The following is a 69942-nucleotide window of genomic DNA, read 5'->3' on the forward strand; positions in this document are numbered from 1 at the left end:
CAAAAATTTGGGAGGTGTCCCATTAAATCCCTGGTGATCATAGACAGTGCCACAATTATTTTGGAGACCAGAAGAATTCATTTGGAATTTTTCAAAAATAGGATAGCATTTAAAAATGCTGAATTGGTGCTGTTATAATTGCTAATGTTCATCTTTGCACCAAAGTGATGTTGTGTTCCTTAACAAATATTTGTTATGGGATTTTTGACAGATGATGAACATTTTTCCGGCAACTTTTGATCAACTTCAGACTTCAGTTGAATTTGAATTGACTGGAATTTCAAATGGGATATTGGACAAGGGTGATTAAGCACTGTTTGGGTAAATAATTAGCTTAATCACAGAGGGTTACTGTAGCATGATACTGGGGGTGTTACAAAAGGTCTCCGAGAAATCAACGCCGACGTGTTGTGCAAAGCCACGAACAACCCAACGTGCCTTGTACCTGTCCAAAGAGCCATCCGGAAGGAACTTGTGCCGAAATACCCACTTGCCAGTAATGATGTTAGCTCCAGGGGGACGGGGAACCGTCGTCCAAGTCCGGTTGGCGACGAGGGCATCATACTCAGAGCGCATGGCGGCAAGCCAATGCGGATCACTCAACGCAGAGCGCACTGAGCGCAGTACGGGTGAGACGACCGTGACACTGAGGTTATGATAGCGAGGGTTCGGTTGCCGGATCCCGTCCTTGGCACGTGTCACCATAGAATGATGAGGCGGCGGAGGCGGTGGCCGAGCCCGCCGTCGAGGAGGAGCCACAGCCTCGGGAGAAGGCGAGGCAACGGTGACATCCGGTGACGAGGCGGCAGGAAAAGCCGGAGACGGGACCGCCGAGGATGACAGCGTGACCGCAGCCGAGACGGCGGGTGACGAGGGCGGCGAGGCCGTAGGTGGCGACGACGAAACCGCGGGTGGCAGCACCAGCAACGGCGACGGGGCCACGAACGAAGCCGCGGGTGGCCGTACCAGCAGCGGCGATGGAGCCGCGGGTGACCGCGATGACGACGGCGACAGGGCCACGGGTGGCCACGATGGTGATGGCGACAGCGCCGCAGGTGGAGCCGCGGGTGGCGGGGAGGCCGCGACATGCATGGGCGACGTCGACTGAGGCAAGGCCGGCTCCTCCTGAGCCGGCGAGTGAGACCCCGCCGAGAGGCCTAAGGGGCCCACCAAAGAAGAGGGCGGGCACGGCGAAGGAAGTGCAAGGGCTCCCCGAGACCGTCGAGTGGGAGCGTCCAAGGTCGGAGCTGCTGTCGATGAAACCTGCTCAAATGGAAAAACAGCTTCATCAAAGTAAACGTGCCGTGAGACGAACACTCGACGAGAGACCGGGTCGAAGCAGCGAAAGCCTTTGGTGTTGGGTTGATAGCCAAGAAATACACAAGCGAGAGAGCGTGGTGCGAGCTTGTGGGGCGCGGTAGCGGTGATATTGGGATAACACAAGCAACCAAAGACGTGAAGATCATCATATGATGGAGGAGACCCGAACAGAAGATGGTGAGGGGTATACTTCCAGCGTGGTTTACACGGCCGGAGGTTGAGAAGGAGAGTGGCGGTGGCGAGCGCATCGGGCCAAAAGCGAGGTGGCATGTGTGCATGAAAGAGCAAAGCACGGACACTCTCATTGAGGGTGCGGAGAACACGTTCGGCACGGCCGTTTTGTTGGGATGTGTATGGACAAGTTAAGCGAAAAATGGTGCCATGAGTGGATAGAAGATGGCGAATGGCGAGGTTATCAAATTCTTTTCCGTTATCGGTTTGAAGATGAGCAATGGTGCGATGAAAATGGGTGTTGACATAGGCATAAAATGAGTGGAGGGTGGAGGCGACGTCGGATTTGCGGCGTAACAGAAAAGTCCAAGTGAAGTGTGAAAAATCATCTAAAATCACAAGGTAATATGATAAACCCGAATTGCTAGGCACTGGGGATGTCCAAACATCACAATGAATAACATCAAAGGGAAAAGTAGCAATTGATGATGAAGAAGAAAACGGTAGACGAACGTGTTTTCCTATGCGGCAAGCATGACAAGTGTGAGCCGTTGATTTATTACATGAAAAGGGAAAAGTGCTCAAAATTTTATGAAGAGCGTCGGTGCCGGGATGACCGAGACGAGCGTGCCAAAGCGAGAAATCGGCATGAAGAGCAACCGGGCCACTGCGTGTAGAAGCACCGCATGGGTAGAGATCATCGGGAGAATCACATCGGTGCAGAACCCTCCGGGAGCGAGCATCCTTAACAGAAAAACCGAGAGCGTCAAACTCAACAGTGACATGATTTTCACGAGTAAGAGTACGAACAGAACAAAGATTTTTAATTAAGGATGGTGAAACAAGCACATTATTGAGAGTTAAAGAAGAAGAGGGTAACGGAAGGGAGGATGAACCATGATGGGTGATGGGAAGAGAGCTGCCATCACCAACCATGATGCGGGAGGAGAAGGGATAGGGAGCGGCACGAGATAAGATACCGGGGTTGGAGACCATGTGAGCAGCGGCGCCGATGTCCATGTACCAATCGCCGCCTCCGTTGTAGGCGCTCGGCGAGGGGGTAGCATGAAGGGTCGTAGACCGGAGGGGCGCCACCATATGCACCATAGCCCAGCGCACCGCCGTACGCCGAGGGACCACCAAAGGCCGACGGGCCACCGTAGGCCGCGGCGGTGCCATACGCGACAGGGACCGGTGCGGTGAGCAGCGCCTGAGGGGTGCTCGACCGTGGCCCGAGAATGCCCGGAGCTGGTGGGCGGGGGACGGGCATGGAGTAGGCATGCACTACTCCCGTCCATGGGTTATACCCTGAGAGCCATGGCGGGGGAGGTGCAGCCGCCGCGGGAGCAGGAGGGCGCGGCGTCGTGTTTGAGTTGCGGCCTCAGCCCCCGCGACCCTTCTGCTTGCGGCCGCCGGAGGGCGCGGGCGCGGGTGGCGGGGCAGGAGCGGGAGCATGCGGCCCCGACTGGGTTGGAGAAGAGCCGTGGCCGGCGGCGAGGCCGACGTGGAGAGCAGCGTGGGTCGCCTGCCAAGCGGTGTGACGGAGACGCTTTTCCTCCATGCGAAGGTATGTGACCGCCTTCGCGTACGTTGGCGTGATGAGGGAGAGGTTGGCAGCGGACTGGCCAAGGTCGGGGTGGAGGCCGCGGAGGAGGTTGGTGAGGAGGACCGAGTCATCGATGGTCATGCCGACATCGCGTAGCTCATCGGCGAGAACCTTCAGCCGCGTGCAGTACTCATCGATCGAAAGATCGTTTTGCTGCATAGTGAAGAACTCCCCTTGAAGAAAGACGCGGCGCTGCAGTTGATTGTCGAGGAAGAGATCACACAGGCGCGTCCACATAGCATACGCGGACGGATCGCGGGCGTTCACCATGTTGAAGAGGCTGCCGGAGATGGTGAGGAAGAGCCACTTGACGATGCAGGCGTCCACAGCGAGCCACTCGTCGTCGTCCTTCATGTCGCGGATGTCAACACTCCCGTCAACATGCTCGATGAGACGGTAAGAGAGGAACAACAGCGCGAAGTACGTGCGCCATGCGTTGTAGGACAGCGAGTCGAGGTCGAGGATGACAGGTACGTGGTCCTTGATGTGAATCTCGTTGAGGCGATCGGAGGTGAACATGGCACCGGAAAAGGAACCGGCGTCGGATGCGTCAGCCTTGGCCATGGAGACGGCGGGTGGTTAGGGTTTTGGGTGGTGGTGAGAGGAGGAGGGAGCGGTGGCTGCGATGGGTGTGGGGAAGATGGCGACGGCGGCTACAGAGGGAAGAGAGTAGCGGCGGCGGCCCTTAGGGTTTCGGGAGAGGGGTAGTGGGGGCAGGGGGAAGAAGAGAAGCGGCGACGGCGGCGGCTACGGGAGAGGTGGCGGCGGCGGCGGCTTGAGGTGTGGGAAGGAGGAGGCGGCGGCGGTGGCTACGGGAGGAGTAGCGACGGCGGCGGCAGTAGGGTTTAGGAGTTGGCGCGGCGGCGACTAGGGGTAGGCGCGGCGGCTTAGGGGTGCGGAAGCGACAGAAGATCGCGGTACAACTTATACCATGTGGAGAGGATATTTGGTGCAACTCATTATATTCCATGGAGTAGGTTACATTATATACACAGGATGTCTTGCGTGAGAAGGTAACTAATCCTACCATATCTCTAGGAGTTAGCTATACAAGGCTAGAGAAGATAAGACTAGAGATACAAGATATGTCACGTTCAACACCCTTCAATCAACAAGTGGTTGGTTGATGTCTACTCCTTTTCTGGAAGAGGAGAGGGTGATTTGTTGATGTACTAATGTTACCTGAATCTAGTTGCAGTTGCAGTTAGGAGCAGATTAGGCAATCAAACTTAACCGGGACCAGCAATCAAATCAAAACAAGCTAAAAGATATCCCGGGAGACGCGGCCATGCTACCTTCCTATCGTAATCCAAGTTTAAGTCCGGATTAGTTTGTCAGACAGTCGCATGGAGAATTGGCTGCATGCATCTACGAGATGCAGAGGCGGGGATCATCCTTCTTTTATAAAAAAACAGTCGCATGGAGAATCGGCAAGTAAAATTCCTTTCCTTCATTGCCTTGCAGCAAGCAAGGGAGAGCTGGACAGGTCCGCTGTTGTAATCAGAGAGAGATTTCCTTTTGAGCAATGTTAAAATTGCTCTTTTTGAGACGTGAATTCTGTAGGCACAGAGGAGAATGTTCATTAAGCTCGATGTGGATTCGAGTCTGCTGGGATGTAAAAGATTTCGCACTTAAGCGAAATAGTAGAGATGCATATGTTACTCTTTCATCACAGCACAGCTCAGTAGCGAAAGGAAATGCGCAACTAGAGTACCAGGCACACACCACACCAAACAAGGATTCAGACTCCTCGGCTTATTCAGAACATGCTTCAGATTGATTGTAGCTACAATAACTTGGAACACAAGAGGTTACTTCTAATTTCAAAAAGAAAAGCGCACTCTGACAGAAAAAAATTGTAGCTACAATCTGGAGAGCTTACTTCAGATTGTGGTATGTACCAGGTACATACCACAACCGAATGCTGCTACTTCTCCCATCGACAAGTTGGTAACATGTTTCAGAGAAAATACTCTTCTACTTCAGCTGCTCTGGACGCTGCAAGGTTTCCATAGCCAGAGCAAATGGAACACAAGAAAGCCGCGTCGTCGGTTCATCGCCACCCGTGGTTTCGGAATCTGCCACTTCAATTGCAGCAGGACCGCACTTTGTTCTGACTATGTTAGTCATGCAGCAGGGATGTAAGTTTTACAGCGGCAGTGTAGATGGTTCTTCTGTAATGCCGATTCTTGCCTGCTGAGAGCCATTAGGCTTTTTCTTGAGAGCATTCTTCACCTCCTCCTCCCTCTTGTCAACAAAAGAGATTAGCGATTTGATGCTGGTTAGCCTTGCTGGCCGGTTCACGATTGCCGCTTCAAGCTCAACCTGGTTATTATACTTGCTGTACTGAAACAATATTCGCCAGAAGAAAATCAGGAGAGCAATGACACATGCAAGGCCACACACGACAAAGAGGCCCCAGAAGCTTGATAGGCTCAAGGAGTTTGAGCTCATCCCACTATCATCTGACTCACATCCTTTCATCCCACTTAACCATTCATCATGGATCCTTTGGAGGTCGCCGTTCTCTGATAGTGTCAGGATTGCTGTCGACAAGTCGTCCGCAAGAGGGGAATCTCTTGGAAAGGCCTGCAGCAGAATACAGTACAACAATAAGATATTTAGGAGAGAAAAACAACAGTCATTTCACCTTTTTTTTTGAATTGAATGAGTTATCTGATCAAAATTAATTAACTTACAAATCCCCATCCGCTTTTTGTGAAAACCTGACCAACCGTCTTGAATTTACAGTATTTTGACAGGAAGATCTCAACGTATGGTAGCTCATCGATTATTGCTGCAACACCACCATTTCCTGACCCTAGCTCTAGTGCTCTTGCATAATCAGATGGGCTGTTTAGTGGCACCAGACGGGAATCGGCGATATTGAGCTCCTCCACAAGATAATTTCTGGCAAACGATCCAACTTGATAACCAATTGCACTTGAACTAGAGATCAAGCTATCAAGACCTTTTACCCCTGATGATAGCTCTTGGACTGTGAGAAGTGATGTCAAGCTTGCTGTGTAGCTTGAGTTAATAATGAGCACAACAAAGAGCCACACAAGGAGCACAAATCTGCCAAGTGCGCTAGAAGTGTTCTCTCCTGTGTAAACCAACAAAAAATGTGGATATAAGAGTGAACCAAAAGAGTCTTTAATATCTTGACAAGTTTGATCTCAGAACTTACTGTGTGCGAAAAACATGGTTGAAAAGCTAAACCTGAAAGGTGCAGAGCAGACATCATATATCAGATAACAAAAAAGCTTGCACTCTCTGAAAAACAGAAATGTTATGCAATACATATACTAACCAGCATACTGTCATAATTTGTTGCCTTGGGGTTCCGCGGAACTCAGTATTAGTGCGGTGTTCCAGGATCCAAACAACTGTACCCACAAAGAGGAAGAGCAAACCTAGAACACACCACATCTGAAAGGTGAATGGTTTCAGAAAAGCCCAAGCGTTTGATTCAGTCTCCCTTGCTGGAGCTACAATAATGAGACCTGATTCTGTATATGGCTGGGTAAAATCAACAAGTCTTGTTCTATTTGTCACAATAGAGATGTCCCCTATGGCAGCATCAAAGTACTGAGTGGTACCAAAAAAGAAGAACAAAATGAATAAAATCCAGTATAATAAAGATGGTACAATAGTTTTTCAGACTCAATGATATGGAGATGTTACTCACATTTTCGGACACCTTCTGTACAAGGTCACTGTAGCTCGGATTTTTCAGTCCATCTCCAAATAAAACAAAAGTGCATCCCACGGGGTAAGGCAACAAGCTTATTGCAGATTTGAAAACATCAACTGAAAACCCCTTCACCCCATCAGGCCCATCATCTTGCATCACAAACTCATTGTAGCTTGTACGCAGAGGCACTCCAATCCTTAGAAGCTTCCCATGGTACGGAAACACCCAACCACGGGGTTTCTCAGCAGTCTGACCAGGCCAGATAACATCATGGAGCTGTATATCATTGGTTGTAGAGTTCAGTGGTACTGAGTGCAAGTTTTCTGGAGCAGCAACTGAGAGGCCAGAAAAATTTGACCAATACCCAATGGTTCTGAAACCTGTACCACCGATATTCAGGATGTCATAAGCTGGATGGATCAAATTCCTGTCCAAAGTAAATTGTACTTGGCCTGAAACCCCTGTGAAATTTGCCTGCAACACTTTCTCCAGTAATTTATCTCCATTGTTGAGAACTCTGAGAGAATCTAACTGAAGGCTACTTCCTTTTATAGCTTGCAAATTTTGGTTTACAGAAAAAGATATTGCATTCCCTGCACTCAGGAACTGCTCAACTGCATGAGCAACTAACCATACGGAGTCATAAGCATGTGCAGTGTAAGAACTGAAGCTCGAACGGTTTTCTTTCCTAGTCAGATTGTTCAGTTTGGGCAGCAAGGACTGCTGAATGCCAGAGTCAGCAACATGTTGCCGAAGCGTAATAACCCCCTGAGTGTTTTCTGTCGCATCAGAATCAACATGCCCAGATGAATCTATCACTGAAGAAAGCCAGTCTGTTGCTATCCATACATAGCCGCTACTCATCATCCCTAAAGATTTTGCGGCAGAGAAAACTGTCATCCCAGAGTCAGGGTTCACATGGACAACATAGACGCGGGACTCCATTTCATTCACTTGCATCAGCATATCCTGGATTGCAGTCCTTCCAGCACCAGGTGGCAATTTTGCTTTGTAGGCTATCTTGGACATCTTTTTTGCAAGGGCATCACCTAGTGCTGTGATGCCGCCTCTACCATAGTCATCATCAACATAGATGGCGATGACCTCTCTCCATTGATATTGACTGATGATACTAGCTACAGCAGACATTTGGTAGTAATCACTTTGTGTAGCCCTCACAAAGTAAGGGTATTCAAGGGAAGAAAGGGTAGGATCGGAGGCTGCGAAAGAGATAAGTGGGACTTGGAGTTTGTTAACGGCATGAGAAATGATATGAGCAATTGCGGATGATTGTGGACCTAATACAGCGATGACATCCTTGGCCAGAAGCTGCAATGCTGCACATGTAGCATTGTTATCAAACTCTTCCAAGATTTGAGTGAGAGATAAATAAATTATATGTTCACTTATAAGATAGCAAGTATAAGAAAACTAAGGAAAGTTACAATTAGAAAAGGCGATCTACTTCTAGTCCGCATAAGAAAAAAAATACTCAGTAGGACTCAAATCTGCAGTTGCCATGATATCACGGAACTACCTTACATAGCTTTGCAACTTTCCAAGCGAAATTTTCTCTGTACCTGAATTTGATTATGGTGTTGGCTACCAAGATTGAGTTAAAAAGAAGTGCAAAAGAAATACAGCACGTGCAAGGAAAGAAAACCAAGCAATCAGTTAAAGGAGAATGATGTTTAATTCAGGAAATGATGATTGCATGGCAAGCAGATTAAAATGGCAAATTGCTAATTACCATACGACCAGGCTCAAATATCTTCACCATCTGCTACTCATGTCTAGTTACTAAGCGCAGTTAGAAACCTAACTTGTATATCTAGCAGTTCTGTTTGGGTTCGGTTTTGGCTTTATTTTGCTTGCTTCTCTACATAAGTTATGTTTCAGTTTTGGTCGCAGCGAGGCACTTTGCACCTTCTTGGCGGTTTATTCTAATACAAAAAGCATTTTTGTGTGTACCTGAAGAAAAAAATGTGTATACTGTACTAAACTAATATACCGATAATATTCATCAACTTATATCTCATGTCTAGTTATTAGCAGAGTTAAAAACTAACTTGCATAGCATTATTCGTTGATACTAAACTAACTTGCAGATATAGAATGCAGAAAGATTTCTGGAAAAGAAAAACTGATGAAAAATAAAGATGTATGAACCTTCAATAGTTCCAACAAAGCCACTGCAATTGGTGTCCTGCATAAGAAGACTCAGTTTTGTCCCGGGGAGTACGGTTGGATCAGCATTGACATCCGCAACAGCGAGCTCGATAGCCGGCTTCACTGCCCTCCCGATGACCGAATCAAATGTGAAGAGCGCACCGATGCGCACCTCAGCCGGCCTCGGGACGCCGTTGGTGCCATTCTGGCTGTCTGCTATGGCACCACCGGCAATAATGCAGACACAGAGCAGTATGGCAGCAAGGTGAGCAGAGCCCATCTGCCCGAAGCAAGAAAGCACAAGTGGCTTCTTGACCTCCAGAACCAGAAGCTAACACGGACACTTTGTTCTCGATCTAGACGACCTCTGTTTCCACCCAACAGAAGGAATTTAGAGGCCGAGATCGCACCGAGGAACCAGGAGAACAAGCAGAAGAGGAACGCAAGCGATGGGAATGAGTTCCTGCTCTGCCCGTGGCCGCCTACCAGCTGTTCGACGAAATGCTCAGCAGGACGAAATGGCGGCGCAGCTCACCTGCAACCGCAAAGAGGAACGGACCGCGCCATCAGTCGGTTGTCCAACGAGCTAATCGACTTGCTTGCTTGAAGAAAAGACTAGGATTATCGGGCGCTTACCGGCGGAAGCCAAAGAGCTCAGCCGAGAACACCACGGAACCTCGCTTGGTTTCTTGGCCTTGCTGATGATCCCGGGTGGCCGAGGAGGTTTTGGGGGGATATTTGTAGCCCTCTTCCTGGCAAATGAAATGCCTGCCGAGGCCAGGCAGTGGCTGGCACTGTGACGGCGACCGCGGGTGCGAGACGATCGTGGCCTCGTGGGGCATCATAAAGCGGCTTTCTTTGCTGCCCTCGGCAATTGGATTCCTTTCAGCGATAAAGAGAAATGCGAGACACCCGGAAGCTTTTGTGTCGCGGACGTCAGGCTCAGCAAAATTCAGTTTGGACAATCTGACACCGGGTAATATCTTGCTAGGAATATTGTTAAGGGCATGTACAATGCATAGCCTTAAGATGATGCCTCGCATGCCATCTAGGATCGGATATGACGTAAAGTAGATTCGGATAGGGAAGCGGGATCCTCTCCAGGAGGCGGGTGCTTGAAGAGAAAAAGTGTGGTCCGGTGACAAAAGCTGAAAAGGTTGGAGTAAAAAGTAGAGATGCATGTGTACTAGAATCTTTATTTTCTATTTCTTAATGAGGCCCCATACAGATGCAGTGCGCCTCTTGGTCTATGAGTTGTACGCACTCATTTCATACATGGTCTATGCTGCATCGAACGAAGACCTAATCGATATTCATGGCGGTGTGTATGCGGTTGGAGCGGTTGGCTTGAGAGGTTTTTACCCAACATAGATGACAACCTACCCTTTGAAACGGCCCATCACCTGCTTTAACAAAGGCATTGCATCGGTTTTACATGACTCCAACGTTGTTGATATATCAGTCTTTTTATTTATCTTTTGTCAGACTGTTAGTGTTTGGATGTGTGCATCGTACTTATGCAGAGGTCAGAGTGTTGCTCACCATATTTTGTATCCCCTTCAATGCTTGATGTTATATTTTGAGGTAACAAAAACGCTCTTTATTGAAAAACAACGTACTGCACAAAACATTAATTAAGCCCTTTTCTTCTAACCTACGATCGATATCATCCTCCGATCCGTCAATGCTCATCCAAGGAAGGCCAATGACATAGGAAAGCCAATGAACCATTATTCTCGCCACCGGCGCTGCCCTAAACTTCACTGGCGACGAAGAACTAAAAAGCCTCTACATGACACGAACCAGACACACATATCTGATGTGCCCCCACCCTTCCACACCGTAGTGGCCGACGGAGGGTAGCGGGACCCACAATTTGGCACCAACAGGTCGAGGGGAAGTGCCACCGCCTCCAGGCCGCCTTCTGCTCTCAAAACCCTAGTACTCCTTTTCTTTTCTTCCCGACCTCGAAATACAAAAAAGTTAACTCTATTTATTTCCTTGCTCCATGCCACTTTGCCCGATTTGGGTCATGGCGCCGCGACCATGGTGCAGTTCTCCACCTGGAGTTGGTGCAAATGTTGTAGTGTGGCGTGGCCCTGACTGTGCGGCTGGAGGAAGATGGCTCAGGGTTGCGGGCTCTCGGCCGCACAGGAGTTGTAAGATGTGTCGTCTGCTCTAGTTCGTGCGAGTAGTTGGTGGATCGCGTCGTTTTAGCTACGATGTCGAGGAGTTGTGGCGATGGCAAAGTGATCCAACTTGGCGGTGTTGCCCCAATCCGGTGGGCGGGGGTGGAGGTGTGCGATGTTACAAATGAAAGTCCTACGCGTCTTCGGTCGATGTCAGCAGGGACAGCACCCGTGGGTTTTGATCCCCTTCTTGGAGGCGTCATCGAGGTGTGTTGGCATCTGTCGCCCCCTCGCATTTGAGTTTGGCTGTTATCACCGGGCGAGCCTAGGTTTAGTTTCTGAATCGGTGATGGCGGCATCCTCGATGTCGTTCCTCTGCGGGGAGCATCATGTACGGAGACACGACTTGAAGGTCATGTGTTGCGCTCCTTTTTTGTGCTCGTTGTCGTTCCAGGTTGATCTTCAACGGTGCTATGTAGGTCGTAGTTGATGCATCCAAGACGATGCCTTCCTTTAGACCAGCCAATCCCGCCACCTACTTGACGATGTGTTGTCTTCCGAGGCGATGTTGTTGGTCGAGACACGGCTTTGTCTTTCGGTTTAGGGTAGACCCTTGTGTTGTGGTGGCTTGTCTCCAGGCATGCCCCGGTGTGGAGTCTGTACTATATTCGTTATTCGCAGTAATAAGGGTAGTCTTTCATAACTTGTTTCTGCCTTCTATAAGAATATGGTACAGGTAGGCGGACTTTTGAAAAGAGAAAAAAAACCTAGTTAGCACAATCCGGTGCATGAGATATTATAGCAACATTGGTGATGCGCACGGTCTATTTCGTTTGCTGTCACCACATACCAGAGTTTAGTTAATGCAACCTTTCGATTTGTTAGGCTGGCGTCTACTCCCTTGCCAAGCTTAATGATGTGTCACACGATCTTATGCATTATGGGCGCGCTCATCCGCCAAATTTTAAGGCTGTTTGAAACCTGAGTTTACCTCAATCATGCAAAAAGGATGTGCCAAGCATTGTCACACTAGTACCAGTAGCATTCGGTCATGTCATCGTCTCATCAATCACGTGCCATTCGCCATTCTTTCATGTCTTCCTTTTGCAACATGTGATAAAGGCCCCTTACTTAGAGTAGTAGCAATGTACAGGTAGTGCATGTGGATGAATCCCTCGGCTGGCCGGCTTCGTGCCATCCCAGGACGCGGGGGAACAGGTTGAGCAAGCACGTAAGTTTTTTTCTTTATTTGTGCTCAACAATTTGGCTGGAGTCGAAGAATGTTTGTTTATGTTCCACCTGATATATACATACAGAAGAATCTGATCTGATACAAGCTGCTCTCAGTGAGAGAGACCAGTACGTACGTACATCCCTGTTGCAACCGTGTCTCCGTTTTTTACCCGAAACTGTGAGAATTTCTTCTTACAATAATTTTTACATATTTTCCAAAGTTTAAGCATCTAACTTATAAAGGATGAAGGGGTAGGTAGTCACAACGAAGGCATCGAGCGCACGGTACCACGCGAGGGAAAAAGGCCCACCGCACCGTGCCCGCGCGTGGGGTTGCAGCGCACCACGCGAAGGAAAAAACCACCGCGCTCGACGTGCAGGCCCCGCACCCGTCCGCTTTCTCCTCCAGCGAATCGAGCGGGCAGCGAGCGACAGCAAAAGGAACGCTCCCCACGCGCATGAACCCTAGCCGCCGCTCTCCTCTCCCATGACCCGCAACCACCACCGCTCCTCTCTCCTCTGCCTCGACTCCCAACCATCCAACCCAAACTCCGGCGGCCTCCTATCCCTCCAGCGCCGCCGCTCCAGCCACACCTTCCTTCCTCTCCAAAGGAAGGGAAGGGAAGTGAAGGGGAGGGGAGGCCCCAGATCGAGCGGAGCGACGCCCAGATCCGCAGCGGCACCGGCACCAGCGCGCCGTCGTCCACCTGGTCCTCGAGGAAGGCCATGGATGGGGGCAGAACCCTAGCCCCACACCCATCCATCACGGCGGTGGCCTTCTCTCGGTGGGGTGGGGAGCGAAGTTTTCTGATGTGGTGGCCCTCGACGCCTGCGACGGGCTGCAGCACCTTGGCTTCAAAGGTACACACGCCCTCCATCCTCCTCCCCTCCCCTCCCCTCCCCTCTTCTTCTTCTGGATGACCCCTGCGGTTGGGTGGTTTTTGCAGGTAGGCCATCACAATGGAAACAGAAGGATGAGCACCATGGCGGGCGTGCAGGTGCAGGCCATCGCCATCGCCAAGTCCCCTAGATTGACAAGCGGACGGCCGGATCCAAGACCAAGCACCCCGGTGGGCTTCCTGCTCAGGCTCCTCAACGCCACGACGGCTGCGGGATCCACGACCATGGCTGCACGAGCGCCCAGATGCAGGGCGGTTCCGAACCCAAAGCGCAGTTTGCAGGCAGTACGAGGGCAGTTCATGAATATACTTGTGCGCTTTTACTCTCAGGCAAATCACTAATCATTCAAAAGGCTTATTAGTGTTGATTTTGGAAAGTTATTGGGATACACAAGAACTAGCAATACCACATAAAAAAGAGTGTGGAATTGGACATTTTTAAATCTGGATAGTTGTTGTAGTGCCTGATTATGCCAACAAGAAGAAAAAAATAGCAGAATAATTGTTTGTAGGGATACTTAGATCTTTCTGCTATCATGGTTATCAAAATAGGATTTTTTTAATGTACACTATATAGTACAAAAGGTTGTTTATCATATACTGCAAATCATTAGTTTTACGCCAGTCTATTACATCAGTCTTATCTTGATTGATAGGAATTCAACATATTGAACCTTCAAGATGGCTTGAAATGGGCCTGGACAATGTTTTGTTGACCAGCAAGGTTATGTTTCCTCTGATTGGCTTGCTTGATTAGGTCTTTGTACATATTCCATGAACTCCTGCGTTTGTGCCGTCAGGTTGGCTGTCTATAATTTTTGGGGTTCGCCTGACATACGGTCGTCATCGCCTTGCCGTGGCTCCACCAAGCGATCTTTCCTCGCCAATGCAGTCAGCTGGGCGATACTGATGGATTGATTTGAATTTGGATGATTCTATTGGTTAGAAGGATGCCCCCCCCCCCCCCCCCCCCCACAATGATATGTTTACCTATATTTTCATTTGTGAAGATTGATGATTTGCAATAATCAGTAGAATTCGTCATGTTGCTTTATTTGTTCTGTTTCACTGTGAAAACAGAGTCGGTGTGCAACAATGCAAATCAGATTCATCATCTACAAGAGTCGGTGTCCAACCATGTCCTCCTATAGAGCTCATGTTCCTATGCTTGCGTAGAAGATTATGATATGGAAGTACTCTTGACTTTCCATGGTAGTTTCTTTTTTGCCCAGTTTGCTTTGTTCAATTGCATATACTGTAACTAAGAACGAGGCAGCATATGCAGATTTTGGTACTGGATTATTGGTCACACATATGAGAGTTGTGAACCGGGGACGATCATGTATTTCATAAGCGAGCAAGGTAAATTATTTTTTATCCATTTGAAGAAACAGAGCTCTACCCGTTGCATTATATTTGCATGCCTAGAGGCAATACTTTCTTTTCTTTGTCACGGCCCTTTCCATCCACCGTACTGTAGAATGCCTGCATACAGAGGCAATTAAAGTGGTAGATTTTGGCCAGTTCTGAACGGCAATGCACCATAGTATTTCTAACGTTCTATTCATGTCATTCTGTACCGTTCTGAACTCATATTTTGTTGCTCCTAGAAGATAATAAAGTGTCCATATCGTTAATCATATAAATGGTATTTCAGGCACAAGCAGAGTTCTGCATGAGAAATATCAAATATCCATTTATTATAGGAAATGTTACCTTTTCTAACATAGCATATAATTATAGAATTGACATAAGATTGTTATGCTTTTGCTTAAGGTTTTTCCGTACCTATGGTATACATATTGTTTTCTGCTTAATGATATTCCATATCAATACTAGCACAAAAGTAATACATTGATGTCATATACCTGGATGCATGGTTTTGTCATTATTTTACCGTCAACTTCAATTGATAGCTACGAGAAATATTTCATCACGGAGTCGCTTGGTTCTTCTGCTGACAAAGACTTCTACATGAAAGACCAAGAAGAACATGTTTCTAGAGATATCTTGATATCTTTGCATTTTCTCTACCAACTGTCAGTTTAGATACTTCATTTACCCGCAAAAAAAGTTTAGATACTTCATTAAGTAGAATTCTTAATTAGTAATCTATTTATTCGTTTCGACTGACCGCACAACAGATATAGGAATAACAAACAAAAATATTGTAACGCTACCATGCTATTTAGCACTATATGTTTCAATAGATATCCATTCAGTACATTGTTATTTGATTTTTCCAGTTAGATAAATCTTTTGAGATGTTACATAGATTTTAATAATTACAGTCTTTAGCAAAAAAAAATTGAATGATGTTTGTTTTAATGTGTAGCACAACTGATCATGAGGAAGTTGGCAGCTTTGACTTCTTTATATAATCGCCTCTACCAACTGTTGCCTTTTGTTTTCAAGCACTATATGATATTTGTTAGTTTTCTACATTTTTAATAGCTTATTTTTCCGCTGCAACGCGCAGGGTCCTGGGTACCTGCATGATTAAGGAAGAAATTGGTTATTACTAAATGTGCTATTGCATATCAAAGGTGAGCTCATCCTGTTTTCTTTCTTCAATCTCTGTCGAAGATTTATCTCCATTTTCCTTGCATTTGTCATGCTAATTCTTTGTGTAGATGTGCTAGCTAGCTTACAATTCGTATCATCATTTTTGTCGTTGAGTAGAACTCAACTGGGGATTTGCTCTTTGCATCTGAACTGTGTGTCCTATGATGTGCTTTACTCTATTGAGTTATTGCCCTGAATTAATGAAAGGACATCTGGAGATAAAATTATTGATTGGTAGGCCCTCGGTTTATTTAACTATTCTATATTTTTAGAGACTGCAATCCAAATCATATGTTATTTCTTCTTTGGGATGAAATAGATCATACGTGTGGCATCGACCAAAACCATAGTCTGATCTTACAAGGCCTTATTGATTGTTGATTCTACTTTCATGGTCTGGTCTATCCGAGGTGCAACCAAGATCAGGCAAGAGGACAATGTCTATGTTGTTTCGATAGAATATCCTACTGACTGAAGCTCAAAGCCTGAAGTCCCTAGCCCAGTGTTAAAAAGTTCAGTCAATCCGTAGCTATAGCTGGAATCACATAGAGCAGTGGCTACTCCGGAAACTCTTGTTCTGATCACTTCCAGGTAATTGGTTAGGATTCATATGGTCTCTTCCAAGCTATGACGGATGGTATACTGCATACTGATGAGGATAGATGATTTATTTTGACGTACTATTTTAGATAGTGATACTGAACTGTTATTCTACGGATAGGTTTTTTTTTTTGCATTTTTCCTCTGCTAGGATATATATTAATGGATAAACAGTGTGTACATGTTAACCTTTTGTCCGCGATGGCCGTATTAGCATGCCTAGCTACCAAGTATAAATAGCATGTGCGTCACTCAGAAATAGAGCATCCCGGTGGAATATGGATGGTGTAAGAATTTGGAAATTTCTCTCATTTTTGATTGAATCTCTCAGAAAAATAAATGCTGATGTGTGCTGATACATTGCTAAACATATATGATATGAACTCACTTCTCTTTATTGATTGTTGGTTTACTTTCTTGCCCTGCAATGGCTCTCCTTGGAATGTTGTTCCATGCTTAAATGCGCACAATCCAGAAAGTGCGTGTATCCAGAAATCAAACATCTCTTGTGTGTTATCTTCTCATAAAATTTGTGTTGTCCCAATAAGAATAAGGGAGGTGGGGGGCCGGCCGTCTCTGTGCCTCCTCGACGCCGAGCTGCGGCTGCCCCATGCTCTTCCTCTCTCTCTCTCTCGGAAACGAGGCAGCCACCTAGAAACCATTGTTTTTCCAGCAACTATGTGGTTCATATGTTGATATGATTGTTCATATGTTGATATGATTGTTTGCTGGTAGGAGAACCAGGAGGGAGTGCAATATCCTTATTAGTTATACTCAGGGATGCAAAATCTTCACCTGATGATTCCACCCCTTTTTACATGACACTAGCTGCTGCACAGTCAAAAGTGTCTCGCAGATGCTCTTTATGACACCAACTGACAGATTAATGAGTGCACTCATAGAGAACATAACAAGGTATTTTAGGAAGTGCTTGGACCAGGTTCAAATTTTTGATAGTCCTCGGCACGCTTTTTTACAGTGTTGGTTTCAAGTTTTTTTCGGCACAGCTAGACTTTCTGAAATAATGCCTTGAACTACACATGTTCTATACAAAGCTTGTTTAGTTCTCTAAAAGCTGCACATGTCACATACAGTTTGCGAGAACATGTGCAGATTTGTGAGAACTAAAAAAACTTTTTCCAGAACATATCCATTGATAGTAAGATTGTTTGTCATAATGAAAGGAGACAATGCGTTTGATATAGCTTGTCATGAGATAATGAAACAATAGTGTTTATTTGGTCACCAGCAAGATGATGATGTGAAGAATGACTATTTGCGTCTTTCAGAGTTTCTACCATCAAATAGTTTCCCATAACAGAATATTTGCTAATATTGGTAGCTAACAATTGAGATACTTATGCTTGTTGATGCCTTCCCTTTTTGTAGTAACATCCATGTGTCCAGCATATGTAGAATATTAGAATTTTATTGGCTGTTTATTGTAGTTTGTTCTCAGGGTTTGGAAAATTCTTTAGCTATATTCCTTGTCTCAAGCGAGCATGAGCAATATCTTCTTTATGCCGCATGCCGCCAAGTTTCTCTATTTTAAATGGTTGTGTCTTTCCGCTTCTAAAAAGGGATATATATTTTATTAATCTGACTATAATTTGTGGTAGGTACATATTGAAGGATGTTCTGAGGCTAGCACCTGGTTTAGAAGTTTTGCAATTCACAGCAATACCTCATAATTTTGATTTGATGTCCAGAATGTCAATTGAAGAATGAGCCTACAAACTACATTGTAGTTTGTAATATATCCTTATATATGGTGCTTGTGTTTTTTTTTCAATTATAAGTTTACATTTATGGGTATTACAAAGTCCCCCTTTCTTTTTCCACAAGGGGCAGTAGCTGTGCCATTCGATTCGAAGGACAAAGAGTTGATCACAACGGGGTAGCATTCAGGATATATACACAAGAGTATAGAACCAAATTATATGATGTAATTGACCACTATTTCTATTAACTTTTCTTGTACACAATGTTACAAGTTCATGTATTAGGTACATTTTATTGTTTACTCTCTTTTTTAATGCAAGTTTACAGCTACTCGGAGTTCCTAATTGCAGATTCAATTATCTTGACCCACCAATGATCTAATTTGTGGCATCATTACCTTAAGAAAATATTTGCATTTAATTTCCTTTATATATAGGGGTATAAGTTCTTATCAAATGTACTCAAATATACGGTTATTGAAAAAATGCTAATATTTTCCACATGAACATGATTTTAAACAGGTCTTTGCGCCATTTGGCGCAACTGGTCATCTAGTACAACCAAAAGAGAAGAAGCTAGTCTAATCAAAGCTACAAAAGAACGAAGGCCAAAACTAAGCTATGCTGCCAAAGAGGGGGAAAACTAAACTAAGCTAGCTAACAAGGAAAATCAAACACAATAAGGCTGTTTTGTGATTTCCCTTGTCACATGCTAATCCACGGGGGAGTTTCTCAACGGCATTTGGCACTTCGGGGACTGAGCTGGGCTCCATGGTTGTCGTATAGACGAGAACAAAGTACTTGCATAAAAAGACATTATGGCCTTGTTTGTTTCAGTTTTGATCTGATTCGAATCACCTAGAAATTCAATTTAGTGGCAAAGCTGATTCGCAGTTATATAAGATCATGTTTGTTTCAGCTTTGATTGAATTCGAATCACCTATAGATCGCTTTAGTGGTAAAGCTGAGTCACATAATCAGCTTGGCAACCAAAGTACAATTTAAGGTGCTTCAACAAAATCACAAAAAATGACCCAAATCTAAATTCAGCTTCACTGTCAAAGCTGATTTGAAATAGATGTTTGTTTTAGATTTAAGATTCAATTTCACTCACAAAGCTAGCTTCATTGATAGAGTTGATTCGAAATAATTATTTGTTTCAGATTGCAGATTCAGCTTCACTGACAAAGTTGAATCTGATTACTGAAGCTCAAACCAACAGAGCCATAGTCCTCAATGGCCGGCAGTCGGGTTGGGTTTGACCAGGTAGAGCTCTATGAAACCCATGCCTGAATACAAAATGGGCAAAGGACCAGACCCACAACCCTACCCATGGGTCTTGAGTCAGACCCATGCCCAAACCCATCAGACAACCCGACCCATTAGGGCACCCATCGGGTTTGAAATAAATATTTATTTTTACTGTCACATGACACAGATGACTGCCCTGCTTGAGGAACGAATCCTGCTCAAACCCACAAGTTTCTGTCCTTGCAAGTTACAAATAAACAAGCGGCCAACAGATGCCTTTTATAGACTCCGCGACGTCTCTATTCCCATGGCCAACCGAGGTGGTACTAAACTTTACCAGGTGCCTGAACCGGCGATGTGTGTTGTATGGGCCGAACATTATCGGGCCTTCATTCTTGAAATGTGAAAGAACCAAAGGCTTAGAGATAAATAGTAATATAGTTGTGCGTTGTTGGGCTTCCTACATTTTTGCCTTGTGGCCTTTAAAGACCTGTACATTACGTACATGACTGGGTCATTTGTTTATGAGGTTTGGGGCTCTATTTTTATCTTTACCTCTTTACCTACTACTAGTAGCCTTGCACGTGCACGCACGTCTCTACAAGACACATCTTATGACTCAGATGAGAAAGTACATGCTATAGACATATAGTGTGTCACTCTTAGTTTGGTTTATCTGTGACCATGGGCGCCCCTAGCAGCAAGGAAAACACCGCATTCGATTTCCATTACTGAACGAACAAAATAAGTTCATTCGGTTTTTGAACAACTTTTCTCATAGCTCCTCTGCACCTAGCAAATTTATTTGACCTAAAATGCAATACAGACACATGAAACCTCATTCAATCTATTCAGAAATATCAATTTACAATTTATTTTCAAATAAATTGTGCCTCAGCTCATGTGAAAAGTGAAATATATATAGAAATATAACTTCAAAGATTATAGTGATAATATAAAAAGTACACCAGACAACTTTTTAAAATACATAATTATACACAGGTAAAATAATATCATTCCTTTTGGGAAGGTGCCCTTCATGCCCTCCTTCCACCCCGACTTCACATCGGTCGTCGGGATCTCCTCCATCAGGATCATCTGTATGCAGTCGCCATGAGCAAGTAGCAATCAGTGTTTATCACAGCACACAAAATCAGTTTATTGTTATACTGAAGACATGCACCAAAACTGACACTTAATAATTCAGAATGAATGTGCAGGATATCAATAATACAACTGAATCGTCACACCGAACCAAAAAGAAAATTGCATTTCCTAGGTTTAATCTGGACCAGTTAACACATGCTCGAATAATCAAGAATGTACTGCCTCTGTAACCAGCAAATAACAAATTATCACATCTGTACAAGGGAAAGGACACTCCCTACTGAATTCGCCACCGTCCACCTCATCAAGATGTTAAGTGTGTGCGGGTGTACAGTCTTGTGACGCCCGAATAATTAGGCTACAATAATCCCGCGTTAACGATGCCACGTCACCTCGGTTACTGTTGATAAACTCGAGTTAGTTCAAAAATGATTCAAATTAAAATTTAAAATATAGGCAAACAATAAAATTTTCAAATATCAAAACTAAAATGTTTGGGCTGTGTCAAATAAATCGTAAGTAATTATGGTGGAGAAACCAAACTTTGATAAAATGTTTAAAGGCTCTAAAATGATTAAAACAGTAGTGAAAACAATTAAACAAATGCCCAGTGAATTTATAAAATGCTAAAACTATTTTATTATGGGTTAAGAATTAATCTTACAGTAGTTTGATGATAAATACAAATTTGGGCACTAGTGGTAATTTTTATAAAACTAAAAGTAAAAGAAACTAGAAATAAAATAAAAAAAGAAAATAAATAAAAAGAAAAGGTCTAAACAAAAACAAAACAACAAAGAAAGAAAAGGAAGAAAGACCCCCCCCCCTGCTGGGCCAAGTGGCCCAGCTGGCCTCCACCGGCCCAGCCGGCCGGCCCACTCCCTCCCCTTAACCCCCGAAACCCTAACGGCCACCACCCCCACTCCCCACTCGCTCTCTCCCACCCCCTCGCGCTGGATCTGGATCGGGAGGAGCCCGATCCCCTTCTCCCTCGCTCGGCGCCCGACGCCGTCGCCCGTTGCCGCCTGGAGACCACGCCGCCCCGGACCGCGTCGCCGGACTGCCTCCTCGACGCCGTCGTCTCCGCCCTCCTCCTCAATCCCCCCTGCCTAGACCCTACGCGTCCACCCCCGTGAGCACCTCTCCTCCTCCTCCCTGCTCACCCGCGCTCCGGGAAGCCTCCCCTCCTCTCTGTCCCGCACTTGGTCGCGCCCGATGCGTGCTCGTCGCGACCGCGCTCCCCGCTGCCCCCCCCCCCCCGCGCCGTCTGCCTCGCGCCGACGTCCCCCTGCGCCCAGGTGCGCGCCCGCGCCTCCCTGCTCGCCCGCCGCACCGCTCGTGCGTGCCCCTGCGCATGCGCGCCCGAGCCCCGCCTCGCTCTGCCGAGGCGCTGCTCGCTCGCGTTGCGCCGCCCGCGCGTTGCCCTACTCCTCGATGTGAGCACGCGCCCCTCCTCTCTCTCCCTCGCCCGCGACCACGCGAGCCCCGCCGTGGCCGCGCGCGCCGAACCCCCCTGTTGCTCCTCCCCGTGGTCGCTCGTGCTCACCACCGCCACTCCCGCCGAGCACCGCCGCTCCCCACGGCCCTACTCGCCTGCCCGCGCGCGCCCGCCGTGGCCGCGTCCGGCCACTACACTCCGCCCCGCCTCTGTAGTCCCGTCGCCGCCGTCGGCCGGACCCTGCTCCGGCAATGGCCTCGCCATGGCCACTGACCTCCCCTGCAACGGTGCCCTGCCGGGTCCGCCCGTACTGGGCGTGCGCCCGCTCGGGCGCGTCCGACGCCCCCGCCCGCTATCGGTGCCCGTTGGCCCGACCTGCTAGGGCCTCTGTGCCACTGACGAGAGGGGCCCAACGAATATAACGTTTTAACAGAAAATGTAAAAGAAAATAATAATAATAAGATTAATTAATTAATTAATTAATTAAGGAATTAATTAAGTTAATTAATTATAATTAGGTTAACCTAATCACTAATTAACCTAATTAACTGTTAGTTAACTAAAACAGTGTATGACATGCGGGACCCACATGTCAGGTTGACCAAGTCAACCCTGTTGACTGCTGACGTCAGCATGACATCATGCTGACGTCATAAATTCATTTTTCGAATTAATTAATTAATTAATTAAATTCCAGAAATTAATAAAATCTTTAGAAAATCATATCTTTTAATCCGTAACTCGGATTAAAATATTTTCAACATGGAAGTTGCTCAGAACGACGAGACGAATCCGGATACGCGGTCCGTTCGTCCGCCACACACCCCTAACCTATCGAACCCGCAACTTTCCCCCTCCGGCTCCTCTGCCCGAAAACACGAAACACCGGGAATACTTTCCCGGGGGTTTTCCCCCCCTTCACCGGTATCACCTACTACCGCGTTAGGGCACACCGAACACCGCGTATTGCCTTGATATATTTTGTGGTGGTTTGTTTGCTCTATATTCATTATTTCTTCCCCCTCTTCTCTCCGGTAGACTACGAGACCGACGCTGCTGCTGACCAGTTCGACTACGGAGTTGACGACCCCTCTCTCTTGCCAGAGCAACCAGGCAAGCCCCCCCTTTGATCACCAGATATCGCCTACTCTTCTCTATACTGCTTGCATTAGAGTAGTGTAGCATGTTACTGCTTTCCGTTAATCCTATTCTGATGCATAGCCTGTCATTGCTGCTACAGTCATTGATACCTTACCCGCAATCCTAAATGCTTAGTATAGGATGCTAGTGTTCCATCAGTGGCCCTACACTCTTGTCCGTCTGCCATGCTATACTACTGGGCTGTGATCACTTCGGGAGGTGATCACGGGCATATACTATATATTTTACACTGTTACATTACCTGTGATACTGTTCGGAGTTGGGGGCTGAAAGGACAGGTGGCTCCACCCCGGTAGAGGTGGGCCTGGGTTCCCGACGGCCCCCGACTGTTACTTGGTGGCGGAGCGACAGGGCAGGTTGAGACCACCTAGGAGACAGGTGGGCCTGGTCCTGTTCGGCGTTCGCGGATACTTAACACGCTTAACGAGATCTTGGTATTTGATCTGAGTCTGGCTACGAGCCTATACGCACTAACCATCTACGTGGGAGTAGTTATGGGTATCCCGGCGTCGTGGTATCAGCCGAAGCACTTCAGACGTCAGCGACGGAGCGACGCGCGCCGGATTGGAACGTAAGCCTGCTCTTGTATTAAGGGGGCTAGTTCTGCTTCCGGCCGCCCTCGCAACGTGCAGGTGTGCTATGGGCGATGGGCCCAGACCCCTGTGCGCTTAGGTTTAGACCGGCGTGCTGGCCTCTCTGTTTTGCCTAGGTGGGGCTGCGACGTGTTGATCTTCCGAGGCCGGGCATGACCCAGGAAAGTGTGTCCGGCCAAATGGGATCGAGCGTGTTGGGCTATGTGGTGCACCCCTGCAGGGAAGTTAATCTATTCGAATAGCCGTGATCTTCGGTAACAGGACGACTTGGAGTTGTACCTTGACCTTATGACAACTAGAACCGGATACTTAATAAAACACACCCTTCCAAGTTCCACAGACAACCCGGTGATCGCTTTTCCGCAGGGCGACGAGGAGAGGATTGCCGGGTAGGATTATGCTATGCGATGCCACTGGAGATGCTACTTGGAGATGCTACTTGGAGATGCCACTTGGAGGACTTCAATCTACTCTCTTCTACATGCTGCAAGACGGAGGCTGCCAGAAGCGTAGTCTTCGACAGGATTAGCTATCCCTCTCTTATTCTGGCATTCTGCAGTTCAGTCCACCGATATGGCTCTTTACACATATACCCATGCATATGTAGTGTAGCTCCTTGCTTGCGAGTACTTTGGATGAGTACTCACGGTTGCTTTCTCCCCCCCCCCCTTTTCCCCCTTTCCTTTCTTTCTGGTTGTCGCAACCAGATGCTGGAGTCCAGGAGCCAGACGCCACCGTCGACGACGACTACTACACTGGAGGTGCCTACTACTACGTGCAGCCCGTTGACGACGATCAAGAGTAGTTAGGAGGATCCCAGGCAGGAGGCCTGCGCCTCTTTCGATCTGTATCCCAGTTTGTGCTAGCCTTCTTAAGGCAAACTTGTTTAACTTATGTCTGTACTCAGATATTGTTGCTTCCGCTGACTCGTCTATGATCGAGCACTTGTATTCGAGCCCTCGAGGCCCCTGGCTTGTATTATGATGCTTGTATGACTTATTTTATTTGTAGAGTTGTGTTGTGATATCTTCCCGTGAGTCCCTGATCTTGATCGTACACATTTGCGTGCATGATTAGTGTACGATTGAATCGGGGGCGTCACAAGTCTGGGAGGTAATCGAACCACCATCTCGTTTTGCTCACAAATCCAAAAGTGTATACAAAGTTTAGAACCACACTGATCCCGTGATCTGGCTATAGGAAATGAAGGGTAGCAAAAACTCGATTGCAAGAGCAAGATCTGACATGCCTGGTCCAATAAAAAGGGATCAAAGTGTTCACCTACAGGAGAAAAAGCCCCCCACCGCACCTCCTCTGAATCCCAACCGGTACCTCATGGAAAAAAACACCCAAACAAAACAAGCAACACATTGCCCCCACGATTGATGTGCCTAGAGTAGAAAAATACGATAGAGTAGAGCGCGGTTGTAATCACCGGAGGTGGAGGGTCTCCGTCGACGGAGAAGTACGCCGCGATAGACCATCTGATGCCTGCTCCTCAAATCATTGGCCAGAGATCAAAATAATATATGTGTGTCCTAATTCCTAAATGGGCGTTGAAGGCCTACAATGATCAGAGGACCAGTCCTCTTCTTATGGTTCTATCTACAGGGATCCCAGTGTGTTGACAGAATCAACATGCATGTGGCCTCAAAACAGAAAGAATCATTGATTTGATAGGTAATACTTCAGATCTAGCCAACATCAGGATAAATCATGGCAACATTCTGTATGGACAGGTTTGATAGCGATTCAAAACGTACCCAATATGCATGACCTTTGGCCTGCGATCCAAACGCACCAAACGCCCGAGCTCCCCATCTCCAAGCCGCTGCCGCCGCCCCATATATAGGCTTGCGTCGACGCCATGCGCCGCCTGTCGCCGGAGACCGTCGCAACCGGAGGTTCACAGTCAAGGCCGCCACGCCCCTGCCCTTCCTCCTCTCCATTCCTTCTGTTCTTCTATATCTCCTCCTCACCTTCAAATCTCTCTCTCACTGGAACTGCAGCAGGACATGGAGAAGCTTAGCCGCCGCCGCCGCCATCCATCCGACTCGTCGGATCCTCCTGTCGTACAGACACCATTTAATGGCAACCGAGTCTGCATATAACCCTGCATCATTTACTACCTCAGCTATGCTCTATTATAATAGTTGATTACATTGATTAAACCCCCAAGAGTGTATATGAAATGTGCATGGCTTACAAAATTTATACATACGCTATAGCCCATTCCCGGAGTTGCAATCATTAGGTTGAGAAGGAACAAAACCAAATGAGGTGCCTGGTGCATAATTTTCTAGCTGAGAGCCAATCAGTATGGCATCTACGGCTATGTTAGGAGGTACAATATGCAGTTTTATGTATGATTTGGACGTACCATTTGCAGTGGTGCTGAAGCTTTTCTGGCAGATTTGACAATTAGCCTCACCAGTCAGGTTTTTCATATCACTGAAGAAAAAAGAAGGCCAGACACAATGTTGAATGGATAGATAGCCATCCAGCATCAACGAACTAACAGGAATAATATATGAAGATGGTACTAGCATCAGGCATTCAACGCTGCTCCCATGATAGCAGAATGGGCAGGAAAATGCCATATCAACCTTGTCCATCCGTTGCTCCCGTGATTGCAGAATGGGCAGGAAAAGGCCATATCGAGCTTGTCCATCCGCTTCCTAGTGGGTGGCTTAGCGGACACCTTCCCTTTCCCCATGGTTCAACTTCTCTTCTTTCTTTCAAACCCTACGAAGAGCAGGGGTTAGAATCTACCTATCAAATGATGAGAAGATATTTAACACACCACTGGAGTTGCTAGCCGCAAAGAATTCAATACTTTATACAGTATCTTCTAAGCAAATACTGAAATTCGTAAAAGGCACCAAGCTATGACGCATCATTCTTTGTAAATACCTATATCTGTTTGACATCGGGTTGTGTTTTTTCCTTCCTTGGATTAACGGAGCAATGTATCGGGGTGGAGCGTGGAACGTTTGGTTCGGCAGAGTTTTCGTCCGCTTGGGCAAATTGCTAAACGCAATTCTGGCTGAGGGTTAGTACAATCTTAATGGTTAGATTAAACTAAGTGGCTCTGATCATGCGGTTGTAATCGGTTCTTGTTTTTGTGTGTACGTTAGACTGGGTGTATTTAGTGATGAATATGTTTGCTTGTTTAATAGTAGTAGAGATGGAGAATAAAGCAGTCATCGCTTCTGGTCATCCGTCATTAAAACTACCCTTCAAGTTGATTAAAATTACCCACCAATGCCACCCGTAAGTGGAAAAACGATTCGACTGTTGGGACCAAAAATCGACGCCTTCTTCGTTGCTTTATAGGGGCGCGATGCAAAGAGGCCACAGAACGATGAGCATCAGAGTGGTTGGAAGATTGCTCTTTTAGCGACCAGACCAGGTTCGATCCCCAACATTCACAATTTTTTATCTTTCTTTTCTCACCCATGTCCTACTCATGTATGCGTTCATGGGCCGGCCCATGTGCGGGGCTTCACTCCCCTGTTTTTTTTTTCATTTTACTATTTTGTCTTTTCTTTTCTCATTCTGTTTTCTTTCTTCTTTCTTCTTTAAATAAAACTGGATTTTAATATTCTAAAGGTTGCGAGTTTTCAAAAAAATAAGTTTGATAAAAAACATAAAATATATGTGAATTCAAAAATGTTTAGAAAATCATAAAAAGTTTGCAGATTTAAAAAATGTTGGTGGTTTTGCAAAACTGTTCGCAGAATTATAAAAAACAAATCACAATTTGTAAAAAATGGTTGGGAAATAAAATCATGTTCATGATTTTGAAAAAATGATCGTGTATTCAAAACATATTCGGGAATCTGAAAAAAATGTCCATGAGATTTTAGAAAATGTTCACAATAATAATAGTAAATATTTATTTTTTTAATTTTGTTCCCCAATTTAAAAAAAATCATCAATTCAAAAAATTGAGTCAAAAAATGTGAATGAATATGAAACCGGTTCATACATTCAAAAAAAATTGTAAACAAAACTATTGTTCATGATTTTTTTTGAGAAAATCAAAAATTTCAAAAAAAAGTTTGTCAATTTGAAAAACTGTTCACTGATTCAAAAGTATTTTATGTCTAGGATTTGATTAGGTTTTTGAAAGTCTTTATATGTCTTGGCGTTGGGAGTAGTTCATGGTCAATGAGATTTGTTTTTAAAGTTTTAAACGTTCCGTTGCGCAACATAGTGACAAGTGTGGCATGCACTGGCAAACTCATAGCCTTCAGATTTACCACGTCGAGTGCATTATGATCACGTGACCATCACGACCATCATCGCCTAGGGTGAGAAAAAAAATGGCAACATGGTGAACCACTATGTTAAAATAGAGTACGCTCATATATCAGGATATTGAGTCATACTTATTTGGTTAGCCATAATTTTTTTATCTCCGGTTGCAACGCACGGGCATATTTGCTAGTACAACTTATATATCTGATGTATGTGCATCTTATGGAACATATGAATATGAAATTTAAAAGTATTTAAATTAATAATTTTTATCGGGTAACCCATGGGTACAAACTTATACCCATGTCCTGCCCATCACTAATCGGGTTACCCATCGGGCTTACCCATGGGTAAAGATGACGACCCATACCCTACCCATTCGGGTCGGGTGCCCATGGGCACGGCCACCCATGGGTCAGATTGCCGGGTTGAGCCGGCACAGATTCACCATGCAATTGAGGAAACATATCCCGCTTCACCAAGCTAATCATCACCGCCAGTGGCGGGCTGCTGGGAACATATGAGATCCCTGTTTCTCTAGCTCACCAAGCGGATGGCGGAACACCCATACGCCGAGCAGAAGCGCCAGGTGGTCATCGACAAGCTTTAGCAGCTCCAATGGGTTTGCTCAGATCTCAGATGGAGATGAAAGCTGCTTGGCTGGCGAGGACGACCTCGTGCTCGACAGGTGTCATGTTGAGGACGGCCGCGTTCTCGTCGCTGGAGCGGCCAGATGAGACGGCGGTGTTCTCGTCGGTATATCAGCCAGGCGAGATGCCATGGAGGGCAGGCAGCACAGCAGCTACGAGCGCAACGGACCAACCACGACGAGGCGATGGCGCAGCCCTTGACAAGACCAACGAGCACTAGTTTATTTTTAGCCCGGGGATTTGAAGCCAATTTGCCCAGGGACAGTTGTCCCCGGCCACGGGTGGCAGTTTCTACCCAGGAATCAGGCGGGGATCCCGGACTATTCCCCCACAACCAAAGATGCCCTGGAGTCGAAAATACAACACTTGCAACATATGTGCAGCAGCAAACATTAGACTGAAATATCAGTTCAGCAGGCAAAAACTATCAAACACTAATGCCCCTTTTGCAAGAGCAACGAAAACACTGAAACCAAAGCACAAGATCTGGTTCGGATCCCAAAATTATGTTTTCGTTACACTGATGTTTAGGATAGTTTCCCTTATTATTCATAAAATCTGCAAGATTGATAAGACTTTATGACAACTGTACCTACAGTTGCATTCTGCCCAACGACGAAACAGTCACAGCAATGTTACCCCTCATCGATGCACGCTGCATTTCACTCAGACCTCAAACATGACGCTGAACCTGGTAGCAAGAGGAATGGATATGATGGCAGCACCCAGAGCGACGCCAAATATACGGTGTGAGATGGAGAACGTAGCGCTCAGCTGTGGCTTCTTCAGAGGAAGATGGGGAGACAGTGGGCGGTTCGCAACAGGAGCAGACAGGGGACGACTTGTATGTAGGGATCGGTTTCCAGATGGAGGAATCTTCTGTCGCAGAGCTCCTAAGGGAGAAGATGTGTAGCTCCTTGCTTGCCCAATGCTTGAGGAGTGTCTAAGGCCATCCATGTTGTTGAAAGACGAGTTGGAGGTACCAAAGGCACCTGAAGATAAAGGCAACAAATGTGACCGGTCTTGTTAGAAAAGTAAACCACAGAGAAGAATAGCAAGAATGATGAAAACAATGTTGATAATAGTATAGTACCATTTACACATGGCAATTGCATGCCAAAGATTTATGAACTAAAAACATGGGTGTTCTTCAGTAAACAACAAACTGACTTACAAACCCACATATGCAGATAAAAATGAGATATAGATGCATTCTCTTATAACACACCAATCAAACCACTCTATCTAATATTCTTTCCAGCTTGCACCTCAGCTATTAGTCCATTACACATCCTACAAAAGTACACAACAAGAATGCACTTGAAAGGCACATATGTGCACCCACTACGACCACCTATACAATTGACTTCTGGTGTGTTTGTTTGATATCTTCAAACTATTTCAGAATTCAGAGGTACAAATAACATAGCAAATTCCTCCAAGAGCACTTACCACGGAGAGCAAATGGAGCGTCTCTCAGGGGTGCAAAGCGGGTGTTGCTGTGATACTTGTCCATTCCTGCACAAAGAAGAACCAATACCAATACATGAGCATCAGCACACTTCGGTCATAAAGAAAGTGGTTCTTTGTCTACTGAGCTTGGAAAGATCAGATTCATGTGCATACTGCTAAATGCCAATACCAACTGAAACCGCTGAGTTCTATTTATTGAAATACAGATAAAATGATGCATTTTAACGAATTTCCAGTAAACCCCGAAATTAAGGGTGCCATAAGCCAGCTGTCCAGATAAGCTACAGCGAAAATAAGCTAGTGAAATTAGTGATCACCTGCTTGGAAAGACTTATGGATACAAATTTGTTGTCTATGGTGAATGGTGGAGTCTTAAATACCCTAGACTAATTTGTTTGGTGTTTAACAGATGAAATTCTTGCTTTGGACTGGCAGGTTCACAAGTAAGACAAAAAAATACAAAAACAGAAAGCCCCATCCACTAGACCAACAAGAAATTAGCCACTCAGTAACTACGTGGATTTGCGAAAAATCCTCTCAATCTGTTACCGGCATTACACTCAACATCTGTACTACCTCAATCAAGAATTCGGTACAACACACACGCATCTGAAATAAACTCATCACATAATAGATTTTCACCATCTACCATCAATCAATTCGCAAATTTACTGACCGCTTCATAGGTTTGGCTCATTACATAAGACATGAAATCACCGTAGAAATCCTTCTCGATCCACACAAAAAACCACTGAACAAGCAGAATCCTTATGGCGCTACGGGACGGCCCTAATTCTGAAAGGGGGGGAGGGAATCATGCGCAGATCTGTCCACACCTGTAAGTGGAGGGAGGGGCGGAGGGAAGTGGATGCCGACGTGGATCGGCGCCGTCGCGGAGGGAGGCGATCTGGGGTAGGGAGGGAAGGGGTGGAGCGACCACTTGAGAAGCTCGCTAACCCTAAGCGGCAGTCTCTGGATGGTCGCGGAGAAGAAGGGGAAGGTTGATTCGCGGGATGGGGATTGGAACGCTATGAAGAAGAAATCCACGTACGCGTACCCGAACCAAACGAGGATCACAAGCAGGCAGGCATAAGAAACCAAAAAAAAAAAGGGACGCAGAGAATGGAAGATCCATACCTTCCTCCGCGTTGCTGCGGGGAGCGGAAGCTCGGTGAAGATTTGGGGACGAACGAGACGACGGCGACGGAGACGTCGGCTGCTTCCCTTCCGTACCGCTTGGACGAAGGAAGATGCACGATGGGATGGGGAGGCGATAGATGGCTGGCTGGGCTTAAAACAAAGTGAAGACAATTGGGCTGGGCAGCGCAGCTGAGGGAAACTAGGCCCATGTATGGACGAGGCCTCGCCTCTCCAGCTGCTTGGAGTTACCCCTAAAAAAAAAAGCTGCTTGGAGTTGGGTAGCCTCATGAGAAAAAAAACCAAAGCTGTTTGGAGTTGGGGGTTTCGTTAATTTCGGGTAGGAAACGCTGTCCTGTGGACCCGCCCAGTGTCGGTAGCGGAGTTTGGAAGGTAAAACCCCAAACAGAAGGAAAGAAAAGGAGAGAATTCCTTCTATGACACTACTCCTAAAATATAATGCCTTATGTGACACTCCCAACTTTTTGCTTCCTTCTATGGCCACTTGTGTAAAATTTATGCCTCACATGACACTCTAGTGTATTTTTAGAGCTAACGCTGTCAACTTTTCACATGCAAAGTCACTTTTGCCCCTGGTGCAATGTGTGACAAAAAATACAAGAAATATTGTTGTACTATGTACTATGTAATATTGTTGTACTAATTCAAAAAAAATTAAAAAAATCGGCAAAACCTCCCCTATATTTTGATGCCATATCCCTTGCACACAGTTTACATGTATATAATCGATTGAACAATTTTCAACAAGTGCCATAAGCAACCAGATTCACACATATAAGTCACCAATAGTTCACATATGTCAGACTAAAGGACTTCCAAAAGAACCGTCATATCACAGGAACTCCAAAAGAACCATTACATCAATGGAAGAGCATAGACGCATATGAAATTACAGGCTGAGCCTTCTTTTGCTTCTTGTGCTCATAGCAGGGCTAGGAGGATTAAACTTTCTGCTCCTTGTGCCCATTGCTGGGCTGTCAAGTGGCACCGGAATCTTCTCAGCAACCTTCTTTTTCGTCTTGGCATTCTCAATGGAGCCAGTTTTTGATCTGCACATGCGTGTATGGAAATAGTAAGTTTAGGGCAATAATGACAGCATAAAGTTTATGGCAGTAGCAAGTTTATTGCAGTAATGACATAAGCAAATTTATGGCAGCAGTAAGTTTAGAGCAGCAGCAACAACAAATTTATGGCAGCAATAAGTTTAGAGCAGCAACAAGTTTATGGCAGTAGCATAATACATCAAGTTTATGGCAGCAAGTAATACAGAAAAGTACCTCTTTGAACCTCCAGATTCAGTGTTGTCATGTTTTCTCTTTTTCTTAGTTGTAGTTTCCAAGCTTTGGCTATAATGAGAAAGAAACAACTTAGAACATAAACTGAGTTTTCATACTCACTGGCAGAAGTGTATAAGTGCTAACCTTGGTGGTGGAAAAAGCATCCTTGTTGGTGCTCCATCCTCGCAAGGCACAATGGATTGGGCTGTTTTGCTAGTCTTTGCCCTCTTCTTTGGTGGTTCTCTACATGAGCAATAGGAAAAGTTGTTAAGACATGTAGTTGCAAACAAAAATAATAAGAGAAGCAAGAAAGAGTAATCTATATTACCTAATAGCCAACATTGCAGCAATGTCATCAGGGTTACCCTTCTTACAGTTGTGCCAATGATGCCCATATTCCTTACAAATTGGACATAAGTGCTTGCCCTTTTTTCTTTTCTTGTCACTACAACCTTTATATCTCTCAGTTTTAGGCCTGCCAGCTGTAGCTTTAAGTAGTGGTGGATGCATGAAAAATCCATGGTCAGATTTAGGCCATTGGCTCTTGTCAGGCATAGCAGGGATCAGGTTGGAATAGGCTGCTCTAAATTTTTCAATGGAATAATACAAATCAACGTAATTCTTTATGTGAGCATCGCTAAGTGACGTGATGAATGCAAGAGCATGTTCTCAAGGAAGACCACAAACTTGCCATTGTCGACATGAACATGTTCTATTTTGCAAGTTAACAATAAACCTAAAAACCGTTGCCTCCTAATGCAACCACTTCAGCCACTTCTTCTGAGCATTCTACCACCTCCAAGTTGAATTCTCTAGTCAATGCATTTAACTTCTTCATTATGTGGGGTAGAATCAATCCATCTAACTTCTTTGCTACTTTTCTCCTATCATTCCACAAGATCATAATCAACTGCCTTGCCTTGTCCAAGAAATCGTCCAAGTTCAATGACTTGTGGTGCTTGATCCAATTGTTAAAGCACTCTGCCAAGTTGTTGGTTACATAGTCCACCTTGCATATGGTCGAGAACTGACTCCTAGACCACAACCTATTGTGCCACTTCCTAATATATGCTGTTGCGGCTGGCTTTACTGCCTCCATTGCAGCCCAATTCTTGTCAAATATATATGGGTTCCATGAGTAAGCAGCTGACCATAGGTGGTCGTCAAATATTTTTCCAGTAAACTTCTTCTTGAAGTTGCTCACCAAGTGGAACATACATTCTCTATGTTCTGCCTCCGGGAAGACTTCTTTTACCCCTGTCATCACTGCTTGGCCAGCATCAGTGCATATGGCTAAACCTGTTGGTGATCCTATTGCCTGTCTTAGCAACTGCATGAACCAGATCCAATTTTCATTTGTTTCAGAGTCAAAAATTCCAAAGCAAATTGGATACATCCAATTATGGCCATCCACTGCAGTAGCACTAGCCAATTGCCCCTTGAATCTGCCTGTCATAAAGGTGCTGTCCACAGCCAAATATGGTCTGCAACCACTAAGAAATCCATCTATGCAAGGTTTGAGAGCAACAAAAATTCTTCTAAACCTTTTTTTACCATTTATGGTATGATGGTCGATCTGCACTATGCTATTAGGGCAGCAACTTTCAACTTGTGCTTTAAACCTATACAAGTTGTTAAAACTACTATCCCAATCACCGTATAGTTGCTTCAAGGCTAGCAGCTTACCCATATAGACTCTCTTGTAGTGGATTTTGATCTTGTAGTGTTCTTTCAGCTTTTTTCGCAATTCCATTGCTCCTAGAGTTGCATCTTCAATGAGCCAATCTTTCACCTTCTCACATATCCAGAGCTTAGTTGCGTTCTTCACTTTCTTTTTCCTTTTCGTACTAGAACAATCATGCTCAAAAGGTTTCTTTTTCACCTACAAAAGAGGAATACAAGTAAGCTAAAATCTCCTCAACATTTATGCAAGATATATTCAGAAATAAGTACGGTTAGACAATTACCATTACAGTGCGCCTATCAGCTGTTGTAGAAGCATGTATCCTCCATGGGCAATCATCTTCATCTCTTCTTTTACAATAGGCCCTTAACCTACGTTGTGTGCTCTTCTCTGTGTTATACTCAAAGTCACGTTTGACTGCATGCTGAGAAAGAGCCAACTTAAACACCTCCATATTGGGATATGTGGATCCTACAGTCATTGGAGGGTCTTGTTGGTCATACTCTATATTTGGGGCATGATCTAGCTCATGCAACTCCTCCTCCTCTACTTCAGGCTCCTCCTCGCTCCCATCCTCGCTCCCATCCTTGCTCCCATCCTCGCTCTCATCCTCAGAAACATTGGTTTTGTCTTTCTCTTTACCAGAAAAAAGAACCAATTTTGGAGGTATAGGTTCTTTCTCCAAATACATTTTCTCCTCATCAATACCAACATGCTCATTCTGCGGGATTGGGTTGCAAAGATAACTATCATCGGCCTCTTTTGTGTTGTTGTCTGCTTGAACATCTGTCCAATCCTCGGCGATAGGCTCATATACTTCTTTGGAGGGATCACAGTATGCAATCAACATATGCACTACCTTTTCTGGATCCATCCTGCAAATCACAGAGAAATACATAAACATTGCTACTAAATCTCATACAACAATCGATTAGTAAGAAAATACAATTTTGAAAGTGGGGGTCACGAAGCACTCACCCTTCTTGCCAATCTGCCCAAGCCGACCAGCCCAAATCGGTGCGTTGCTCGCCCTCCGCGCCTCCAGGTCCACCCTCTACGCCTCCAGGTCCGCCCTCCGCGCCTCCAGGCCTGCCCTCTTCCGCCCCGCCTTGCCTGCCCTCTGCCGCCCCGCCTTGCCCGCCCTCGGCCGCCCCGCCTTGCCCGCCCTCGGCCGCCTCGCCGCCTGGTTCTCCTTCAGCCGCCGCTTGCTCCATGGCGCTCTCGGCCGCCGCGCTTCCGGTGACACAGCCGCGCCGCCGCTGCTAGGGTTTCACCCCGACGCGTGAGGTGCAGGCTCGGGGTGAGAAAGGCTGGTGCTAGCGATAAGGTGAGGAAGGCTGTGGTGCTCGATCGAGTCAAACGGGGGCAATTTGGTCCAGACGGGTTAAAAGTGACGGAACGATGTAACAGAACCGACGGCAGTGTCATGTGAGGCATAAATTTTACACAAGAGGTCACATGAGGAAGCAAAAAAATGGAAGTGTCACATAAAGCATCAAATTTAAGAGTAATGTCATAGAAGGAATTCTCTCAAAGAAAAGGGACGCAAAGAAATGACGCGGAAAATTCCGCAGGGCCAAACCAAAGGAACCGAGACGCGCAACGCCCACACTGCGCTCCTCTGATCTGCGCTCGTCTTCCTCCTCACACCACTTCCTCCCAATCCCCCCGTGCTCTGATTCCAACCCTAGCGCCCGCCATTTGATGCGGCGGCGCCCGCCATGTCGTCCTGGGGCCTGGGCTGGAAGCGCAGCTCCGAGATCTTCCACCTCACCCTCGACTACGGCGACTTCGCCGACGAGCCCGATCAGGACCCCTCCTCGCCCCCGGCCCCGCCCCCGCAGTCCCCCACCGCCGCCTCGCCCACCGCCTCCTCCTCGCCCGTCGCTACCATGAACGGCGACCTCGGCTTCCGCATCGAGCTCGACTGGTCCACCAGCGACGACGAGGACCAGGTCGCGCTGCGCCTCCAGTCCCAGCTCATGGTCGCGCTGCCCCCGCCCCACGACGTCGTCTGCGTCGATCTCAAGCCCGCCGACGAAGGGGACGACGTGGGGGTGGAGATGCGGGTCGTCAGGAGACGGGAGGCGCTGCGCTCGGTGCGGGTCGCGCGGGCGCTGGGCTCCACGCAGAGCACCGGCGACGGCGCCGTTGTCCTCGCGCGCCTCATCAGATCCAACCTCGCGCCCGCACCGGCTGCTGATGGAGCCGTCGCCGCAGGGGTGCCCGTGCTCGCCGACCACTGGCGCTCCGTCGCGGTGCTCAGCCTCTGCAACTGCGGCCTCATGGTCAGTCCATTCCTTCCTCTCTCACTCCCACACATTCGAATTCCTTGTCGTTTTCCATGCGCGCGTGATTAATGTAGATACGGGAAGTGCCACCGTGGGTTTGGGATTTGTGTAGAAGCTCCTGGGCGCTGTGTTTGGATGCTTGCTCTGCACTGGTCTGCTTTTGGTTGTAGAGATTCTGATCAGGTTTAACCTCGCGCACGGGTGTATAGCTTGGCGCCATGTTACTGTGCTTTGTGGTGAGCACATGCAGCATGCTGATGGCGTGTGAACATTTCTTGGTCATATGTGGCTGTTAGCTTTTACTAGAAACCCTGCTGTTCCAGCGTGAAATTCAGCATCACATGTTGTGTAATGACTGGTGGTGTGGAATCATGTCTGATCTAGCTGTCTGTTTGATGCTTAATGTTGATCATTTTGTAGGAAGATGCCTGTTCTGCGCATTCAGTATTGAACAATCAAACCTAACATTTGCAGTAGGACAGCTTCTGGACTTTTTTGTCTAATGAGTGAGATCTTATAGTTAACGTGCCAATTATCTTAACGTGCCAATTATCTTATTAATCCTGAGCTTACGACCCCTTAGTGCCTTCAATGCGTTATTAACAGTTTCACTAGTGTTGCCGACTGTGACTTGTTACGTGCTTCTCAATTTTGAAATACTATTTGTTATCTTTTTGTCGGCTGCAAGGCTATGAAATTTGAGACTGATTGGCATCCAAAGGCAACTCTAACCATGAAATGTTATATGAAAACTTGGCAGGTGCTTCCGGTTGAACTAACTCGCCTTTCATTTCTTGAGAAGCTATATATTGACAACAATAAATTGTCAGTTTTGCCACCTGAAGTTGGTGACTTGAAGAACTTGAAAGTGCTTACAGTTGACAACAACATGCTAGTTTCTGTCCCTGGTTAGTGATCACACCTTTAATTCATTAATAACTCTAAAATTAGTGTTTACAGCTTTGTAGTATCTCAAGACTTCTTGCCATTCAAGGTTATGCATATCAACTGTCCTTGCAATGATCTAAGCTTTCTCACCTCCTTTACCAAGCAGTAGAACTGCGGCAATGTGTTTTGCTGGAGGAATTGTCACTAGAACACAACAAGCTTGTCCGCCCATTATTGGATTTCAGGTTATTAAATATTACTTATAGAGGTTTTTTTTTTTTCTGTAGCTTCTATTAATTTGTGCTATTTTCCTCACGATTCATTGTCGATTTCCCGCAGGTCAGTGCCTAAGCTCCGTGTATTGCGCTTGTTCGGAAATCCCCTAGAGTTTCTTCCAGAAATTTTGCCGCTGCATAACCTTAGACATCTCACACTTGCAAATATTAGAATTGATGCACTTGAAAGTCTTAAGTCTGTCACTGTGGAAATAGAGGTAGATAAACTATCTTGGAATTCTATCATTCTGCTAGCTAGGTCATCTCATTACTTGCAACTCTTTTCTTGACAAGTTTGCCTTTGGGTTTTGTTTCCAGACTGAGAACTATTCCTACTTCATTGCGGCCAGGCACAAACTTAGTGCCTTCTTTTCGCTTGTTTTCCGGTTCTCTTCCTGTCACCACCCTTTGCTGGCCTCTGCGTTGGCCAAAATAATGGAAGATCGTACCAATCAAGTTGCCATTAGCAAAGAAGAAAATGCTGTCAGACAGCTTATCAGCATGATAAGCAGTGATAATCGTCACGTGGTACCTACTCAACCCTGAACATCCATATATTTGATGAATTTTGTGAAAATAGTTGTATATTTCAGGCATACCATATTTTTTTTGTTTCAATAATTGACAATCACCTTTTCAGGTTGAGCAAGCATGCCTTGCTCTTTCGTCACTAGCGTCAGATATTTCATCAGCAATGCAGCTGATTAAGTGTGATATTATGAAGCCTATAGAAGCTGTACTGAAATCATTTGATGATGAAGAATTAATATCAGTGTTGCAAGTCGTGGTCACGTTAACTTTTGTTTCTGATCACGTTGCTCAAAAGATGTTGAGAAAAGATGTGCTCAAGTCACTGAAAGCACTTTGTGCACACAAGAACTCTGAGGCAAGATGATCTGGATTTAGACTCTGGTTGATGGTTGATATGTTCTTTTGGATAACCACTGGGGGCTCACCGTTATTTGCTTCCTTTTGTTAGGTGCAACGCTTATCTCTATTTGCAGTTGGCAATTTGGCTTTCTGCTTGGAGACTCGTCGCACCCTCATTCACTCTGAGAGCTTACGTGACCTCTTAATTCGCTCTACTTTTTCACAAGAGAAGCGTGTCAGCAAGGCAGCTGCTCGTGCTCTCGCAATTCTAGGTATGTATATTGTTGGTTCCGATTGACTTGTTTTCTCGTGATCAGTCAGTAACCATAACATGTGTTGATGTGTTTGTGGATCTCTTTAGGGGAGAACGAGAACTTGCGTCGCGCAATAAGAGGGAGACCAGTTGCAAAGAAGGGTCTGCGCATTCTTTCAATGGATGGTGGTGGCATGAAGGGCCTTGCAACTGTCCAAATGCTAAAACAGATAGAGCAAGGAACTGGGAAGCACATACATGAAATGTTTGACCTCATATGTGGTACATCAACAGGTGGCATGCTTGCGATGGCTCTTGGAATCAAGCAGATGAGTTTGGATCAGTGTGAAGAGATATATACAAAACTTGGTGAATGTTTTTTTGGTTCTTCATGTTTCATTACTTTTTTAATTATATTAACACTAATGTGCTATCAATTAAACTGCTGTTTTTTAGGTAAACTTGTATTTGCGGAACCTGTCCCTAAGGATGAAGCTGCTACATGGAAGGAGAAACTTGATCAACTTTTCAAAAGTTCATCACAGAGTTTTAGAGTGGTTGTACATGGGTCGAAGGTATAAATGAACGATTGAACTTCTTTGTGGTGTTTCATGTTCTGCAGTGTGGTGAGGTGGTGACTAAGAGATTTTAATTACAGCACAGCGCAGATCAATTCGAGAGGTTACTAAAGGAAATGTGTGCTGATGATGACGGTGACCTTCTAATAGAGTCTTCTGTGAAAGGCATTCCGAAGGTTTTTGCTGTATCAACTTTAGTCAGCGCCATGCCTGCCCAACCATATATATTCCGGAACTATCAGGTTCTTTTTATCCTCCATTATTGCTCTATCGTTTTCAATTCCAACTGTAGTTTGTACAGCTGTATGCTGGGACTATTTAGTTATCAAAATTGAAATCAGAAAGAAAGATACAAAGTATTATTTAGTAGTATTACTTTAGCTATCAGCGTCCTCGTGCTACCGTTCTCTGTCTTCTCTTTTTATGTTTTGTGTCATATGATAATCTGATAATGTATTCCAGTATCCACCCGGCACTCTGGAGGTATCACCAGGAATGGCAGAAAGTCCATGTACTGGCGCAGTTGGAACGGTTGTTTCTGGTGCACCAGTTGGGATTAAACGTGGAGCTTTTATGGGGAGCTGCAAGCATCACGTATGGGAAGCCATAAGAGCATCATCTGCAGCTCCATATTATCTGGATGATTTCTCTGATGGTAAACATTCCTAAACTCGCTATTGAAGTTAATTTGTGCAAGAATTAGTATGTCTCTATTATCTTGAGCATGTACCTCTGACTCATTTATCTTGTTTACTGTTTTCTTCCTCTTTTTTTTTCTTATCAGATGTAAATCGCTGGCAAGATGGAGCTATTGTAGCGAACAATCCCACGATCTTTGCAATAAGAGAAGCACAACTTTTGTGGCCTGATACGAGAATAGATTGCCTAGTTTCAATAGGGTGTGGCTCAGTTCCAACTAAGGTAATACGCGTCATAGTTCTTGAATTTGCTGCTTCAACAACTTCATCATTAAAATATTCAATGTTGTGCGATAGGTATCCATGTGCAACCAGTTCTTTACTAGATTGGTACTTTCCTTTTTCCTGTGGGAAATTACGTTTCCTATTCTACAAATATTAGAATATCACGCAACAGAGCACTTGGCTTGTAAATTTTATGGTTAAGGTCTAATTATTTTCAATTAATGCAGGATTTTCCGTTAAGTGGCATTCTAAGTAATTTATCAGTCTAACCTGCTCTGTATTTAGTGATCACAGATCTCCCTCTTCCAGAAATAACAAATCAAGGCATAAATGTACTATGAGGAAACACCTAAGTCATCCAAGAGGAATACTGATTGCTTGTAAATTTACTATGCGTAGATTCCAGTGAACTTCGATCTGAGATATATACCTTTAGCACACTGTTCTCATAGAATTCTGTTCTTTGTCTTCATCTAGAGCCGGAGAGGTGGATGGCGCTACTTGGACACTGGGCAAGTTTTAATAGAAAGTGCATGCTCAGTGGAGAGAGTGGAAGAAACTTTGGATACACTGATACCTATGCTTCCTGAGATGCAATATTTCCGCTTTAATCCAGGTAATCTAACTTTCAAGGAAGCTGTACGTTTGACCCATATCAACATAACCATAAGTATTTTTTAGTCATTTTGGCACTTTTAGAGTAATGATCTTGGATATTCAAATGAGTGAAAGATCTTGTTATGTTGTCAGTTGATGACCGGTGTGGTATGGAGTTAGATGAGACTGACCCGGCTGTCTGGCTAAAGTTGGAGGCTGCAACCGAAGAGTACATTCAGAAAAATTTAGAGGTTTTTAAGAATGTTTGTGAGCTTTTAGTTCCAAGATATCAAGAGGAAGAGAAGTCTTCTGGAATTGTCAAATCCCTGTCATTTTCAAGATTGAGTACATCAAAATCAGGTTTGTCTTATCTACATTCTGGCACCTTCAGGTAACATTTAATGGGATATGGGGTTGAAACATCTTATAATCATCTCTCAGGTTTAAGTGAAAGTAATCCTACCTTGGGATGGAGACGTGTGGTTCTACTTGTAGAGGCTTCATTTAATCCTGATTTTGGAAAGAAGATAAATCATACTCGTTCACTTGAAGTTTTCTGCTCTCAGAATGGTATTAGGCTTACTCTAATGAATAGCACTTCTGGATTTGGAAAGCCAACTACTGCACTCCCAACTCCAATCACCTCTCCCTTGTTTACTGGGAGCTTTCCATCTAGTCCACTTCTGTATAGTCCAGAAGGCACTCAACGGATTGGTCGAATTGACCTAGTTCCGCCGCTTAGCCTGGATGGTCACCCAGCTATGAAGTCATCACCACCAACATCGCCAATAAAGTCATGGCAGCCATCTGGACATGTTCGGTCACTGTATGACAAGTTGCAAAATATGCCTCAGGTTGGTGTGATACACCTGGCTCTTCAAAATGATTCAACTGGTTCGATATTGAGGTACTGTTTGTATATTTTTGTTTAGTTAAACAAGCATTTCTGTACCTGTAGTTCTGGTTATGTGATGCAAAACTTGCTATTGCAGCTGGCAGAATGACGTATTTGTAGTTGCTGAGCCAGGGGAACTTGCAGACAGGTTTCTGCAGTGTGTCAAAACAAGCTTGTCTACCATGCTGCATGGGTCTAAAAGAAAGGGTGCATATTCTGTTTCAAAGATTTCATGCTTGTCTGAGTTAGTTGCAGAATGGCCATCATTTGAAATCGGTGGGATACATCACCGCTATATAGGGCGCCAAACACAAGTAGGAACTGCCTTTTCCTTTTCTTTGTTTCCTGGACAGGTCATTGGGTATGCTAAGTTTCCTTGTCACAGGTGATGGAAGATAACCAAGAAATTGGTGCCTATATGTTCAGGAGGACAGTGCCTGCTTGTCACATGTCACCTGAAGATGTTCGCTGGATGGTAAGCCATTATGGGTAGATTGCACTTCTTTTGAACTAGCCTTCATATGTCCATAGATAGGAACTGTTGTACAAAATGCTTACAGTGGAATGTAGTTAATTATGAAATGCAAGAGTATCTCCAACTAAAATCTGTATACATTATTGCTAGTTGATTCCTCAAATCAACTAGGAATACGGGGTCAAACATGCATATTTTTTCATGGAACCGTTATCAAAAGTTGACATGGTAAATGTACAGCTGACTCGAAAGATTTGTCATGAACCAGATTGTAGCGAAACATTGGTGGTTGGCAATGTTGTGGCAAAGAGGCACTGTTCACGTATAAGACATTGCAGGGGAATGGGTATATTCACACCAGCCAAATATGGGTGGACCTAGAGCGGAAATAACCCAGTATCACAGTACGCATCACACGTCACCTAAAGTAGGGGTGTTAGATACTAAATAAAATATATCAAGAAAATCTATTTTGACCTGCTTTCCTCTGCACCCTGGTAGCATAACCTGGGTGCACCCAGAAATATGTGTTGCGGGACAGATGTACTCTTTCAATAGCTGCCATATCGTAGCGTCTTCTTTCTGTTTGCATGTTTTCTACAATGCATATCCATAGTTCACGGCCCTCTTGATTTGTTACCTTAAACTCATATTTTTGGCTCAGGTTGGAGCATGGAGGGAGAGGATTATTGTGTGCAGTGGCAAGTATGGTTTTGTTCATGGCCTCATCAAGGCATTCGTAGATTCTGGTGCCAAAGCAGTCATCTCGTCATCTGTCGAGCCTCCCGATTCCCAGGCAATCGCATACCATGGGATGGATGTAAGTGGAAGCCTCGAGAATGGGAAGTTTGTCATTGGGGATGATGAAGCTGACGAGTCGGAGCCTGAACCTGTTAGCCCTATAAGTGACTGGGAAGACAGCGATGCTGAGAAAAACGGTGAAGGCAACAAAGATATTGATGAAGAAGAGTACTTGGCTCAGTTTATCTGCCTCTTGTACGACAAGTTGTTCCGTGAGGGAGTCACAGTGGACACTGCTCTTCAACATGCACTCCGAGCACATCCTAGGTTGAAGTACAGCTGCCATCTACCAAATGTTTCGTAGTTAGTGATATTCACAACCCATACAAAAATATGAAATTGATAATACTAGAAAAAAAATAATGATCGTGTGGATTCGTAATGGGGTTATAGAATTTTTTTTACGAGGAAGGGGTTATAGAGTTTATACTCGTGTTCATTGTGCAGGCGGAGGTAGGTGAATGTTCCCCGATTGAATCTTTTGGCGAATGCCGTTGTAAAACTGTAGTACATAGAGCATGTACCGATGGAGACTAATAGGAAAGCAAATGAAATAAATGTTGAAGGCTTTGTACTGTGGTAGTGTTTCTGTTGAGATTCAAGTGCCTGCGGTCTTATTGTTGAATTTTGGGTTTTAGGTTTTGTGATTTCTTCGTTCTCAGCAAATGTGGCAAAAAGAAATACTGTCTGGATTTCATTTTCCTTTTATTTCTTTATTCTTTAATCTTGTGTTTTTTGGTTTAGCTGATTCGAGGTGCTTGTAGAAACTAGATCCAGTTGTAGGCGTTTTGGTGTAGATGCCGGTGAGGAAGAACTGTTGACCGGCACATGTTAGTGTAAGCCACTAATGCCGGCTCAAATATACATGAATGCTTTTTTGATATGCTTCACTTTTATGTGAGGGCACATTTGACACTTCCATTTCTGAGATTTCATTTACAAAAAAGAGAGGTTGAAGCAAGTAAATATATGCACCTACAACTTAAAGCCGGTTACATAGTTGCATAACATTAGCAAGCTGAAGCAAGGTTCTTCTTCTTCCGAATAACATTATATATCAATTGCCTCGGTTCAAGGATGACGCAACGAAACCTGCTCATCAGGTTCAGCAACTACTCAAACCTTTCATGGAGATCAGGTCCTTCACAAAGCAAGGTCAGTGGTTGCACCGTGCCGACCCGAGCAGCTCGTGAATCTCCCGGCTAAGCTCACTCTACCGACCGTAGCAAAACGGACGAGAATCTACACACCCCAAACCGGAATCTCCAAGCATGAGTGATCATGCCTTCTTGGCCACGGCGAAGCCGGTGATGAACTCCCTGACCTCGCCGCTAGCACGGTCCAGCGCCGTCCTCCCGTCGGCGTCCTTGACGTCGTACTTGGCGCCGGCCTTGAGCAGCTCCTCGATCTTGGGCAAGTCGCCCTCGGAGGCGGCCAGAATCAGCAGGATGTCCACCGGGTGGATGCTCTGGTTCAGCAGCGCCTCCATCTTGTCGTAGGTGCCCTCCACCGCCAGCATCCCCATGTAGTTGAAGTACTGCCGCCCATTCTTGTCAGATGCCGAGCGCATGCAGCAATGGAGATTCAGTGACAGTTCAGGGAACGGGTTCTCACCTGCTCCACGTCGTCGCGGTCGAAGTCGTCCCTCGCCTGGCTGCCGTAGATGCCGGCGCCCTCCGCGTCCTTGTTCCCGAACTTGAAGAACCCCACCCTGCCGCTCTCCCTCGCCGGCGCCACCTTGCTCAACAGTGACGGCCGCAGCCACGCTGCGGCGCCGCCCACCTGCGCCGCCCTCAGCCCTCCCCGCGCCGCCCGCGGCGACCTCCACCCCGACGACGAGGACGCCGTCTTGGTCGCGAGCTGGATGGTGCACGGGATGGAGGCCATGGCGCTTTGCTGCTTGTTGGAGCGCGAGCAGGTCTGGGAGCGAGAGGTGGAGAGGAGCAGAGATGTATGCAAGGGAAAGGATAAGCTGCACTGAACTGTTTGGTATACTTTGGTGTGGGTGAAGACTGAAGAGCTCCGAGCATCTCTAACCGACTCAGCGACGAGGAGCAATCGTTGTAACACTTGATCATTGATTAATAAAGCTAGTCTCTCCATACTTCTCTGTGTCCATCTACTTTGCATGTTCGACTACTTCATCTACGACGCTCGCCCTTGCTCCGCAACCTCGGACCGAACTCGCCGGCGGAGTTGCGGAACACGTTATCAGCACGCTTCGCTCCACCAACTTTCCATCAAGCCTGCGTCAAGCCTGCATCAAGCAGGCTTTCATCGTTCACGCGGAGGTATAAGATCCGATCTCTCTTCTTGCAAAAATGGATTCCTCATGTCATCACGATTCCGTTGCGATTAGTCTATTTTTTTTTCAAATTTAATCTACCTATGGTGTGGATTTTCCTTCCAAGAATTGAGTTGACGAATACGTCGCTGACCAATGTCAATGTTCTTGATCAAGAGGGACTTGTTGACTGCATCATACGGGAGTCGGTACAGATCGTGATCCAGATGGTCATAGTACCGCCGCAAAAACACCAGATGTGCCACGTGCCGTTGGGGTTCTGGATGAATGCGACGAAGATCTGCATCCCAAGGCCGGCGTCCAGATGACGCCGTGCCAAGCCATCGACAGCGTCTCCCTGGCCCTGCTGGCCGCGCGCCCTAGCCATCTGCCGACCACGACCCCGCTGGTCGTGCGCGCCGCGCCGCGTCCTGCTGCCACCGTCGCCGTCCCGCTGGCCGGCTCGTCGCCACGCCCCGATGGCCAGCCGTCGCCCCCTGCTGGCGCGTGCTCGCGCACAACCCGCCCCGATGGCTACCCGCCACGCACTGCTGGCGCGTGCTGGCGCGTGCTCGCGCGCAGCCCGCCCTGATGGCCAGCCACCGCGCACTGCTGGCGCGCAGCCCGCCCCGATGGTCGCCACCCGCGCGTCCTGCCGACGTTGCCGTCGCGTGCCGTGCCGCCGCCCTGCCCACTCTGGCGCTAGGAACCCTAGCGCGCCCCTCCACTCGGGTGAGAGCCGGGTGGGCCGGCCAGGCGCTGGCTGCTGGGCCCGGATGGGCCGCGGCCGTGGGGTACTCGCATAACAAAAAAAAATACTGCAGCGGCGAAAATTTGCGTTTTAGCCCCCACAGTACTATATATTTATGCGCACTATACTCCTGCTGTAATATTTTGTGTATAAGTCCCTAGAACTGTCTGTTTTCGCTGAAATATGCGTATTTGGGCTTTAAAATGCCTCGGGAATTTGTTTTTTGGGCTAGTTCTCATGTACTAGACGAGCTTAACATGCTATCTGTTGCAACTTGGTTTTATTATATGTTTTTACTACTGTAGATTAATTGTTCAACACTCTTAATCATTAAGTAAATCATATAATAACATGTTTTAAATACTGGAACGTCATTTTTATTGAATAAGTTTGTCAACATCGCATTTGTGCAAAAGATTACCTGTCGTAATCTCATAATTTTTGCATAAATCGCAGATGGCCGGAATTGTGAACAAGGAGTTTGCTGAGTTGGCCCAGACAAGACTGAACTACCTGTCATGGTCCTCGGACTGCGAGATCTTTCTCGAGGGCAAAAGCCTCCTAAGGGCGATCGATAAGGGGACCCAGCTGGCCCCCACTAATCCCAAGTTCGAAACTGAGAATGCGCAGGCTCTGCATTTTCTCCGTCATCACCTGTCACCTACTCTGAAAGATGAGTATATGGCTGAGCGCAGTGCTTCTGGCCTTTGGACCGCTCTTAAGCAGCGGTTTGAGCGGCTGAAGTACACTGTGGAGCCACGTGCAGAGGCAGAGTGGATCCGTCTAAAGTTTGCGGACTTTAAGATGGTTGGGGAGTACAATTCTGCTCTGCATCGGATTTGTACGACTCTTCGGTTGTGTGGTACTGAGATTACCGACACCCAAAAGATTGAGAAAACCCTATCCACTTTCCACCCTGACGCGGTCCAGTCCTCACGGAACTACCGCCAGGGCAACTACACGAGGTATTCAGAGTTGATTGACGTCCTCCAGGCGGAGGAGGCGCAGGATGAGGTTCTGAAAAAGAACTTTGTCGCACAACCACTTGGGGGGAGTTCTCGCCAGGAGGTGAACGCTCTCAAAGTCCGCAAGCTTCAACAGAAGAAGAGGGGCCGCAAGGGCAAGAAGAAGGTCCCTCAACCCTCCGCCCCGGCTAAGCAGCAAAAGCCGGGCAAGGGAGGGCAGAGGCCTCAGGACTGCTTCCGTTGTGGCTCGGTGGAGCATTTCTCCTGCCAGTGCCGCGCACCACAGGAGGTCATTGAAGCATAGAAGGCTCGGAAGGCGCGTGAGACGCACCTCGCCTTGGTTCAGGAGGGAGCACCACTGGCACCCATGGCGGCACCCGTGATGATCTCTACGCCCCCTGCTGCGCCCATAGAGGCGACCCCCGTGGTGCCCATCGCGGTGGCTTTGGCGGTCTCTAATGACGCCCACGTCGCCATGGAGGTTGACCACATGGTCACCTCGGCGGTGCCGCAACTAGATGTTGATGCTGCCTCCAAGATGATTTCTAAGGAGGATCAACTCACTAGTATGGAGATTGCGGCTGAAGTGAATGGCTTCTTTACCGAGTCCACTTAGCATACCTCTTTGGTTATCATGATTCCTCGATTTGATACAATAAATTCGATTTGGTTGTAAGCTCTATGAGAGCATAAACTTATTCTTTAGTTTGGTGATTGGATGACATTTATTTCATTCACTTATTCCATTATTTATACATGATAGTATGTTATGTTCTGAGATGTGTGCATTTATTTTTAATGTAGTTTCTTCCTCATTACATTAATTAGATGTCATATTTTAGAACGCGTGTGGAGCCCGAATGGAGGAAACGTGCCTTGCCGATAGCGCCACCACACATACCATTTTACGAGAAACTAAGTACTTTGAGTCCATTAAAAAATCTCCGGCAAGTATTATGACAATCACCGGCTGTGGTTCGCACATAGTTGGCTCTGGACGAGCCACCATTATACTTCCTATGGGAACAACTTTGATCATTAATGATGCATTGTTGTACCCGGAGTCAACTCGTACTCTTTTGAGCTTTAGAGACATCCACGCTAATGGTTTCCATATTGAGACCGATGATGAAAACGGCAAGGAGTGCCTACTCATCACAAAGCAGGATGCATGTGGTAAACATGTTATCGAAAGGCTTCCTTCGTTTGACACAGAGCTATACTACACTAAAATAGTAGCACCACCCGTGTACACTACCCTCAAGACCGTTTTTAGAAGCTCTGAACTCTTCTGCCTCTGGCACGATAGGTTAGGCCACCCCGGACTTAGGATGATGAGAAATATAACTAACAACTCGCATGGTCATAATGTTGACGTGAAGAACTTCCCAAATCCCGATGATTTCGTGTGCTCCGCATGCGCTAAGGGGAAGTTAGTCATTAGGCCATCGCCCCTCAAGGTGAGGGATGAAATCCCCGCGTTCTTGGAACGTATCCAAGGGGACCTATGCGGTATAATTCAACCCCTCACGGGGCCATTTCGGTACTTCATGGTGCTCATTGATGCTTCCTCTAAATGGTCCAATGTTTGCCTGCTGTCAACACGGAACCATGCCTTTGCAAAGTTGATCTCTCTGATCATACAAATGAGGAATAATTTCCCTGATTATCGTATAAAGTCTATTTGAATGGACAACGCCGGAGAATTTACTTCAAAGGCGTTCGATGATTGTTGCATGTTAATGGGAATCAAAGTTGAGCACTCGGTACCGCATGTTCATACACAAAATGGACTTGCTGAGGCATTGATTAAAAGAATTAAATTCATTGCCCGACCGCTCCTTTAGGGTTGTAATTTACCAACTACATGTTGGGGCCACGCGGTGCTACACGCGGCCAATCTCATCAACTTTAGATCGTCGGCCTACAACATCCACTCTCCTGTTCAACTTGCGCAAGGGTCGGCACAGAAAATTTCCCACCTTCGTAGGTTCGGTTGCCAGGTATATGTACCAATACCACCCCCTCAGCGGTCAGCGATGGGACCGCTCCGTAAGTTGGGATATACGTTGGTTATGAGACTGTGTCCATAATCAGGTATCTGGACCCCATGACAGGTGACTGTCACACGACTCGTTTTGCTGATTGCATTTTTGACAAGGTTTTTTTCCTGACTTTAGGGGGAGAGAATCAGCCCCTTCATGCTAAAAGTCGACAAATCACGTGGCAAGCCACGGGGATCCACGCTCATGACCCGCGCACTGCTGAGACTGAGAGAGAAGTCCAAAAGATAATGGATTTACAATCTTTAGCAGATCAACTGCCTGACCACTTTAGTGACTTAAAGACTGTGACAAAATCGCGTGTGCACGCGCGCAATGCACCGGAAAGGGTTGAAATACCAAAGAAAAATGATGGTATACCTGCTCCCGTCCAAAGGCCTAAAAAGACGAGAAATCCAGCTTCTCAAATCCGAAGTACTCGGGGACGCCCGACGAAAAAGGATAAGAGAGATTTATTACAGCATGTTGCCGAAGTACCCCAAATTGAAACAGGGAGCAAGTCCAGACCTGGCACAAGTACGGAAAATTCAGTGCACAAAATTCCAGACTTAAACTTTCCCATAGGGGAAACACCCAGCGGAGATGTGAGCGCACACATCAGCGTGGGAAATCTAAAGGACCTTGCTCCCATACTAGGAAATCTGGTAGAGCAAGTGTTTGCGCCGGATGCGCTCCATGACGAAATGGCCATAAATTATATTTATACGGGGGAGTCCCTGAACCGAGCAACGGTGATTTTCGACATTAACTTTGCTACAAAAATTGCCTCAATCATAGATCTCAACCCTGAGCCTAACACGCACATTGATTGCAAGAAATGGTCGGATTGGAAAGATTGGCAGGAGGCAATTACTGCTGAATTATTATCTCTCAACAAAAGGAAGGTGTTCGGACCATTTTGTCGAACTCCTCCCCACATTCGCCCTGTTGGCCATAGGTGGGTTTTTGTTTGAAAGAGAGATGAAAATAATAAGGTAGTATGGTACAAAGCAAGGCTCGTCGCTCAAGGGTTCACTCAACAACCAGGTGTCGATTTTGGGGAGACTTATTTCCAGGTCATGGATGGAGTTACCTTTAGATACTTGATCTCGATGGCTGTAAACATGGGCTTGAAAATGAAACTAATGGATGTTGTCACTTCTTACCTGTATGGTAACTTGGATTCGAACATATACATGAAGGTTCCAAAAGGTATCCCTATTCCGAACCATGATAGAGCAAACATGGGTCTATACAGTGTTCAACTTCAAAAGGCACTATACGGACTCAGACAGTCTGGTAGAATGTGGTACAATCGCTTAAGCGATTTCCTTCATCAGAAGGGCTACACGAGCAATAAAGATTGCCCATGTGTTTCCATATGGTGATCCCAAGATGGGTTCTGTATAATCTCGGTGTACATGGACGACTTAAACATAATCGGTACACCTGAGGATAATGAGGAAGCGAGTTCCTACGTGATGTCGGAATTTGAGATGAAGGATTTGGGTAAAACCAAGTTCTGTCTAGCTCTGCAACTTGAACATTCCCTTGATGGGATTCTAGTGCACCAGTCGGCCTACACCCAGAAGGTGTTGGAAAGATTTGGATTTGATAAGGCATATCCTTCTAAGACCCCGATGGTCGAGAGATCTTTACAGCCAGACAAGGACCCGTTCAGGCCAAAGGAAGAGGGGGTGGAAACTCTGGGACCAGAGGTTCCTTACCTGAGTGCAGTTGGAGCACTCATGTACCTCGCAAACTGTACAGGGCCAGACATTGCGTTCGCCGTCAGTTTGCTTGCGAGGTATAGTTCTGAACCTACCAAAATACATTGGAAAGGTGTCAAGGATGTCTTCCATTACCTGCAAGGGACCAAAGATCTTGGCCTATTTTATAAAAGGAATCAAGACCTATCTATTATAGGCTATGCCGATGCTGGGTACCTATCGGACCCGCATGATTGCAAATCATAGACTGGATATGTTTTCCTTTGTGGTGGAACTGCGTTTTCCTGGAAATCGTCCAAGCAAACTCTTGTGTCTACTTCCACGAACCACTCAGAAATCATGGCACTATTCGAAGCATCTAAAGAATGCGTATCGCTTCGGTGGATGATCGGCCACATTTAGCAGACATGTGGGCTAAACACCGTACAAACCCCTACCGTTATCTATGAAGATAATGTTGCTTGTGTTGCACAAGTCCAGATGGGTTATGTGAAGAGTAACCTCACAAAGCATATTAGTCCCAAGTTCTTCTATGCACATGAGCTGCAGCAGTAGAACGAGGTGAGAGTTTTGCACACTAAGTACTGTGACAATCTTGCTGATATGTTCACTAAATCATTACCGACATCAACCTTAGAGAGGTGTGTGCGTGGAATCGGTATGATGAGACTTAGAGAGATGCAAGGTTCAGGGGGAGTGAGGGAGTCCTGGACTAGGGGGTGTCTGGATAGCCGAACTATCATCACCGGCCGGACTCCAAGACTATGAAGATACAAGATTGAAGACTTCGTCCCGTGTCCGGATGGGACTTTCCTTGGCGTGGAAGGCAAGCTTGGCAATACGGATATGTAGATCTCCTACCATTGTAACCGACTCTGTGTAACCCTAGGCCTCTCCGGTGTCTATATAAACCGGAGGGTTTAGTCCATAGGACGAACAACAATCATACCATAGGCTAGCTTTTAGGGTTTAGCCTCCTTGATCTCGTGGTAGATCTACTCTTGTACTACCCATATCATCAATATCAATCAAGCAGGAGTAGGGTTTTACCTCCATCGAGAGGGCCCGAACCTGGGTAAAAATGTCGTGTCCCTTGTCTCCTGTTACCATCCGCCTAGACACACAGTTCGGAACCCCCTACCCGAGATCCGCCGGTTTTGAGACCGACATTGGTGCTTTCATTGAGAATTCCTCTGTGCCGTCACGATCAGAAAGGATGCCTCTTCCCGTCTTTAAAGACGGTACCATTGCCGAAGGAGCTTTGGCCGCCGGCCAAACTATCCGGCTGGGTGGTTTTCTTATGACCGCCTGTTCGGCCGCCGCTTCGACGATGACCTCTCGGGTCATCAAAAGCGATTTTCGCGTCAGCTCGGAATTCACCCAGCAGCTGGATCCGATTGAGCTCTCTTCTGTAAACGAGCTCTTGGATCGCATCGCCACCCTGGGGGTCTCTACAGACTACGATCAGATTGGGCTTAAAAACGATCTGAGAGAGATTAACTCCCCCAGGTTACCCACCACATTGCGGTGGTAGAGGAACAATGCGGCGACTCTTCTTCTGTATTAAAGACCAGTTATGTCTGGACTCCTGATCCCTCCATGCCGGATTCCCACAGAGGGACGGACGTCAATCAAGTACTGAACCTAAAGTCAGGCGATGGACCAGACTCGTTGGACAACATCCAGCAATCCAAGCTTCCAAATTTGGAAACTCTTCGGCCCTTGAGCCTCAAGTTGGGCAGGGTTCCGGACTCAATTCCACCCACCCACCCAAACATATGCGATCTATCTCAAATCCGGCAAGAGCCCGCTGAAACAGTACATCATTACTGGGCCAGATTCCTCCTGGTTATGGACAGGATAAAGGACTGCCGTGAGGAAAACGCAATTTCAATTTTCTGCAACAATTGCACGGACAAGGGAATCTTGAGCGCCGTAAGTCATCGCGAAATTACACGCTTCGCCGACCTGGCGTCCATAGTACGAAAGTACTGTGCGATGGAGAGTGTCCGGAAAACCGAAACTAAGTTTTGGGACAATCCGACTCCGAACACAACCCCAGTCCGAAACAAAAGGGTGCATCATGCTCAGGCACCTGGGACAAAAACCAAAAAGCAAAAACCCCATAAAGGGCACGGAACCGTACTGGAGGGATGGCTCAGCGGACCCTGTAAAATTCATAGTACAGAGGGCGCCACTCCAACACATAGCCTTCGAGCATGTTGGATACTGCGGCAGGTGGCCAAAAGTGGCGAAGAGCTTCTAGCCCCGGAAAACCACCCCAACAGTACCAGTACGGTATTAACAGTCTTCGAGACTTTCGCATCAAATAATATGCGGAAACGAACAATCCGCAGCCTCGCCGAAGTCTACCAAGTAGCAACAACAAATCCATGGAGCGACACGGCTATCACCTTCAACGCCAGCGATGAACCTAAATTCCGAACAGCCCGAGCACCAGCCGCATTGGTCCTTAGTCCAATAGTGGACGGCTTTCGTCTTACCAAGGTACTCATGGATGGCGGCAACGGATTAGACCTCATCTATGAGGAAACCCTTCGAAAAATGGAAATAGACTGGAGCCGCATTGAGCGAAGCAGCACAACCTTTAGAGGAATAATCCCTAGTCGGGAAGCACGCTGCACAGGAAAAATTACACTTGATGTGGTGTTCGGCTCGCCGGACAATTACAGGTCCGAGGAAGTCACGTTCCATGTGGCCCCGTTCAGCAGTGGATATCACGCTTTATTAGGGCGAGAGGCATTCACAATTTTCCAAGCCATACCCCATTACGGGTACATGAAGCTTAAAATGCCCGGGCCCAATGGAACCATCACTCTTGCCAGTGATCCGGACATAGCACTCCGCGCCGAAAACAAGACAGCCGCACTAGCCCTAGAGGCACTATCCGAAGCCCTAGCGGCAGAGGAACTCACTATGTTGCGCTCTATGGTGAACAAGGACGATGTGATACTCGATAAGAGATCCAAGTCCACCTCTTTTAAACCAGCGGACGAAATAGTCAAATTCCAGGTCCATCCAACGGACCCCACAAAGACGACCTCCATTGGGGCACAGTTAAACCCTGATGTAGACGCCGCACTCCGAGAATTCCTTCAGGAGAATTGGGACATCTTTGCCTGGCACCCTTCAGATATGCCAGGAATCCCACGCAGATTGGCAGAACACAGCCTAAACATCCTAAAAGGATTCAAGCCAGTCAAACAGGCTCTTCGGCGATTTTCCGAACCCAAAAGACAGGCAATGGGAGAGGAGCTAGCCAAACTATTGGAAGCCGGATTCATCAGAGACATCAAACATCCGGACTGGCTAGCGAACCTGGTAATGGCACCAAAAAAGGACAAATCCTGGCGCCTATGTGTCGATTTCAAAGACCTTAACAAGGCTTGTCCAAAGGATCCTTTCCCCCTTCCCCGCATCGATCAAATCATCGATGCTACCGCAGGACACGATTCATTGTGCTTCCTCGACGCATACTCCGGCTACCATCAAATCAAGATGGCGGAGGCAGACCAAGCCACAACGGCATTCATTACTCCATACGGACCATTCTGTTTCAACACAATGCCTTTCGGACTCAAAAACGCCGGCGCAACATATCAGCGCATGATTCAGACATGTCTGGCTACCCAGATCGGCAAAACAGTGGAGGCATACGTAGACGATGTGGTCGTCAAGACCAAACACGTCGAAACTCTAGTAAACGACTTGAAGCTCACATTCGACAACCTCCGAGCATATGACATTAAGCTCAACCCGGAAAAATGCGTTTTCGGCGTACCAGCTGGAAAGCTCCTGGGCTTCATTGTATCCGGTAGAGGAATTGAAGCAAACCCAGCCAAGATCCGAGCTCTGTCACAGTTGGATATCCCAAAAGACCTCAAACAAATACAAAAATTAACTGGATGCGTGGCGGCTCTAAGCCGCTTCATCTCCCGTTTAGGAGAAAAGGCATTGCCCCTCTATCGCCTCCTCAGGCGCACCGAACACTTCGAGTGGACGGATGCTGCCTCGGCCGGACTTGAAGAAATAAAGGTCATATTGGCAACAAATCCGGTCCTGGCCGCGCCCAACTTGGGCGAACCAATGTTGTTATATATCGCGGCAACACATCAAGTTGTAAGCGCGGTGCTCGTCGTCGAACGAGAAACAGAAGGGCATAAATTCCCTCTTCAAAAACCAGTGTACTATGTATCCACTGTCTTAACCCCATGCAAGTCCCGGTACCCGCATTATCAAAAGATAGCGTACACGGTGTTCATGGCATCCCGGAAGCTGCGACACTACTTTCAAGAGTGTTCGATAACAGTGGCCTCTGAAGTACCCCTCAACGACATTATAAACAACCGTGACGCGCCGGGCAGGATTGCAAAATGGGCCATCGAGCTCCTACCATTCGACATAACCTATTAACCACGGCGAGCTATAAAGTCGCAAGTCCTGGCTGACTTCATCGCTGAATGGACTGAAGCTGAACTCCCTAAAGAGTACGGCGCATACTCCAATTGGATCATGCATTTCGACAGCTCCAAAATGTTGGCCGGCTTGGGGGCTGGCGTCGTATTGATGTCCCCAACCGGAGACACAGTCCAATACGTACTTCAGATAATGTACACGGACTCCAACAATGCAGCCGAATATGAGGCCCTCCTACATGGTCTCCGGATGGCAATCTCCATGGGTATTCAACGCCTAGAGGTGCGCGGGGATTCAAACCTTGCAATATCCCAAGTAAATGGAGACTTTGACGCCAAGGATCCGAAAATGGCAACCTATCGTAGCGCTGTCTTAAAAATGTCAGCTCGGTTTGAAGGACTCGAATTCCACCATGTAGCCCGGGATAATAACCAGGCAGCCGACGTGTTGGCACGCATCGGCGCAAAACGCGACGCCGTCCCTCCAAACATCTTCCTGGAGCGGCTCTTTAAGCCATCCGTATTATGGGAAGAGGAGTCTAGAAATAACAACCCGGAAGCAACCGCACCACCCAACACAGAACAATCTGACACAATCGGCGGCTCAGTCAATGAAATAACACCGTCGGCCCATGAAATAATGGCAGTAATTGCCCCGTGGACAGAACCATTCCTAGCCTACTTAATTAGGCAGGAACTTCCCGAAGACCAAAATGAGGCCCGCTGCATAGTTCAGCGATCTAAAGCCTACAAGGTCCATGAGGGAGAACTTTATAAGAAAAGCACAACCGGAGTCCTTCAAAGGTGCATATCCGAAGAGGAAGGGCGAAATCTACTGGCTGAAATTCATGCCGGACTCGGCGGGCACCACGCCGCAGCCCGGGCCCTTGTAGGCAAGGTCTTCCGTACATGATTTTATTGGCTGACGGCCCGGGTAGATGCTCAGGACTTAGTCCAGCGATGCGTCGGGTGCCAGCTTTTTGCTAATCAAAGCCACATGCCGCCCACCGTCCTCAAAACTATACCCATCACCTGGCCGTTCGCGGTCTGGGGGCTTGACATGGTTGGACCCCTTAAAGGGGGAACCCACAAGCAAAAGTACCTATTGGTCATGGTGGACAAATTCACCAAATGGATAGAGGCCAAGCCAGTTAAAACGGCCGAATCCGGACCAGTGATAGACTTCATATCCGGGGTAGTGCACCGTTATGGCGTCCCCCACAGCATCATCACCGATAATGGCACAAACTTCACGGCCGGCGAGGTTAAACTCTGGTGCAAAAATATGGGCATTAAGCTCGACTACGCTTCAGTCTATCACCCTCAAACCAACGGTCAAGTTGAACGAGCAAATGGTCTAATCATGAGTGGCATCAAACCCAGATTAGTGCGGTCCCTTATGGAATCTAACACGCACTGGGTAGAGGAGCTCGATTCCGTACTCTGGGGGCTGCGGACCATGCCAAACCGTACTACCGGATTCACACCATTCTTTATGGTATACGGCGCAGAGGCAGTTTTGCCCTGCGATATAATTCATGACTCACCTCGAGTGCGCATGTACAAAGAAATAGAAGCCGAGTTGGATCGGCAGGACAGCTTGGACGCATTGGAGGACAAGCGCGACGTGGCAAAGGCTCGTTCCGCATTCTATCAGCAGCAGGCCTGAAGATATCAAAGCAGAGAAGTACGGGCTAAAATTTACAATGTTGGCGAACTAGTTCTACGCCTGCCGGACAAGAAAAAGGACAAACTCAAGCCCAAATGGGAAGGTCCCTTCATCATCGACCAAGTCCTGACCGGCGGAGCATACCATCTGCGAAACGCATCGGATAACCGACTCGAGCCGAACCCATGGAACGCAGCCCGCCTCCGAAGATTCTACGCCTAGCGCCGGACTCAGAGTTCGTCTCCTTCCTCCGTCCACATTTTATACTTTAGTTGTCTTTTGTTTCTCTCTTTTCTCCCACCTTTTTCATAAAGCCCTTGAGGGCTGATTTGCGCATTGTTCGCACACACTTGACGTGCTACTCGCACTCATTATACCTGGGGGCTTCTTTAACAGAAGCTTATTTATACGGGCTTTATGCCCAACACATGCGTCAAACTTCTGCATGTACCTTTTATTCACCATTATATGCATCGATATGACTTAAGTTTTGGCCAAGCTGGGTTGCCTGGCTCCTGTGCTTACCCCTACGTTCCCGATTGTTCGGCTAGGAGGTAAAGGGAGCACCTCTGCGATTGTTACTGCCGGGTCAGCCGGATGTGTACCTCAGACTGGGTGAAGCCGAAAGCTAGCGTTCTTAAGGGAATATTCGGTCGTTGACTTGAAAGATGATTTCTCATTTATTTATTTATCTGTCCCCAGATGTTTTCCTGCTCTTTTCGCAGTCCGGACATGCACTTTAGGGAATGCCTCCCAGGGAAAGGAACCCCTAACGGAACTATTCTCCCCGGAAGATGTTTCTTACTAACCATGTAATATAACATAACTAGTTGGGCACTTGTCTGATAAAGCACTAATGACCCCTACGCATGGTCTCCATGCATGCCCCGGTTTTTGCATAACCGCGAGGGTATTCGGACACACTCCGGACTGTTGGGTCCCGAAGTTGAAGCGAAAAGGTCCGCAAAGACAAACGATCTACAATCCGGCTAGAAGGCATTATACATGTCATTTTTAAAAAATACATTGTCACATTGACTGATTGTACTCCTCTTCAATCCCTTCTAACAGGCTGTCTAATTTACAGTCCCGTTGGGAATACTTGGCCGTACACTAAGCTCACAGGGATCTCCTTCCCATCGGCCCCCACAGGTCTGACCTCGGCCATGTGGTTCGGATCCGCCTTCTTGTATCGCGTCTTCACCATGGCCCAGGCCTCCCTGGCGCCTTGACGACAGGCCGATATCTTCCATAGACAGAAGCGCTGCCGTGCTCCCTGAAGCTTCTCCGCAAGCCCTCCAAGACCCTTGGGTAGGGAGATGGACGGCCATAAGGCCTGGGCGACGCCACTCATCGCCTGCCGAACACGTTCGTGCAGTTGTAGCAGCTTGGGAAGTTGGTCATCCGTTGAACCGGGCATTTCTTCCGCAGGGCGACCTGTGAGCACACCTACAGACACATTTCTGTCAATCGACTTCCTCGCCGAACTCTTCTTTTCAAAAGAGTTTGCTCAAGCACTTACTATAAATGCCGCGACGAAGCCGCTGATTCTCCTTCACGGAGCCAGACAGCTGGGCCCGAACACCCTTCAGCTCTTCTCCCAGCTGGGTGTGGGCATCTTGGAGCTTATTCCTCTCCTGCTGCACCTTCATAAGCACCCTCTCGCCGGCCTTCAGCTGGCGCAGTAGCTGTTGCTTGTCTGGATCAAGTCCGGCAACATCTGCAATATTATCGTCAGATTTATACGCACACCGCACACCGTTTATCTTTTTGGAATATGTGTTACCGGAGGGGGTCTCTATGTCTCCTCCTGCGGCGGCTAGTGCGGCCTCAAGTTGGGCCTTGCACTCTTGAAGCTCCTGAGACAATTGGGTATTCTTCTCTGTAAGATCCTGCATATAAAATGATCCTTAAATCAGTTATTTTAACTACTTTAAGTCTCGGGGGCTACTGGCATATACAACTATTAAAATCCCTTACCCGTATGTCTTTCACATACTGCTCCGTGGCTTTGGTTAAACCATCTTGAGCGGCACGGAGGTGCGCATCTCCCGCGTTAAAGACATTCAATGCCTCCGGGGAGAAACACGCGTCAGGAAGAACTGTTCGGCGGCGCCTGTGATTCATGGCGCTCTCCACCTCAGACCTGGTGGCGGACAGCTTGTCGGCATCCTCCGTTGGAGGAGCATCCGGCTCGCGCCTTGTGCTCGCCTCCCCCTCTGGACCAGGTGTTGGAGCCTGGTTGGCGGAGGCTTGGTTGGCAACCTCTCCGGGCACAGTCCGGCGAGCGCTCTTTCTCCTGAAAAAGTCATGAGCATCAATATACTTTACAGGGGTCTTTTCCTTAAAAACGGTGGCGTGCCATACCGTTGCAGCGACGTTTCAATTCGCACCGCACCCCTCTTCCGCCTGCTGGGCCGAACTGACCCTTGTTGGTCAGCCGCCGCGGGATCATCTTCCCGCCTCGAAGGCACCTCCTGCGAGACACCGTCGGTATACGGCGGTTAGAAATAAGCAAGGATGAAGTAATGGTGTCAGGGCTCCGGTCATAGTTACCTGGGAAGCCGGAGATAAACCGGGGTAGTCAGCCGTAATGGCGATTAGAGCATTGTCCATGCTAAGTTGGTGGAACACCCCGTCAATCAGCTCCACCTTTATGTCCGGATCCTCTTTGGAGGCCGGATCAAGGGATCTTCCCAGATCCTCGGGTTGTGGAGCCGGACTATGTATGCCCTTCACATCCCGGCGTAGTTCCTGCGTCAAAATCATAAAGTAAGACACTTACCTTTGAAAGCACGGATCGGATGAATAAAACGTCCGCTTACCCAGCTCCTAGGGTTATTCATGGAGAATCTGTTCAATGGGCTCGTTTGGAGGAAGTCCTCCTCCCCCTTGTACAAGCCGGACAGGATCTTCACCAGATCTGCGGCCGATCCCGGCCCTTTGCGGCCATGACGGGTGGCGTCATTCTCCCCGTTGAAATCCCACATGGGGTGGCCCCTATATTGGATCAGCTGCACCCCTCGCATAATGCACGTGGCCATGACTCCAATCATGGTCAATCCGGAATAAGCCTGCAACCTTATCCAGCCCATCAGATAATGGACGCTCCTGTCATCCTCCTGTTGAGGGCTCCGCGGGCGCCAACTCAGGCGTTTCTTCAGAGGAGCATTGCTGAACTCCGGGAGGCCGATCCGAACTAGGTCCGGCAGTGGAGCATCTTCCACATAAAACCATTCCGAGGGCCAGTCTTCGGACGCCTTCTTTGGGGTTCCGGATAGATATCCGGTCCCGGCGATGCGCCATATTTCGGCTCCGCCCACTTGATATATCGACCCCTCATGAGAACGGGGAACGAGGCAAAACAGTCTCTTCCACAGCGCAAAATGGGGCTCGATGCCCAGGAACAGCTCACAAAGAGCTACGAAGCCTGCAATGTGCAGAATGGAGGCGGGCGTAAGGTGATGAAGCTGGAGTCCGTAGAACTCCAGAAGCCCCCGGAGAAACGGATGTATGGGAAATCCGAGCCCCCTTATTAGATAAGGGACGAAACACACCCGCTCTCCTTTGGAGGGACTAGGGGTGTTCTCCGCCTGCTTTCCACCTTTGTAGGTGGCCAGCCCGGCTCGAACCGGGACCATAAAGGCTGGAGGAAGGTATCCCTCCGCTTGGAGCGTCACCAGCTCGCTGTGCGGGACCGAACATCTCGTCCAATCTCCTGGCTGAGGGCTGGGAGCACGAGAGGAGGAGCCGCGCCGACGGTCCATGATGGAGTGGATTTTGGTCAGAAGCGCTCTGATGAGTACTCGCGGAAGGAGGATGGTGTGATTTGGATCTGGATTCTTGCCTCTCTTATAGGCAGCTTATTCGCGTAGCTAGGGGGTAAAATGTAAAAATACCCTGGCCTTTCGCGTTCGTACGACACGTGGAAGAGGGCCATTATTGGGCGTGGAAACCAAGGAGCGCAACATTTATAAGGAAGCCGGACACTATTCGGCAAACACACGGAATTTGGAGGAGAACCCGCCTTGCAACGCCGAAGACAACGTACGCGCCGGACTCATCGTCATTGAAGCCTGGTTCGGGGGCTACTGAGGGAGTCCTGGACTAGGGGGTGTCCGGATAGCCGAACTATCATCACCGGCCGGACTCCAAGACTATGAAGATACAAGATTGAAGACTTCGTCCCGTGTCCGGATGGGACTTTCCTTGGCGTGGAAGGCAAGCTTGGCAATACGGATATGTAGATCTCCTACCATTGTAGCCGACTCTGTGTAACCCTAGCCCTCTCCGGTGTCTATATAAACCGGAGGGTTTAGTCCATAGGACGAACAACAATCATACCATAGGCTAGCTTCTAGGGTTTAGCCTCCTTGATCTCGTGGTAGATCTACTCTTGTACTACCCATATCATCAATATCAATCAAGCAGGAGTAGGGTTTTACCTCCATCGAGAGGGCCCGAACCTGGGTAAAAACATCGTGTCCCTTGTCTCCTGTTACCATCCGCCTAGACGCACAGTTCGGGACCCCCTACCCGAGATCCGCTGGTTTTGACACCGACAGGGAGAAACTTCACAAACTCGTCGTTAAAATCTCAATCCTGATGATCGAGTACTCAAATTGATGGTTGAGTGGATTGTACTCTTTTTCCCTTGAGTGAGTTTTCCTGATGTTTCTCACACGAGGTTTTTGAGGAGGCAATTCGTGCAATACAACAACGTATATTGTGTGCTCTTTCTCCATATTTGTTCCCACCGGGTTTTTCGGAGTTTTGAGGCATGGATATACGGATAATTACCCAAGGGGGAGTGTTCAGAAACTGGGTCCACCACGATGGTGGCAGCGGCTACATGCGATGCACGGGTTAGCCCCCCCTCTCTGTGTCCATCTACTTTGTGTGTTTGACTACTTCGTCTACGACGCTCGCCCTCGCTCCGCAACCTTGGACTGGACTCGCCGGCGGAGTTGCGGAACACACGGAATGCCTTGGATAGGGGCCAAAAACAACCGCGGCAAAACAGGAACTAAAAATTAAACTATTTTTTTTTGAAATTAGAACTTCATGGGAGAAATCAAACGACTTCAGCAGAACTAGTAGCGTTCATAGTTCTTGATCATCTTACATATTTCATACATAGCCTATTTGTACAAAACAGATCGGAGGAGCGGCGGCCATCGTAAACCCTACTGTCAAAATTTGGCTCACCGGAGCCATCCGGGTGCGGCGACGGAGGAGCCCAGTCGTCGGAGGAGACAAGGTCGACGTACATGTCGTCCTGCGCCTTGGCTTCACGGCGCTATGTGCTACATCTTGAGCTTGCGTTGGTTTTCCTTGAAGAAGAAAGGGTGATGCAACAATAGTAGCGTAAGTATTTCCCTCAGTTTTTGAGAACCAAGGTATCAATCCAGTAGGAGGCTTCTCAAAAGTCCCACGCACCTACACAAACAAACAAAGAACTCGCAACCAACGCAATAAAGGGGTTGTCAATCCCTTCACGACCACTTGCGAAAGTGAGATCTAATAAAGATAGTATGATAAGATAAATATATTTTTGGTATTTTATAATATAGATGCAAAAAAGTAAAGATGCAAATAAAAGTAGATTGGAAGCAAATATGATAAGAGATAGACCCGGAGGCCATAGGTTTCACTAGTGGCTTCTCTCAAGATAGCATAAGTATTACGGTGGGTGAACAAATTACTGTCGAGCAATTGATAGAAAAGCGAATAATTATGCGATTATGTAGGCATGATCATGTATATAGGCATCACGTCCGTGATAAGTAGACTGACTCCTGCCTGCATCTACTACTATTACTCCACACATCGACCGACTCCTGCCTGCATCTAGAGTATTAAGTTCATAAGAACAGAGTAACGCATTAAGCAAGATGACATGATGTAGAGGGATAAACTCAAGCAATATGATATAAACCCCATCTTGTTATCCTTGATGGCAACAATACAATACGTGCCTTGCAACCCTTTCTGTCACTGGGTAAGGACACCGCAAGATTGAACCCAAAGCTAAGCACTTCTCCCATGGCAAGAAAGATCAATCTAGTAGGCCAAACCAAACTGATAATTCGAAGAGACTTGCAAAGATAACTCAATCATACATAAAAGAATTCAGAGAAGATTCAAATATTATTCATAGATAAACTTGATCATAAACCCACAATTCATCAGATCTCGACAAACACACCGCAAAAAGAGTTTACATCAAATAGATCTCCACAAGAGAGGGAGAGAACATTGTATTGAGATCCAAAAAGAGAGAAGAAGCCATCTAGCTAATAACTATGGACCCGTAGGTCTGTGGTAAACTACTCACAACTCATCGGAGGGGCAAGGATGTTGATGTAGAAGCCCTCCATGGTCGATTCCCCCTCTGCCAGAGTGCCGGCGAAGGCTCCAAGATGAGATCTCGCGGATAAAGAAGGTTACGGTGGTGGAAATTGTGTTTCGTCTGCTCCCTGGATGTTTTCGGGGTACGTAGGCTTATATAGGAGGAAGAAGTACGTCGGTGGACGCCCGAGGGGCCCACGAGACAGGGGGGCACGCCCTATAGGGGGGGGGCACCCTCCTATCTCGTGGAAGCCTCGACTGCTTCTTGTCTTGCACTCCAAGTCCTCTGGATCACGTTCGTTCCAAAAATCATGCTCCCGAAGGTTTCATTCCGTTTGGACTCCGTTTGATATTCCTTTTCTTCGAAATACTGAAATAGGCAAAAAAACAGCAATATGGGCTGGGCCTCCGGTTAGGAGGTTAGTCCAAAAAATGATATAAATGTGTAAAATAAAGCCCATAAACATCGAAAAGGGGTAATATAATAGCATGGAACAATAAAAAATTATAGATACGTTGGAGACGTATCAAGCATCCCCAAGCTTAATTCCTGCTCGTCCTCGAGTAGGTAAATGATAAAAAGAGAATTTTTGATGTGGAATGCTACCTAGCATAATTCTCAATGCAATTTTCTTTATTGTGGCATGAATGTTCAGATCCAAATGATTCAAAATAAAAGTTCATATTGATAAAAGAAATAGGAACACTTCAAGCATACTAATCAAAGTAATCATGTCTTCTCAAAATAACATGGCAAAAGAACGTTCATCCCTACAAAATCATATAGTTAGGCTATGCTTCATTTTCGTCACACAAAGATGTTCCCAACTTCTATACCCCCGATGACAAGCCAAGCAATTGTTTCATACTTGAATAATCTCAAACTTTTTCAACTTTCACGCAATACATGAGCGTGAGCCATGGATATAGCACTATGGGTGGAATAGAATATGATGATGGGGATTGTGTGGAGAAGACAAAAAAGGAGAAAGTCTCACATTGATGAGGATAATCAACGGGCTATGGAGATGCCCATCAATTGATGTCAACATGAGGAGTAGGGATTGCCATGCAACAGATGCACTAGAGCTATAAATGAATGCTCAACAAAAGAAAACTAGTGGGTGTGCATCCAACTTGCTTGCTCACGAAGACCTAGGGCATTTGAGGAAGCCCATCATAGGAATATACAAGCCAAGTTCTATAATGAAAAATTCCCACTAGTATGAAAAAGACAACTTATGAGACTCACTATATGAAAAACATGGTGCTACTTTGAAGCACAAAAATATGAGACTCACTATATGAAGAACAAGGTGCTACTTTGAAGCACAAGTATGGAAAAAGAGATAGTAACATTGCCCTTTTTATTTATTTATTTTTTCTTTTTTGGGCCTTTTTTTTTCTTTTGGCCTTTCTTCTTTTTTCTTTTTTTTTTCTTTGGGCAATGCTCTAATAATGATGATCATCACACTTCTATTGATTACAACATATGAATTACAACTCGAAACTAGAACAAGATATGACTCTATATGAATGCCTCCGGCGGTGTACCGGGATGGTGCAATGAATCAAGAGTGACATGTATGAAAAATAATGCATGGTGGATTTGCCACAAATACGATGTCAACTACATGATCATGCAATGGCAATATGACAAAAGTAAAGTATGTCATGATGATGATGAACGGAACGGTGGAAAGTTGCATGGCAATATATCACAGAATGGCTATGGAAATGCCATAATAGGTAGGTACGATGGCTGTTTTGAGGAAGATATAAGGAGGTTTATGTGTGATAGAGCGTATCGTATCATGGGGTTTGGATGCACCGGCAAAGTTTGCACCAACTCTCAAGGTGAGAAAGGGCAATGCACGGTACCGAAGAGGCTAGCAATGGCGGAAAGGTAAAAGTGCGTATAATCCATGGACTCAACATTAGTCAAAAGAACTCATATACTTATTGCAAAAATTTAGAAGTCATCAAAAATCAAGTACTACACGCATGCTTCTAGGGGGATAGATTGGTAGGAAAAGACCATCGCTCGTCCCCGACCGTCACTCATAAGGATGCACAAGCTAGGTACACTTCATGTTTCAAATTTGTTACACAACTTTAACCACACGTGCATGCTACAGGACTTGCTAACTTCAACACAAGCATTCTTTAAATTCATAATCACCGAACTAGCATGACTTTAATATCACTACCTCCATATCTCAAAACAATTATCAAGTATCAAATTGATCATAGCATCCAATTCACTTCCTATGATAGTTTTTATTATACCCAACTTGGATGCCTACCATTCTAGGACCAATTTTATAACCATAGCAAATACCATGCTGTTCTAAAAGACTCTCAAAATAATATAAGTGAAGCATGAGAGACTAGCAATTTCTACAAAAATAAGTCACCACCGTGCTCTAAAAGATATAAGTCAAGCACTAGAGCAAAAAATATCAAGCTCAAAAGATATAAGTGAAGCACATAGAGTATTCTAGCAAATTCTAATCAAGTAGGATTCTCCCGAAAGGTGTGTACAGCAAGGATGATTGTGGTAAACTAAAAAGCAAAGACTATTATAATACACGACGCTCCAAGCAAAACACATATCATGTGGCGAATAAAAATATAGCTCCAAGTAAAGTTACCAATGAACGAAGACGAAAGAGGGGATGCCTTCCCGAGGCATCCCCAAGCTTAGGCTTTTGGCTATCCTTGAATATCTTGGGGTGCCTTGGGCATCCCCAAGCTTAGGCTCTTGCCACTCCTTATTCCATAGTCCATAAAAGCTCTACCCAAAACTTGAAAACTTCACAACACAAAACTCAACAGGAAATCTTATAAGCTCCGTTAGTGAAAGAAAACAAAACCACCACATAAGTACTGTAATGAACTCATTCTTTATTTATTTTGGTGTTAAACCTACTGTAATCCAACTTCTCTATGGTTTATAAACTAATTTACTAGCCATAGATGCATTGAAATAAGCAAACAACACACGAAAAACAGAATCTGTCAAAAAAAGAACAGTCTGTAGAAATCTGTAACTAACACAAACTTCTGGACCTTTACAAATTCTACAAAACTAGGAAGTCCTGGAAAATTTGTTTATTGATCAGCAGCAAAAAGAATCAACGCCAAATCATGTTTATGTGATTTAACAAAACTAAATTAGTGCGTGCAAAGTTTCTGTTTTTCAGCAGAATCAAATCAACTATCATCATAGGTTATCCTATAGGTTCTACTTGGCACAAACACTAATTAAAAGATAAAAATACATCTAAACAGAAGGTAGAAGCAATATTTATTACTAAACATAAGCAAAAACAAAAAACACAAAGAAAATTGGGTTGCCTTCCAGCTAGCGCTATCGTTTAACGCCCCTAGCTAGGTATAAAAGCGAAGATAGATCTAACGAGTGCCATCTTTGGCACTAAATTCATAAGTAGCCCGCATGATAGATTCATAAGGTAATTTTACTTTCTTTCTTGGAAAGTGCTCCATGCCTTTCTTTAATGGAAATTGGAATCTAATATTCCCTTCCTTCATATCAATAATCTCGCCAATCGTTCTAAGGAAAGGTCTACCAAGAATAATAGGGCAAGAAAGATTGCAATCTATATCAAGAACGATAAAATCTACGGGCACCATATTTCTATTTGCAACAATGAGAACATCATTGATCCTTCCCATTGGCTTTTTAATAGTAGAATCCGCAAGGTGCAAATTTAAAGAGCAATCATCAAGATCATGGAAACCTAGAATATCACATAAAGTTTTTGGAATCGTGGAAATACTAGCACCCAAATCACACAAAGCAAAACACTCATGAGCTTTAATTCTAATCTTTATAGTAGGTTCCCACTCATCATTAAGTTTTCTAGGTATAGAAACTTCCAAATTAAGTTTTTCATCATAAGATTGCATCAAGGCATCAACAATATGTTTGGTAAAAGCTTTATTTTGACTATAAGCACGAGGAGAATTAACAACGGATTGCAACAAGGAAATACAACCTTCTAAAGAACAATTATCATAATCAAATTCCTTGAAATCCGAGCTAGTGGGTTCAATGCTATTTAAAGTTGTGACCTCTCCAATCCCACTTTTACCAAATTTAGCATCAAGATCTAAAAACTCCGAATTCTTGGGACGCCTTCTAGGTAAAGTTGACTCATCATCAGTCCCATAATTATCAAGATTCATATTGCGAAACATAGATCTTATAGGAGACGCATCAATAACTTTAAGATCCTCATCATTATTTTCATGGAAACTAGAAGAACACGCCTTTACAAAGCTATCTTTTTAGCATGCAATCTAGCGGTTCTTTCCTTGCACTCGTCAATGGAAATTCTCATTACTTTGAGAGACTCAATGATATCATGCTTAGGAGGAGAAGATCTAAGTTCAAGAGAATCAACATCAAGCGAAAGTCTATCAATGTTCCTAGCCAAATCATCAACTTTGAGCAATTTTTCTTCAAGCAAAGCATTAAAATTCTTTTGAGAAATCATAAATTATTTCACACTATTCTCAAAATCAGATGGCATCTTATTAAAATTACCATAAGAATTATTGTAGGAATTTCCATAATTATTAGAGGAATTACTAGGGAATGCTCTAGCATTAAAGTTTCCTCTATAAGCATTGTTTCCAAAACTATTCCTACCAACAAAATTCACATCCATAGATTCATTATTATTCTCAATCAAAGAAGACAACGGCATATCATTGGGATCAAGAGGAGTATTTTTAGTAGTAAATAATTTCATAAGTTCATCCATCTTTCCACTCAAAACATTGATTTCTTCTATAGCATGCACTTTTTTACTAGAAGATCTTTCGGTGTGCCATTGAGAATAATTAGCCATAATATTATCAAGAAGTTTTGTAGCATCTCCTAACATGATTTCCATAAACATGCCTCCCGCGGCCGAATCTAAGAGATTTCTAGAAGCAAAGTTCAAACCGGCATAAAATTTTTGTGTGATCATCCATAAATTCAAACCATGAGTAGGGCAATTGCGAAGCATCAATTTCATTCTTTCCCAAGATTGGGCAACATGCTCATGATCAAGTTGTTTAAAATTCATAATATCGTTCCTAAAAGTGATAATCTTAGCGGGAGGAAAATACTTAGAGATAAAGGCATCTTTGCACTTGTTCCAATAATCAATACTTTTTTAGGCAAAGACGAAAACCAAACTTTAGCACGATCTCTAAGTGAAAATGGAAATAACTTCAATTTAACAATATCGTTATCCGTATCTTTCTTATTTTGCATATCACACAAATCAACAAAGTTGTTTAGATGAGTAGCGGCATCTTCACTAGGAAGGCCGGCGAATTGATCTTTCATAACAAGATTCAGCAAAGCAGTATTGATTTCACAAGACTCAACATCATTAAGAGGAGCCATCGGAGTACTAAGGAAATCATTATTATTGGTATTCGAGAAATCACACAATTTGGTATTATCTTGCGCCATGGAAACAAGTAATCCGACACACCAGCAAACAGAAAAAGGCAAGCGAAAAGAGAGGAGGAGATTGGGAAAGAGAGGGCGGATAAAACGGTAAGGGTGAAGTGGGGGAGAGGAAAACGAGAGGCAAATGGCATATAATGTAAGTGCGAGGGAGATGAGTTTGTGATGGGTACTTGGTATGTCTTGACTTGAGCGAAGACCTCCCCGGCAACGGCGCCAGAAATCCTTCTTGCTACGTCTTGAGCTTGCGTTGGTTTTCCTTGAAGTGGAAAGGGTGATGCAACAATAGTAGCGTAAGTATTTCCCCCAGTTTTTGAGAACCAAGGTATCAATCCAGTAGGAGGCTCCTCAAAAGTCCCACGCACCTACACAAACAAACAAAGAACTCGCAACCAATGCAATAAAGGGGTTGTCAATCCCTTCAGGCCACTTGCGAAAGTGAGATCTAATAAAGATAGTATGATAAGATAAATATATTTTTGGTATTTTATAATATAGATGCAAAAAATAAGATGCAAATAAAAGTAGATTGGAAGCAAATATGATAAGAGATAGACCCGGGGGCCATAGGTTTCACTAGTGGCTTCTCTCAAGATAGCATAAGTATTACGGTGGGTGAACAAATTACTGTCGAGCAATTGATAGAAAAGTGAATAATTATGAGATTATGTAGGCATGATCATGTATATAGGCATCACGTCCGTGACAAGTAGATCGACTCCTGCCTGCATCTACTACTATTACTCCACACATCGACCGACTCCTGCCTGCATCTAGAGTATTAAGTTCATAAGAACAGAGTAACGCATTAAGCAAGATGACATGATGTAGAGGGATAAACTCAAGCAATATGATATAAACCCCATCTTGTTATCCTCGATGGCAACAATACAATACGTGCCTTGCAACCCTTTCTATCACTGGGTAAGGACACCGCAAGATTGAACCCAAAGCTAAGCACTTCTCCCATGGCAAGAAAGATCAATCTAGTAGGCCAAACCAAACTGATAATTCGAAGAGACTTGCAAAGATAACTCAATTATACATAAAAGAATTCAGAGAAGATTCAAATATTATTCATAGATAAACTTGATCATACACCCACAATTCATCGGATCTCGACAAAGACACCGCAAAAAGAGTTTACATCAAATAGATCTCCACAAGAGAGGGGGAGAACATTGTATTGAGATCCAAAAAGAGAGAAGA

General features: G+C 46.0%; 5 protein-coding genes and 1 long non-coding RNA gene across 10 annotated transcripts; 2 read left to right on the plus strand and 4 right to left on the minus strand.

Annotated features, from left to right (window-relative positions):
• Positions 1 to 4852: 4852 nt before the first annotated feature.
• On the minus strand, positions 4853 to 9831 carry LOC123044659 (glutamate receptor 3.4). 2 transcript variants are annotated; one of them, XM_044467472.1, is made up of 7 exons: positions 9600 to 9831; positions 8964 to 9498; positions 6789 to 8131; positions 6411 to 6688; positions 6288 to 6319; positions 5797 to 6203; positions 4853 to 5686 (listed from the first exon to the last, which is right to left on the minus strand). In XM_044467472.1, exons 2-7 carry the CDS (start codon positions 9241 to 9243, stop codon positions 5246 to 5248), a joined length of 2781 nt encoding a protein of 926 aa, XP_044323407.1. In that variant the 5' UTR covers positions 9244 to 9498; positions 9600 to 9831; the 3' UTR covers positions 4853 to 5245. The 2 variants fall into 2 exon arrangements, with proteins under 2 accessions (XP_044323407.1, XP_044323408.1); XM_044467473.1 differs by lacking the exon at positions 9600 to 9831 and having other exon boundaries at positions 6789 to 8123; positions 8964 to 9217.
• A 2877-nt stretch (positions 9832 to 12708) lies between these two features.
• On the plus strand, positions 12709 to 18441 carry LOC123044660 (uncharacterized). Of its 2 annotated transcripts, XR_006420231.1 has the most exons (7): positions 12710 to 13186; positions 13273 to 13536; positions 13881 to 14165; positions 14305 to 14436; positions 14510 to 14586; positions 15704 to 15770; positions 18009 to 18441. It is a non-coding gene; the product is annotated as an uncharacterized lncRNA (long non-coding RNA). The 2 variants fall into 2 exon arrangements; XR_006420230.1 differs by having other exon boundaries at positions 12709 to 13186; positions 13273 to 14165.
• Positions 18442 to 29040: 10599 nt separating this feature from the next.
• Positions 29041 to 31400, minus strand: LOC123044662 (succinate dehydrogenase subunit 3-2, mitochondrial). The gene is made up of 3 exons (XM_044467474.1): positions 31184 to 31400; positions 30026 to 30091; positions 29041 to 29565 (listed from the first exon to the last, which is right to left on the minus strand). The coding sequence occupies exons 2-3, from the start codon at positions 30087 to 30089 to the stop codon at positions 29240 to 29242; spliced, it is 390 nt and encodes a 129-aa protein (XP_044323409.1). The 5' UTR covers positions 30090 to 30091; positions 31184 to 31400; the 3' UTR covers positions 29041 to 29239.
• A 470-nt stretch (positions 31401 to 31870) lies between these two features.
• On the minus strand, positions 31871 to 35469 carry LOC123041182 (uncharacterized). Of its 3 annotated transcripts, none has more exons than XM_044463869.1 (7): positions 35144 to 35464; positions 34449 to 35040; positions 34168 to 34363; positions 32810 to 32969; positions 32626 to 32724; positions 32482 to 32550; positions 31871 to 32253 (listed from the first exon to the last, which is right to left on the minus strand). In XM_044463869.1, the coding sequence occupies exons 1-7, from the start codon at positions 35377 to 35379 to the stop codon at positions 32094 to 32096; spliced, it is 1512 nt and encodes a 503-aa protein (XP_044319804.1). In that variant the 5' UTR covers positions 35380 to 35464; the 3' UTR covers positions 31871 to 32093. The 3 variants fall into 3 exon arrangements, 2 of the variants coding, with proteins under 2 accessions (XP_044319804.1, XP_044319805.1); XM_044463870.1 differs by having other exon boundaries at positions 31892 to 32253; positions 32810 to 32963; positions 35144 to 35465; XR_006418403.1 differs by lacking the exons at positions 31871 to 32253; positions 32482 to 32550 and having other exon boundaries at positions 32659 to 32724; positions 32810 to 34363; positions 35144 to 35469.
• Positions 35470 to 35725: 256 nt separating this feature from the next.
• LOC123044663 (phospholipase A I) lies at positions 35726 to 43586 on the plus strand. Its single transcript, XM_044467475.1, has 18 exons — positions 35726 to 36453; positions 37217 to 37364; positions 37511 to 37589; positions 37684 to 37837; positions 37938 to 38147; positions 38260 to 38505; positions 38599 to 38761; positions 38851 to 39111; positions 39199 to 39317; positions 39401 to 39562; positions 39783 to 39975; positions 40105 to 40241; positions 40721 to 40859; positions 40994 to 41200; positions 41282 to 41747; positions 41833 to 42049; positions 42121 to 42210; positions 42875 to 43586. The coding sequence occupies exons 1-18, from the start codon at positions 35887 to 35889 to the stop codon at positions 43313 to 43315; spliced, it is 3999 nt and encodes a 1332-aa protein (XP_044323410.1). The 5' UTR covers positions 35726 to 35886; the 3' UTR covers positions 43316 to 43586.
• Positions 43587 to 43963: 377 nt separating this feature from the next.
• On the minus strand, positions 43964 to 45043 carry LOC123044664 (protein LHCP TRANSLOCATION DEFECT). Its single transcript, XM_044467476.1, has 2 exons — positions 44626 to 45043; positions 43964 to 44548 (listed from the first exon to the last, which is right to left on the minus strand). Exons 1-2 carry the CDS (start codon positions 44896 to 44898, stop codon positions 44291 to 44293), a joined length of 531 nt encoding a protein of 176 aa, XP_044323411.1. The 5' UTR covers positions 44899 to 45043; the 3' UTR covers positions 43964 to 44290.
• Between the last annotated feature and the right edge of the window lie 24899 nt (positions 45044 to 69942).

Source organism: Triticum aestivum, chromosome 2B, assembly GCF_018294505.1.
Source record: "Triticum aestivum cultivar Chinese Spring chromosome 2B, IWGSC CS RefSeq v2.1, whole genome shotgun sequence".
NCBI classification, from domain to species: domain Eukaryota; kingdom Viridiplantae; phylum Streptophyta; class Magnoliopsida; order Poales; family Poaceae; genus Triticum; species Triticum aestivum.

Bases quoted from the DNA above. Each gene is read 5' to 3' on its own strand.
- LOC123044659 (XM_044467472.1), bottom strand. From the start codon at position 9,243: ATGGGCTCTGCTCACCTTGCTGCCATACTGCTCTGTGTCTGCATTATT. The intron at 6,689-6,788 runs GTGAGTAACATC...GGTACCACTCAG, and splicing joins TACAGAAGGTGTCCGAAAAT to TACTTTGATGCTGCCATAGG. The intron at 5,687-5,796 runs GTAAGTTAATTA...ATTCTGCTGCAG, and splicing joins CAAAAAGCGGATGGGGATTT to GCCTTTCCAAGAGATTCCCC.
- LOC123044662 (XM_044467474.1), bottom strand. From the start codon at position 30,089: ATGGACAAGTATCACAGCAACACCCGCTTTGCACCCCTGAGAGACGCT. The intron at 29,566-30,025 runs GTAAGTGCTCTT...CTTTATCTTCAG, and splicing joins CGCTCCATTTGCTCTCCGTG to GTGCCTTTGGTACCTCCAAC.
- LOC123041182 (XM_044463869.1), bottom strand. From the start codon at position 35,379: ATGGAGCAAGCGGCGGCTGAAGGAGAACCAGGCGGCGAGGCGGCCGAG. The intron at 35,041-35,143 runs GTGAGTGCTTCG...TGTGATTTGCAG, and splicing joins TGGGCAGATTGGCAAGAAGG to GATGGATCCAGAAAAGGTAG. The intron at 34,364-34,448 runs GTAATTGTCTAA...CCTCTTTTGTAG, and splicing joins CTGATAGGCGCACTGTAATG to GTGAAAAAGAAACCTTTTGA.
- LOC123044663 (XM_044467475.1), top strand. From the start codon at position 35,887: ATGTCGTCCTGGGGCCTGGGCTGGAAGCGCAGCTCCGAGATCTTCCAC. The intron at 41,201-41,281 runs GTTTGTCTTATC...ATCATCTCTCAG, and splicing joins ATTGAGTACATCAAAATCAG to GTTTAAGTGAAAGTAATCCT. The intron at 42,211-42,874 runs GTAAGCCATTAT...TTTTTGGCTCAG, and splicing joins CTGAAGATGTTCGCTGGATG to GTTGGAGCATGGAGGGAGAG.
- LOC123044664 (XM_044467476.1), bottom strand. From the start codon at position 44,898: ATGGCCTCCATCCCGTGCACCATCCAGCTCGCGACCAAGACGGCGTCC. The intron at 44,549-44,625 runs GTGAGAACCCGT...AATGGGCGGCAG, and splicing joins ACCGCGACGACGTGGAGCAG to TACTTCAACTACATGGGGAT.